Source organism: Miscanthus floridulus, chromosome 5 (genome assembly GCF_019320115.1).
Source record: "Miscanthus floridulus cultivar M001 chromosome 5, ASM1932011v1, whole genome shotgun sequence".
Classification (NCBI taxonomy): domain Eukaryota; kingdom Viridiplantae; phylum Streptophyta; class Magnoliopsida; order Poales; family Poaceae; genus Miscanthus; species Miscanthus floridulus.
The window spans coordinates 118831738-118903204 of record NC_089584.1 but is presented as its reverse complement, the minus strand read 5'-3'; the positions used below and the strand labels follow the sequence as shown (position 1 = coordinate 118903204).

The 71467-nt window shown below is 49.2% G+C and overlaps 3 protein-coding genes and 1 pseudogene across 5 annotated transcripts; 3 read left to right on the top strand and 1 right to left on the bottom strand.

Moving 5' to 3' along the window:
• Positions 1–2732: 2732 nt before the first annotated feature.
• LOC136455223 (heavy metal-associated isoprenylated plant protein 28-like) lies at positions 2733–3305 on the top strand. Its single transcript, XM_066455346.1, has 2 exons — positions 2733–2738; positions 2844–3305. The coding sequence occupies exons 1-2, from the start codon at positions 2733–2735 to the stop codon at positions 3303–3305; spliced, it is 468 nt and encodes a 155-aa protein (XP_066311443.1).
• A 22258-nt stretch (positions 3306–25563) lies between these two features.
• LOC136453269 (bifunctional riboflavin kinase/FMN phosphatase-like) lies at positions 25564–55981 on the top strand. 3 transcript variants are annotated; one of them, XM_066453849.1, is made up of 10 exons: positions 25564–25814; positions 26008–26194; positions 26271–26401; positions 26796–26865; positions 27026–27091; positions 46010–46071; positions 46248–46337; positions 46426–46565; positions 46765–46854; positions 55188–55981. In XM_066453849.1, exons 1-10 carry the CDS (start codon positions 25751–25753, stop codon positions 55296–55298), a joined length of 1011 nt encoding a protein of 336 aa, XP_066309946.1. In that variant the 5' UTR covers positions 25564–25750; the 3' UTR covers positions 55299–55981. The 3 variants fall into 3 exon arrangements, with proteins under 3 accessions (XP_066309946.1, XP_066309945.1, XP_066309944.1); XM_066453848.1 differs by having other exon boundaries at positions 46010–46164; positions 46426–46511; XM_066453847.1 differs by having other exon boundaries at positions 46010–46164.
• Positions 55770–69137, bottom strand: LOC136455222 (DNA polymerase eta-like; annotated as a pseudogene).
• LOC136453268 (interactor of constitutive active ROPs 1-like) lies at positions 68857–70774 on the top strand. The gene is made up of 3 exons (XM_066453846.1): positions 68857–69149; positions 69247–69400; positions 69500–70774. The coding sequence occupies exons 1-3, from the start codon at positions 69136–69138 to the stop codon at positions 70490–70492; spliced, it is 1161 nt and encodes a 386-aa protein (XP_066309943.1). The 5' UTR covers positions 68857–69135; the 3' UTR covers positions 70493–70774.
• Positions 70775–71467: the final 693 nt, after the last annotated feature.

The window sequence follows — 71467 nt, the reverse complement described above, 5'->3', positions numbered from 1 at the left end:
CAACCACTCCAGGTCCAAGCGAGTGGACCTGGGTCAAAGCTCTGACACCAGAAAGGTGACCGGCACGCCCCGATATAACCCGTGGCCATAACGGGCCATACCTAGGGATTTACATCAGGAACAGCGTCGGGCGTACCGGTGCTGTTCTGCCTAACCCTCGTACAAGCACTGACAGGCGCGTTAGTTTACCACGACGTTCGCTAGGACGAAGTGGAGTGCCATGACCGGGAGACGACGCCTACGCATGACGCCAATGACGGACATGGCCATGACATGGAGCTGTCCCTGTTGACGTCTACAGGGTCGGCGCGACCCACATGAAGGAAAAGAAGGATCCGACGATCCTAGAGAACTTCTTCTCCTTCTCATCCTCCTCTTTTCCCGCAACTATAACCCGTGCTTTCCCTTGTCCTATAAAAGGGAAAACATGACGTCCCATAAAGGGCATCGCAACACATCGCATCAATTGGGACTCGAATCCATCGAACCCCGAACCGACCAGAACACATAAGCATACAGCCGGGAAGCGACCGAGCTCTCGGCACCCGTTCGCTCCTCTCACCAGAGACTTGGGACATGTTCCTCTCTCGACTGTTTGTAACCCCTACTACAAACTTTCAGTGCTAGTAACACGAGCAGCAGCAACGAACTGGACATAGGGACATTCTGCTCGAACCAGTATAAACCTCGTGTCCTCTTAGCACACCATCCGAGCCAGACGCACAATATTATAAATTTACTAGTCGGTGGCAACTCGAAACGCCGACAAGCATGTTTCAAGGAACTCTATGTGTCGAGCTGTTTTGTCAAACGATTTATCAAAATGGCTCCAGCTCCACCAATGAAGCTGTTTATGGAGCTGAAACACACAAAAAAACGGCTTTATTAGTGAAGTGGAGTCGCGCCAAATAGCGCCTTAGCCTTCCGCAACGCTAAGTTTGCCTAGTAGTCCAAGCCTTTACGTTTGCAACAAGGATTAGCTTCATTAGGGGTTTCGCAAGACGACATAGCAGCTTGTAGAAGTAATAGTTGCTTGCTTTGATAAAAAGGTAGAACCACCACTCAAAAAGCGCTTGTGACAAAAAAGCAAACCATACTAGGAAAAAAAACAGGCTAAAGTTCCAACAAAAACTATAAAACCTACAATGCCTATTACGTGACTATGATGCAATAAAAGTAGCATGCGATGTAAGATTGGTCGCTTCAAAACTCATGTATCTATGCGGCTTGTCATTTTATTTTGAGGCTAACACCGTTGTAGTTGTCCTTACATAGCAGTAGCACGTGTTTCTTTTGCTCGTTCTTTCCACGACGGCTTAATTGGCTAGAAAACGGAAACGTGATAGGGGTTTTCCCGCTTATTTCCATAACCGTTTTCATTCCGTTTCTATCTATGACCCATTATGTTACAAAACAAACCCAACTACCTAAATAAAAAATCTACAGTACATACATAACAATAGACATTCCGGAGAGTCAAATCTCAATTATTCATCTACAGTATTTTGTTATTTTAGTATAGATGTCCTCTCCACCTTAAGTACTACTTAGTCAAGTTAAATTATTCCCTGTCACATGTATCTGAATAACTTCACGTTAAGTTAAACAGTAATCTAACAAATATGAATGATGTTGAAGCCACGTGGAACTAGAACTCTAAAGTAGAAGTCCAACAGATCCGAACGGGACATAAATTGGCCAAACAGGCAAACATCATTGCACAAATGTGGTCAGCTGTCAACTTGTCAAGAGTGATTCATTTGATCCGACGCGAGACGTCAGGCACCTAAAGGCTATAACGATAATACCATTTCATCGAAAGGACCAGCTGTAAACCTCTAGCGATATATTTAACTGGTCGATGAACGAGTCTTTATTAAAAAAAAAAAAAACTGGTGAACATAACTACTACAGTGTGAGCATAGTGGGTCTGGATTCTGGAGTTGAAAGGAGTGGTGAGCTTTTTTTTTGAGAAAAAAAAAGGAGTGGTGAGCTGAAGCACGGGAGCATAGTAGGTCTGGAGCTGTAACCCAGCCCATCTAAACATGTTCATTAGGCTGGGAGGCCCGCAAACAAATATAGCCAAGTTTGTTGGGCCACCGCCGGGCGCCGCCCCTGCCCTGTGTTCCGAACAGCGCGACACGGTGCATCGCTTCCGCAAGACCGTAAGAGCCGCCGTCTCCTTCTGGCCTACTCATTTACGCCGCCGGATCGGAAGCCGGCCCCTCGCACAGCAGCGAGCGTTTGGTCCTCGAACGTGCATGCCCGCGAGGCGCGGCCGGCGGGCCGCGGGCGGTTGCTTGCGTGCGTGCGTGCTGCCGGCCAGCCCATGCGTCCAGCGCCCGTCTGCCCCTGCATGAGTTTTCATGTCGGCATCGGCGTCGTTTTTTATGCACCAGAACCGGAGTTGAATGCGGAGGTGGAGCGCGAAGGAAGCAGTCGGTGCATGTTGAGTACAAAACAGAAAATTGTTCGTCAACTCCTTGGCCTGCCGACCATCAGCCATGGCACATGCTTCCCGGAGCGGGAACCGCATTCAAGATCGTCAAGAACGACTCAGGATGAGTATATACGGGGGATACATACACAACTTGTTGACACAGAAACAACCTGTATTTCTTCATCACCATCAGGCACCCAGCTGAACTAGCCTCGCCATTGCCAACACAGCCTGATAAGATACCTGAAGAACTGCAGAAGTGATCGATCCATACAACTCCAAAAGGACAAAAATGACGGTGAGTTTCCGCGTTATGCGTGCGTTTTTCTTGCAATATAATCTACTGGGATCCCTGCTGTGTCTTACGTACTGATTTCATCTGCTGATACTACATCACCTACAGCTCGTGGAGATGTGCGTGCACATGGACTGCCCCGGGTGCGAGAAGAAGATCCGGAAGGCGGTCCAGCGGCTGGAAGGCGTGCACGACGTGGAGATCGACATGGCGCAGCAGAAGGTGACGGTGAACGGGGACGTGGAGCAGAAGAAGGTGCTCAAGGCGCTGCGGCGGACGGGCCGGCGCGCCGTCCTGTGGCCGCTCCCGTACGCCGCCGGGGCCGGCGCCGGCGCCGCGCACGTCCTGGCGGAACAGCAGCTCCTGTACCAGCCCGGCGCCGCGGGCCTGGCGGCGCACGCCAGCCACGCGGCGCGGCCCACGTCCTCGTACAACTACTACAAGCATGGCTACGACGACTCGCGCATGTACGGCGCATACTACCACCACGGTGCCAACTCGGCCGTTGCCGGCACCAGGGCCACCGACTACTTCAGCGACGAGAACGCGCAGGGGTGCTCCGTCATGTGATTGACAGGATCCCCATGTCAGACAGACAGACATGTAAAAATGAGATGTATAATCTTTATCGATCACATATTACATCGAAAAGATTTGTTACAATTACTTCCTATTCTAACAGCCCCTCACGATCACAGCTGATTTATGTTGAAATTGTGCTTGAAATTCTCTAATTGTCTCACTGATATTGTCTTGGTAAATCCATTTATTTGCAACTTAATCTCATGAAGAAACAAAGTCAATTTCTAGTATTTTTCTTGACACTTGTTCTTTAACAAGGCCACCACCTTCACCGGAAGATTACACATGATCTCAAGTGCTCCGGCTCGCGAACTTTCATGGCTGCCTCACATCTACAAACAATGAGATCACTCTTATATGTGTCTCTCATGCCAACACATATCCCTAACACTACATCTCACACTTGATCCTCACATTCTGCTCTCCTTGAGGTCCAACAAACCTTAGCCTCTCTCAATGTGACCAAGATTGTCTGGTGCACTCAACTTCTCCTGGATGGACCGTTCGGTGCATTCATTGCATAGTGCCCTTCTCTGAGAGTGTTGGGTGCAAGATAACTTACACGAACATCGAAGAGTATCATGGACACCACAGAGTATGTATTTCATGTCCCTGAATAGTACATGTCAAGGGTATTTATAGAGGTCCCCTCCTTCGCTACTATACATGTTTAGGGGGTATTTATAGGGGGTGAGTCTTCGACTTCACTACACAGGCTATTCTTCCCTTCTTACCCTATTATTATTATGCTCAACACACATATTTACACTTTCTTAAGGGTAATTTCATTCATTTGACGAAGCCTGATGGCAATTTGATTCACAAGACGAAGTCTGATACTTTTGACAAAGCCAACTTTCGACGAAGCCTAATACTTTAGATGAAGCCAACTTTCGACGAAGCCTGATTCTTTTGACGAAATGAAGACTAAATCATTAGGCCATTCAGGACTGCGTTCTGCAAGGTCAAGTTCCCAACAGAGAGACACTGGCCGGACTCGGATCCAAATGTTCAATGAGTGCAATTTTTTCTCCACCATATTGTTTGTTGAGTGCATTCTTTTCTAATCTCACCTCTAACTTCCTCATATGAACTCTGATTGAGGCAAAACTTGTCCTGTCGGACTCCCGCATGTAAGAAAAATGGACCCTAGACCTATTTACTTTGGATTTTAGTGTTTGATGACCAACACAACCAAATTGGACTAATAAATTTGCAAGTAAATGTTTTGTAGTTCAATAGGGTGCAAGACATGACTTGGACGAATACGACATGATGATCCCACGATCAACACCATAAGTAAGACCCTAAAAGCACAAGAGAAGACCCAAGATATCAAGCAAAGTCCAAGCACGAAGATAGCAACCAAGCCGAACGTAAGATCGCGAAGAAACAAGCTTCACAGAGGTGACCGGACGTGGCCCTTATAGCGACCGGACGCGTCCGATCAAGATGCTCGGCAACCGCAGGCGTCAGCAGCAGCGACCAGACGTTGAGGACTAAAACTGACCGGACGTGACGATGGCACTATTCATCATCTCGGCAACACATTCCGCATTTACCAGACGCTGGCGGATAATCGACCGGACGCAGGAACTGCAGCGTCCGATTGAGTCCAGAGAGGTTCTAGAGCGGCGACAACGCGACCGAACGCATCCGATCAATAGTGACCGGACTCGGCAGCGCGTCCGATCAACGCGCGCGCTCCAATCGTCGGGATGACCGGACGCGTCCGGTCAGAACGACAGCAGCGTCCGGTCAGTAGCAGAAAGGTGGGTTTCGTCCCCAACGGCTACTTTCTCAGTGGGGCTTATAAATAGACCCCCAACCGGTCATTTGAGAATAGTGGAGCTGAGGAAACATATCAAGGGTGTTAATACACCATTTTAGTGATCTCCATTTGTATAGTGCTTAGTGATTCATTAGATGATTAGCGTATGTGCTTTGCGAAGTGCTTAGGTTGATTAGACCACCGCTTATGCACACCACCTCTTATCACTTGGTGCTTGCGTGCACCATTGTTGTATATCAGAGGGGCTTGTAGTCTTGCGAGATCACACCATCCGTGTTTGTGGTGCGGCCGCCACCGTGTACCGAAGGGAACAAAGCCTGCGGCGGTTCGGCCGGAAGCTTGATAGTGAAGAAGGCGGGGAGCGGTCCAGAAGAGACTTGCCGGAAGACACACCGGAGACTCACTTGCGCGTGGGGAAGACCCAGGGCTATCCACGGAGTTACCCGACCGGGAGCTTGGCCCTTGCGAGGGGCTCCAACGAGGACTAGGAGGAAGCTTGCGCACTTCTCGATACCTCGGTAAAAATACCAGAGTCGTCGATGAGAGTTTATATATCTCTATCTTACTCTTTAGCTTCCGCATTTACATTGTTTGCACAACTCCTTTTGCAATAGAGATAGCAACATACTAGTAAAACCGTAGTTGCATATTTAGATAGTTTATCTTTTACATAGGTTTTGCTAAGAATAGAAAAAGATGCCATAGTTTAGAGTTAGACTTTTAAGTTACCTAATTCACCCCTCTCTCAGGCGTCATGGTTCCTTTCAATCGGTATCGGAGCCGGTTGACTCAATTTAGACCTTTGGCTTCACCGCCGTTGAGCCGACGCTATTTAGAGTAGTTGGGGTAGATACCTCTAGGCCTCCGCACTTTGACGGCACTAACTTCTCCTACTACAAAGTTAGAATGGCTTATCACCTTCAGGTGGTAGATTTGGGTGTTTGGAGAGTCACTCGTGATGGGATGAAACCCATTAAGAATCCCGATAAACTCATAAAGAGTGAAGAAAAAGAAATTCATTTTAATGCTAGAGCTAAAAATTGCTTGTTTGAATCTTTTAGCATGGATGTGTTTAACCAAGTGTTCACTTTAAATACGGCACATGAAATTTGGTTAAAACTCCAAGAGCTCCATGACGGCACAACTAATGTCCATGTGCAAAAACATTGTCTAGCTAAACAAAATTATAATTCCTTTAAAATGAATGACGATGAGCTTGTTTGTGGTATGTATTCTTGTTTGAATCTAATTATCAACGAGCTCCATTCAATAGAATTAACAAAGCTAGATGATGCGGACATCATGAGGAAGATCATCTCCGTGCTACCATAAAAGAAATATGCAAGCATCATCACCATCCTTCACAATATGGAGGACTTGAGCACCATGACCCCGGCCATAGTCATTGGCAAGATAGTGGCATTTGAAATGTCGCGCAAGATGGGTTAAGAAGAAGCATCTTCATCAAGCAAAGGCAAAGCTCTAGCATGTAGTGAGAAAGAGAAGATGAAGGGCAAGCAAGTTAAGACAAGCTCAAGCTCAAGCTCAAGTTCCTCAAGTGAAGATAAAGAAGAAGATGAGGATGATGAAGAAGAAGAAGAAGAAGATTCAAGTGATGATGATCAATCTTCCTCCTCCACCTCCAACCTTGACGAAGAATCAATCAAACTTATCAACAAGGTGTAGAAAGATGATCCAAAGGCTCAATGTCAAGGGTGTGCCCATACAAATTCAAGATCTCATCTTCACCAATCAAAGAAATGAGCAAAGAAAGAATGAATGATATGGATGTGGTAAGTTGGGACACTTTGTGAAAGTTTGTCCAAATAAGCCCACACCCAAGACAAAGAAGAAGACGTGCAAGGACAAAGCCTTCACATCAATAAGGTTATGGGACGATTCTTCAAGTGAAGAAGAAGACCACCACAAGAGGCGCAGGCACAAGCACTCATCATTAAGCACATCAATAAGGTCATGGAACGATTCTTCAAGTGAAGAAGAAGACCACCACAAGAGACACGGGCACAAGCACTCATCATCAAGCACCTCATGTGTGTGCCTTATGGCACGAGGTAACAAAAAACATATCCCTAGTGATAGTGACAATGATAGTGATAGTGATGATGAGTTACCTTTTTATGATGAAATTATGCAATAAAATCTTAACTTTGCTAAAGTTTGCACTAGTCAACAAAAAAAGCTTGAAAAATTAAAAGAAAAACTAGATAGCTCACAATAAGCTTATGCCACTTTGCTTGAATAATATGAAACTTTTGTCAATCTTAATATGGAGCTATCTACTAAAATTGAGCAACTTGAGACTAGTGCAAACACAAATAATTGCACAATCAATGATGAGCAATTTGTAAAGAAAAATTAAAAATTAAAGGAAAGGTTAGCTAGCTCACAAGTTGATTATAAAAGTTTGCTCGCTAAAATGGAAATCATGTGCAAATATTATGATGAGCTAACTAATAAAGTTGCTAATCTTGAAGCCGTCGGTATAACCCCACTGAGGCACCTAAAAAGAAAGGTTTAATTTTTGACATGCCTAAAAAGGATGCCTTCACTTCTTGTAATGATTTATGTTTAGACCCACCCTTGTGCAACTAAGTTTATGTTGAGAAAGTTATTGTAGAAATATGCACACAAGAGGTCGCAATGGAGAATGAGCAACTCAAGTAAGAAGTGGCTTGCCTCACCAAGAACGTGACTCAAGTGGAAGGCAAGACAGAGCAAGCCCAACTTCATCAAGATAACACCATTAAGGGAGTGAAGAAGCTTAATGAAGGACAAACTGTGGTTTGCTACATGTGCCACAAGGAAGGTCACAAGTCCTATGAGTGCAAGGTGAAGAATGGGGGAGGAACTAAGAAGAAAGAGAAAAACAAAAAGGAAATAAGCAAGCTCTCCAACACCTACACCAACAAGGTGTACAAAAAGGCCTCCACACCTTATCTCTTGAAGAAGAAGAAAAATGACAAGGTGGTGGTCATCAAGATGAACAAGCAAGCCAATATTGGGCCCAAACGTATTTGGGTGCCAAAGGAGATCATTTCCAATATGAAGAGCACCAAGAAGGTTTGGATCCCGAAAAGAAAGTGAGAAGTCCGATGGACTTCGGGAAATTTGGAGACTTGGCAAAGTATGAGTGTATTTCATATGGTGCATCATTATGGACAAGGTAATTACCAAGTGGGTTAGTGAGCACTATGGACCCAAATTCCCCTCCCCATGTTAGGTAACTAGATTTGATTTCTTGCAATTTCAAATAGCATCTAGTTTCTTTTTATGCCTAGATTTGCATTTGCATGTTTAATCTTTTGTCTTGCATATACTAGGTATATCTTATGGTAGGCTTGCTCGGTTTCACTCTTAACCCTTGGAGCAAACCTATATGGTTTAAATTGTTTAGGAGCATGACACATAGCTTGTTTTACAATTGTTCATCTAATATACGTCAAAGTCTAAATTATAGATAATTTCTCCCGAATATCACTTTCGAAAATTATTCCCACATTCATATGATGTCATCTTTCAAGTGGCATTTTTTATTCTAAAATCAATGTGCATGTCTCCTATAAGTATTCCATACTTGTGTGCACAAACTTAGGGGGAGATTACTCTACAAGTTGTATGCTTTGAGACTAACACCTTTTCAAGCTTATCATGTATGTAGTAGTCTCATTACAAGGAAAATGGAGTCCCCGGAGTTAAGCATCATACTTCAAATATCCAACACCTATTGCAAGTGGTATAAATCAAATTAGTTTCCACATGTGGTATTTCTAAACCGATATCATCATGTTGATTTCACTTTGGTATTTATATGCTTTCTCCATGCATAATATAGATTAAACTCCCCTGATCATTAACTTGTCAATTATGCATAAACAACATTCTTCATCATATGTATGTATATATTTAGGGGGAGCTTAGTCTATGTAATGTGAGAGTCAAATTTTGTGACCTATTCCACTCCACATACAATGGATCACAAAGTTTGACCCTCCCTTGTGCTACTAATGTCTTCCTTTTTGGTGTTTTATTCCAAAGGGGGAGAATTTGTAGGACTAAAAGCAAGCCTGATCATAATAATTTATAAGTGGTAATGGTTCAAGAAAGGGAGGATAGTGGATTATAGAGTTAGGGGGAAGCTTAAATCCATAATGCCACATGAGGACATTTGCAAGAGCGAGATAAGTTTCCAAAGATGTTTACATGTGGTATCTTTTAGCATCATATAATCTTGCCCTTTGCATTGCATCCTAGCAAGTAAATAGTTTTTAAATTCTCAAATTTTTATTATTTGCTTGTTTTGGTCGTATTGTCATCAATCATCAAAAAGGGGGAGATTGTAAGGAAAATGGACCATAGGCCCATTTACTTTGGATTTTGGTGTTTGATGACCAACACAACCAAATTGGACTAATGAATTTACAAGTAAATGTTTTGTAGTTCAATAGGGTGCAAGACGTGACTTGAACAAGGCGATATGATGATCCTATGATCAACACAATAAGCAAGACCCTAGAAGCACAAGAAAAGTGAAAGTGCATCTAGCCCTTTTGTGGGTTTTGGATGATTGAATGACAACGTGATTAAAGAACTAACCCGTTTGCTAAGTGTGAACAGGTAATAGGTTATCTCACAGGTACTTAATGAAAACCAAAATAATGTGTTGTTGTATAAACAATCTAGTTCAAGCACAAGACAACAATGCAAATGGAATTCATGTGAAGGCTTATTTCTTGTGGGATTTCCATGTACTATGAGAAAGCAAGTTCATGATTATTAGTTAATGAGACATGAGGGATTGCATATGGAATGGTCTCATATTTGAAGCTTGCTAAATTAAAATGAAAAAGATAACAATACATATGAATGGATGATTCAACACAAGATGTGACTTGATGGCTTGAGATGGTGAAGATAGCAAGGAAAGGCTTCGAGGTACTAAGCAAGGGTGAAGGGCAAGCGACGGCTTGGCGGCCGAAGAACCTAGCTAGGGTGAAGAAGAAAGTACTTGCATTTAGTTGAGGTACTAATCAAGCTAAGATGGTCATATTGATGTGAAGGATCAAATCTATAATGAAGTATTTGATGGAAGTGACTTGATACATTTGGGATTATTCAAACTTGATGAATGGAATCAAGTCACATGCTCAAGATGGCCATGCTCAAGTGAAAAGATCAACATCAACATGTTAGCACCCTTACTTGATGAAGATTGGAAGGGACGGCATCGATTCAAAAAGAACAACTCAAGTGGTACAAATTCATATTTCCGTTTATCTTGAGTTTAATAGGTATGCCGTACTATTAAGAGGGATGCATCATGTTGATAGATAATGTTTCATAAGTGCTCAAGCCAACCCATGTGAGTTTTGAGTATTGGAGAGACAAAAGTGCTAACTGATTTCTTGCTGGTCTAGCAATACCGGACGTGTCCGGTATTCATACCGGACGTGTCCGGTATTTGTCCAGCAGCTGTAAAATTGTTGTTCTCGGGTTGGTTCGTCGGGAGTTCCGACGGTCGGGAGTCCCGGCATGGGTCGGGAGTTCCGACGTCTCGCACTTCAAGAGTCTGGGAGGTTTCACTGTCCTGGTCATACCGGACATGTCCGGTATGCATACCGGACATGTCCGGTATGGATGACCAGAAGCCAACGGCTAGTTTTCAAAAGCCATGAGGGTCGGGAGTTCCGACGTAAGTCGGGAGTTCCGACGGTCGGGAGTTCCGACATATGTCGGGAGTTCCGACACCTCACTAACTTTAACTCAGTTACATGTTTTTCAAATTACTGAGGGTCGGGGGTTCCGACTTGAGTCGGGAGTTCCGACGGTCGGAAGTCCCGGCATTTTTTTGGGAGTTCCGACGCCTCACAACTTCACTGTAACTTAGTTACCGTTGGCGCAGTGTGAGTCATACCGGACGTGTCCGGTATGCATACCGGACGTGTCCGGTATTGCAACGGCTATAAAACGGCTAGTTTTTCAAGGGGGCTATAAATACCCCCAAGCCTCCACCTTTGGGGGCTGCTGATTCTGCTGAGTAAGACACACGTTTTTGAGCCTTGCCAACCCTCTCTTAGTGAGTGTGTGATCCAAATTGCAAAATCAATTTGTGGGTTGAGAAAGAATTTGAAAAAGAGAGCAAGCCACCACTTGAGCACTTGTGCATATTGTCAATCTCGTGATTCGCATTTGTTACTCTTGGACTCTTCGGTCCTAGATGGCTAGGCGTCGCCGGAGAGCAACCGAGAGATTGTGGTTGCTTCGGAAAGTTTGTAACGGTCGATTCCGCCGCCTCGGAATCAAATTAGTGGAAGGAGGAAAAGGAGTTGGAAAAGACTCTGGCTAGAGTGACCTTCGTGGTACCCTCTAGGGCTGACCTTCGCTGGGTCGCCCGCAGCCCCCTCAACGGAGAGTAGGACTCGAACGAGTCCGAACTTCGGTAAAACAAATATCGTGTCTTAATTCGCATTTCATTTGATATTTGTGTTGCTCTAGCTGTGCTGCAGGTTCTATGTGTATATTGTCATCTCCATTAGGTGTCTGCAGTTTGGTTTGAAGATAGAAATCGAAAGGAGCAAGTTTGGGGCTGATCTGCAGAAATCGTGTATACCGGACACGTCCGGTATTCATACCGGACACATCCGGTATTTCCTGCCTGCACTAAAAATATTTATTCTCTGTTCTAACTTGGTGTTGCAGGGTTGTAGCTTCTAGATATATTCTTTATACCTTGTTTACTTCGTGGATAACTTGTGAGGGGTGGTAGTACTCTAAATTTGGAGTTTCCATTTTGGAAACTCCCCTTTCTAATTGTTTCCGCATTTAAAGGTGTTAATTTTCAGAAACGCCTATTCACCCCCCTCTAGGTGGCATCCTAGGTTCTTTCAATTGGTATCAAAGCGAGGTTCTCACCTAAAGCTTCACCGCCGTGAGAAAAGGATGTCGACGCCTATCGAGCTGGAGCCGGTGCTTCTCCAAAATGATGGTTCAAACTTTCTAACTTGGTCATTACATGTACTCAATGCTTTTAGAGATATTAGTCCTCTTGTTGAGCATATTGTGGATGCAAGCATACCTCTTTCTATAGTTGATTGGAGCAACTACAAAAATTTGTCAAAAGAGGAAGAGATATGCGTGCAACTCAATGCTCAAGCTATTAATATTATTTTGAGTACATTAAGTGCAGAGGTTCAAGATGAGGCAATATTCAATGGACAACCACCTCCGGAGAGTGCTCATCTCATTTGGACTAGACTTTTTGATTTATATGGAAAATCCAAATGTGATGATGCACTTGAGATCGAGTCAATGGAAAGTATGTCCATTGTGTCTTCATACAGCGAAGAAGCCTCACAAAACCTCAAGAGTGCCGAGCTGGAGCAAGAAGTGCAAGCAGCGCATGACCTGCTGTCTGCCTGCATGTACCGGACGTGTCCGGTATGCCTACCGGACGTGTCCGGTATGGCCGAGGCAGCAGACCAGCAAGCAGCTGTTTGCAGCGATGCTCAAGCCTGATGGCGACCAAGTGATGAGTCAACCTCAGTATCTCATGATACTCATCACTTGTGTCTCATGGCCAAGAAAAGCAAGAAGAAGAGTAACAAGAAAGATCAAGAAAAGGAGAAGGCTCAAGTAGATGATCAAGATAAGAGTGATATTGAAGTTGAAGACAACTACAACCTTGATCATCTCAACCATAAAGACAAGTTCATCATCATAAAGATAGTTGAAAAGAATGATGAGCTTGAAGAAGAGATTGAGAAGCAAGAGCAATCGCTTCAAAATCAAGAAAAGTTTCTCATTTCTAAACTGCAAGAGCTAAAGGCAATAAATGAGAGGTATGAAAAATTGTCAATTGAGCATGCTTTAGTTACTAACTCCTCTTCTAGTGTTTCACAACTAGAGAAGGAAAACTTCGAGCTCAAGGCAAGGCTAGATGAACTATCAAGCAAGTATAATGAGCTACAAGCAAATTATGTTCATCTAAAGTGCTCTCATGAAGAATTAGTAGAATCAAGCATCATGCTTGAGGTGGCTCATGAGGTTGTGATTACAATGGTAAAATCATCTCAACCTCCCACTCACACACTCACTTGTACACAATCTCAATTGAATATTTCTTGTACTAATGAGTGTGCTTCTCAAGCAATCCAATCTTCGATTGAGCAAAAATTTATAGAAAATATAGAGCTTAAGGAAGAAGTGGAAAGGCTAAGAAATGATGTGATTCGATTGAAGGGTAAGGAGAGAGCACAACCTTCTCAAGATAACCGTGTTAACATGGTGAAGAAGCTTGAGAAGGGTTCAAACCGTGCTTCCTCCAAAACCCAACAAAAGAATCACATCTCAAGCAAGGCCAACGCAACCAAGAGCAAGAAACATGGAAAAATGTTATGCTATGGTTGTGGATTAAATGGACATGAGTGGGTCATGTGTCCACACAAGAGTTGGGCCAACAAGTGTGAAGTGGCCGAACAAAAGGCCTCAAACAAGTTGGCCAACCAAAAGAAAAGTGATGGACAAAGCACTTGTCTCATGAGCAAGAAATTGGGGCATCCAACCAAGAAATGCCCAATGTACAAGGAGGTAAGAAAGGAAGCCCAAGTTGCAACAAGAAGATGCTATGGATGCAATGAGATGGGCCACAAGGTTGATGGATGTCCATACAAGCAAAACAAGCATAGAGCAAACAAAGGTCGCATATGCTATGCTTGTGGAAGAAAGGGGCATCTAAGCTATGAATGCCCAAATGGTAATGCTCCTAAGCCGAACACATTTATTTATAATGATATGCTTAGGAAGACCACAAATGGAGTTAGCACTAGCAAGGTGATGTGTTCACCACAAACTAGTACTAAGGCCATTTGGGTGCCTAAGCACTTGTTGACTAACCCAAAAGGACCCAACAAGAGTTGGGTACCAAAATGTGCTTAGGTTGATAATGTAGGTACTTGGTGGTGAGATGAAAGCTTCGGGGTGGTTGAGCAAGCAAATTGAAAATATTCACTCAATCTATCAATCAATTCTTATCATAATCTCATATATGGTTGACCCGAAGATAAATCAATGACCATATCATTTACTTCATCTCTACCATTGGTAACAAGTACCTAAAAACCTTATAGGATAGCCACTTTGTGTTTAGTGCTCAATGGCTCACAAATAAGCATATTTGTGAAATAATTGGAAGTGGCTAGTTAGTTTCATTTAATAATAATCATGTTTGCCATGTGATGCTTTTAATGGCTCTCTAGTAGAGCAATGCATTTGTTCAGATGCAGGCATACAAGAAGTACTAGAGCTAAAACAAAGAATCACAAGCAGCGCTTCAATTGTTTCTGTCCTACATTTACCGAACATGTCCGGTATGGCCAGGGCAGAAAGGAAAAGTGTTTATGTTCTTCACATGCCGGACGTGTCCGGTATGGCAGGAACTAGAGCACTAATTGGGATGCAATTGAGGTTTGATCCATATGATTTCATATATCCTTAATTTGCTCAGAAGCTTGTGATCTATCAAACCTAAGTGGGTTGTGAGTATGTCTCAACGAAATTTAAATATGGCAAATTACTTTGTGTTGGTCAAAATAGAAGATTGACTCCCAAATTCTTAAAAGAATAAAGTGCTTGTTGAAAGTCATTCAAATTACTTGTGGTACTTATTTAGGGGGAGCTCAGTTTCTATTTTGCACCATTGTGGACTAACAATTTTATCTAGCATTATTTGTAGTCCTTTAGATGAAAATTGATTTCATATATGGTATGATTATTTGACAAGTGAGGTCAACATGATATTGTCATGCCATGTATTATCTCAGTGGTGATATTGTGGGCTCAAGACAAAGGTATGTATTTACATACATGCATTGTAAGTGCATCTAAGGTCCTTCATATGCTAGTGTGTGCATTTGTATGATATAGGATAGATGTTTTTGAAAATCCCTAACTAGCATGTGTAGGTGGTGTGGTTTTTGAAAATCATGTGGTTTTTGGGTCTTTGTGACCTAGTCATGTCATATTGTGATTATTGCTTCCCTTGGTTGATTATTTGCCTAATTACACGTGACATGGTTCTCTCAAGTCCATAAAAATCCCTATGTCCGTCTAAAATCTCTCTCAAGTTTTTGAAAATCATAAATTTGCCAAATATTCGAAAAAGAGAAAATCAATTCTTGGCTAATTCATGTCCCCTAAGTGAGAATCCTAAGCCTATTTCAATTGATGCAAATATTATACCTAGGAAGGTTTGTTATTGTACCTTATTGGTTAGTATTGTAAAAATTCCGCTATTCATACTAAGGCTATGCCTAAGTATGTTGCATCTAATATGAGAGGACTCAAACTAGTTTGGGGTACCATCGAAAAGTGGATGATCGTTTGTAGGTACCATGGCATTGGAGACTTGATTTAATGGAATTATTATTGTTCATCTTATGTTGAGTCAAGTATTGAAGCCTAGTGCAATTTTATCCCAATGCCAAGTCAAAATTGAGTGAAGTCCATATGCTATCAACATACAAGTGTCATATTCAAGTTGTGGGAATTTATTGATATATTTGAAGGCCTGCAAATAAGTGGAGTTGAAGCTTGCAAAGATGATCACAAGCTATCAAGGTATATCTCTTGTTGATCAAAGTTTATTTGGGTGCATATGAGTTAATTGAATTGGATATATATGCATATGTTGCTTGCTATAAGATGTTTGAATGGATTAAATGCTTAAGTAATCAAGTTTGAAATTGGCTTGATTGGATATGATCATAAGATTTCTTCTAGTAAGTGGTTTGAATGAACATATGTCTTGTGAGAGTATTCAAACAAGTTGATTTCAAGTTTGGTTCAATTTGGAGAAAAATAGCTCAATTATTCAAATCTGTCCAATATTGAAAATCTGAGCTAGCAGTGATCATAGACCTGTTTAAGTAATCAAATCTATTTGTATTGGCTTGAAATTTGGTCTGCATGCTCTACACTTATGGTATTAGTTGCTGTGCAAATTTCATGAGATTTGGATAAGTGATACTTCGGATTTGGAGTAGATCTTGTCAGCTATAGTGCAGCAGTTTTCAGCATGTAGCAGTGTGGAAAGATGTGAAATCTGGTAGCAATATAGAAGTCAAAAGAATCTCAAATTTTTACAGCTACTAGAAGACTTAGTGTGTCACATCTTCACCAAATTTCATGGTTTTTGGATATGTAATTTGGGAGATATGATTTATTCTTTGAAAAGTACAGAATCTGCCAGGAAAGTGACAATTATTGGATTGATCAAAAGTCACTTAGATTCAAAGGTCCTCAAATTAGAATCATATCTATAAGTGATTGAGGTACCTATGTTTTAGTTTTGGTTTGAGATAGAAGCATGACAAATGTTGAGTACAACACAATATGTTTGAAGAGTGTATCTAGTACACATTTGGTACTCAAGTTAGAGATCAAGACCAAGATCAAGATGAAGATGGAGTTTAAATTCTAGTGATAATTGGAGATCTTTTGATAGAAAGAAAAGGACTTAAACAAGTAGAAAGAAAAGGACTTAAAGAATGATTCAAAGTTATTCATCAAATTAAGTCCAAAAATATGGATCAATCAAACAAAATCTTTCAAGCGGATCAAGTGATTTTCTTTCAAGTTATTTCAAGTGAGTATCAAGGATGGTTCTTTGGAGAGAGGTCACTTCGCTCTAGGCTTAGATGGCTAAAATCGAAGTGGTAATCTAAAGGGACATTTGAGGTACTTGGTACAAGAAAATCAGGAGATTGGTCTAGAAAGCAAGCAACACCCAAAAGAGAACAAGTCATGAATTTTCGAGTGATATCATAAAATTTCAAGTGGTATTACAAGTGGTGCATCTTTTAGTTCTCTCAAGCAAGCAATGATCAAAGAAGAAGCAAGCCAACCACAGCAAGAAGAGTGCACTTGATCATTAGTGATTCTCAATTCATATGGGTGAAGAATAGGAATTCAAAGAATTGGTATCTATTGGTCTTCACCAAGCTTATAATTGGACTTCATGGTGCTATTGGAGAAATGAATTGAAATCTATATGACTATCTTCCTCTCCAACATAGCAAAGGTATCATTGTATTGTGCATGATCATTTTTCATCCCTTACTAGTATGCGGTTAGTGCATATAGTACATACTTATAGGATCATGCATTACAAATAAAAATTTTTAGATTCATAGACTACCACTATTGCTTGAATGATTATATGACCTAGTGGTTAGTGTATGAGTTTGTTCATGAGCTAGTGAACCCATGTACTTGATCTTTTTAAATTGCAAACAAGTGACAAGTACAACCTCTTTAAGATGACAAAGGGGGAGAGGTTAATACAAAGGGAGAGATTAGTACAAAGTTTGAACCTTAAGCACCCTTTGTGCTTTGTGTGACAGCTTGTAGCCCCTTTGTCCTTAGTATGTCATTGTTGGACCTTTGTGGTGATAGATGACAAAGGGGGAGAGAGACTGATTAAAGCTTCAGGATAGTCTCATTTGCTTATCTTTGTACCTGAAGATATGTACTGCAGGCTGTCGTTTCTTGTTTTTGAGCTTCATTGATGTATCTTGGATTTGAGATAGATTGTATCATGTGAGAGATGAGACTCACTTATGCTTTATCTATGTATCTCTTGAGACATGATCTTTTTTATATATCAGTGGATTCTGGACTTGAGAAAATTTGTAATGAGTGCTATGTGTGAATTACATGTGTCATATTTATTTTCATAAGGATTATGCATGCTAGAATGAAAATATTTGATGTGATGCCTTTATATTTATTCTTGTATGATATATCATGTCATATGCATCACGGTTTCTCTTTGTCACACACACATGCACCCCACGGATGCAATGATTTAGGGGGAGTATCCTATTTGTTTTAGTATGTGCAATTGACATTTGAGGTCATTTTGTGGATTCTAATCATAAGCACATATTAAGGGGGAGCCTCTCATAAATCATTGAACCCAAAAGTTTAAATGTTTATATCATTTTGTAAGCTTTAATCAAGTTGTCATCAATCACCAAAAAGGGGGAGATTGAAAGTGCATCTAGCCCTTTTGTGGGTTTTGGATGATTGAATGACAACGTGATTAAAGAACTAACCCGTTTGCTAAGTGTGAACAGGTAATAGGTTATCTCACAGGTACTTAATGAAAGCCAAAATGATGTGTTGTTGTATAAACAATCTAGTTCAAGCACAAGACAACAATGCAAATGGAATTCATGTGAAGGCTTATTTCTTGTGGGATTTCCATGTACTATGAGAAAGCAAGTTCATGATTATTAGTTAATGAGACATGAGGGATTGCATATGGAATGGTCTCATATTTGAACCTTGCTAAATTAAAATGAAAAAGATAACAATACATATGAATGGATGATTCAACACAAGATGTGACTTGATGGCTTGAGATGGTGAAGATAGCAAGGAAAGGCTTCGAGGTACTAAGCAAGGGTGAAGGGCAAGCGACGGCTTGGCGGCCGAAGAACCTAGCTAGGGTGAAGAAGAAAGTACTTGCATTTAGTTGAGGTACTAATCAAGCTAAGATGGTCATATTGATGTGAAGGATCAAATCTATAATGAAGTATTTGATGGAAGTGACTTGATACATTTGGGATTATTCAAACTTGATGAATGGAATCAAGTCACATGCTCAAGATGGCCATGCTCAAGTGAAAAGATCAACATCAACATGTTAGCACCCTTACTTGATGAAGATTGGAAGGGACGGCATCGATTCAAAAAGAACAACTCAAGTGGTACAAATTCATATTTCCGTTTATCTTGAGTTTAATAGGTATGCCGTACTATTAAGAGGGACGCATCATGTTGATAGATAATGTTTCATAAGTGCTCAAGCCAACCCATGTGAGTTTTGAGTATTGGAGAGACAAAAGTGCTAACTGATTTCTTGCTGGTCTAGCAATACCGGACGTGTCCGGTATTCATACCGGACGTGTCCGGTATTTGTCCAGCAGCTGTAAAATTGTTGTTCTCGGGTTGGTTCGTCGGGAGTTCCGACGGTCGGGAGTCCCGGCATGGGTCGGGAGTTCCGACGTCTCGCACTTCAAGAGACTGGGAGGTTTCACTGTCCTGGTCATACCGGACATGTCCGGTATGCATACCGGACATGTCCGGTATGGATGACCAGAAGCCAACGGCTAGTTTTCAAAAGCCGTGAGGGTCGGGAGTTCCGACGTAAGTCGGGAGTTCCGATGGTCGGGAGTTCCGACATATGTCGGGAGTTCCGACACCTCACTAACTTTAACTCAGTTACATGTTTTTCAAATTACTGAGGGTCGGGGGTTCCGACTTGAGTCGGGAGTTCCGACGGTCGGAAGTCCTGGCATTTTTTCGGGAGTTCCGACGCCTCACAACTTCACTGTAACTTAGTTATCGTTGGCGCAGTGTGAGTCATACCGGACGTGTCCGGTATTGCAACGGCTATAAAATGGCTAGTTTTTCAAGGGGGCTATAAATACCCCCAAGCCTCCACCTTTGGGGGCTGCTGATTCTGCTGAGTAAGACACACGTTTTTGAGCCTTGCCAACCCTCTCTTAGTGAGTGTGTGATCCAAATTGCAAAATCAATTTGTGGGTTGAGAAAGAATTTGAAAAAGAGAGCAAGCCACCACTTGAGCACTTGTGCATATTGTCAATCTCGTGATTCGCATTTGTTACTCTTGGACTCTTCGGTCCTAGACGGCTAGGCATCGCCGGAGAGCAACCGAGAGATTGTGGTTGCTTCGGAAAGTTTGTAACGGTCGATTCCGCCGCCTCGGAATCAAATTAGTGGAAGGAGGAAAAGGAGTTGGAAAAGACTCCGGCTAGAGTGACCTTCGTGGTACCCTCTAGGGCTGACCTTCGCTGGGTCGCCCGTAGCCCCCTCAACGGAGAGTAGGACTCGAACGAGTCCGAACTTCGGTAAAACAAATATCGTGTCTTAATTCGCATTTCATTTGATATTTGTGTTGCTCTAGCTGTGCTGCAGGTTCTATGTGTATATTGTCATCTCCATTAGGTGTCTGCAGTTTGGTTTGAAGATAGAAATCGAAAGGAGCAAGTTCGGGGCTGATCTACAGAAATCGTGTATACCGGACACGTCCGGTATTCATACCGGACACGTCCGGTATTTCCTGCCTGCACTGAAAATATTTATTCTCTGTTCTAACTTGATGTTGCAGGGTTGTAGCTTCTAGATATATTCTTTATACCTTGTTTACTTCGTGGATAACTTGTGAGGGGTGGTAGTACTCTAAATTTGGAGTTTTCATTTTGGAAACTCCCCTTTCTAATTGTTTTCGTATTTAAAGGTGTTAATTTTCAGAAACGCCTATTCACCCCCCCTCTAGGCGGCATCCTAGGTCCTTTCAAAAAGACCCAAGATATCAAGCAAAGTCCAAGCACGAAGATAGGAACTAAGCCGGACGTAAGATCACGAAGAAACGAGCTTCATAGAGGTGACCGGACACGACCCTTATAGCGACCGGACGCATCCGATCAAGATGCTCGGCAACCATAGGCGTCAGAAGCAGTGACTAGACGCTGAGGATTAAAATTGACCAGATGCGATGATGGCACTCCTCATCATCTCGACAACACATTCAGCATTGACTAGACACTGGTGGATAATCGATCGGACGCAGGAACTACAGTGTCCGATCGAGTCCAGAGGGGTTCCAAAGCGGCGACAGTGCGACCGGACACGTCCGATCAACAGTGACCGAACTCGGTAGTGCGTCCGATCAATGCGCACGCTCCAAATAGTCAGGATGATCGGACGTGTCCGGTCAGGACGACAGCAGCATCTGGTCTGTAGCAGAAAGGTGGGTTTCGTCCCCAATGGCTACTTTACCAGTGGAGCTTATAAATAGACCCCCCAACCGGCTATTTGAGAATAGTGGAGCTAAGGAAACATACCAAGAGTGTTAATACACTATTTTAGTGATCTCCACTTGCATAGTGCTTAGTGATTCATTAGGTGATTAGCGTAGGTGCTTTTACGAAGTGCTTAGGTTGATTAGACCACCGCTTATGCGCTTGCTCTAGGTTTAGGACTAGTGTTTAGTGAGGTTTGCACACCCCTTATCGCTTGGTGCTTGCGCGCACCATTGTTGTACATCAGATGGGCTTGTAGTCTTGCAAGATCACACCAACCGCGTTTGTGGTGTGGCCGCCACCATGTACCGAAGGGAACAAGGCCCGCGGTGGTTCGGTCGAAAGCTTGATAGTGAAGACGATGGGGAGCGGTCTGGGAGAGGCTTGCCTAAAGGCACACAAGAGACCCACTTGCGTATGGGGAAGGCCCGGGGCTATCCACGGAGTTACCCGACTAGGAGCTTGGCCCTTGCGAGGGATTCCTTGTGAGGGGCTCCAACGAGGACTAGGGAAAAGCTTGCGTGCTTCTCGATACCTTGATAAAAATACCAGAGTCATCGACAGGAGTTTGCATATCTCTACCTTACTCTTTAGCTTCTACATTTACATTATTTGCACAACTCCTTTTGTGGTAGAGATACCAATACACTAGCAAAACCGTAGTTGCACATTTAGATAGTTTATCTTTTGCATAGGTTTTGCTAAGAATAGAAAAAGATGCCATAGTTTAGAGTTAGACTTTTAAGTTGCCTAATTCACCCCCTCTTAGGTGTCACGGTCCCTTTCATCGCACAACCAAGCTCTTGGGATCACATGTTCTTTAGGATTGCCCCAGCCATTGCACGCTTGAACATTTGATCGAGCCTTTGCATACTCAAAACCTCTTCTTGATGAGCATAACTATTGAGAGGTCCTCAACTTCGAGTCTTCACTTGTAACACTTGATTCATCCATGATCCACTTGATCTTGGTTCTTTGATTGCTCTACTTGCATTGATTCTTGATTGCTTTTCATCTTCAATCTTGAGTTCTTGATCTTCTTGTCATCAACCCTTGTGAATGTCTTCATCTTCTTTACATTGTAGCCTAACATTAACTCTTGATCCTTCAATCCATATGCTAGCCACACATGACAAGTTGTCCTTTTCATCAATACTTGAGTACACTTCTTCATGTCCATGCATTTTGGCCTAATGTTAACCTATTTGTCCAAAACATACATGTTAGTCAACAAAGAAAAAATGTCATTAAGCACTGACACCCCCATGCATCACCCCTTTTGATTTTGTCCATGCTTCCTAATTGATGCTATGTTGATCCTCTGCGCAATGCTGCAACTTTGACCATGTCAGGTGATTTTGCAAATAACAACTCCATCACACACGAAGGATAATCTAATGACATGGAAAGGGTGGTGCATGGGGATTTGAGATCAATCATATTGTTTCGTCCATCCTCTTTGTCTTTGGCCTGGCAACATCCACTTCTACCATGGCCCTATGCCTTGACTTAGTATTGATCTTACCATGACTTCAACAATGTTGTCTTCATTACCTTCCTCGTACACTCTTGCCTTCTATGTGCATGGCAATGATCACCCGCCGTCCACTCTGAGCCTTGGTCCAAACCTTCTTTTCCATCCTTCACTGCTATTGGTCTCTTGGTCAATCGACATGAACCTCCTTTTGATCTTTCCATCACCTTCGATTGTCAAATCTTTTCCATCACCTATAGATACACAAACGAAGAGATGTTTTTGAACAACTCAACTATAAACATAATTGCTGGCCTTAACAATCACTTATCACCAAATAACAAGGGTACTCTCAATCTTATGAACTCACCTCCCCTCTTGCCATATGATATTTAAAATATTAAGCACCCCCCCAAAAAAAAAGACATAGCATGACCTCCATGAGGCAAAAAGTGAAAATAGGCAAGCTATCGAGATAGTAGTTGGTTAGGATCAACTTTAACTTACCTACCTCATCTTTTCTCCAAGTTAAGTTATTATTACCCTTGCATGGGTCCTTTCGACCATTATGGACCCTTAACAATGCAGAAAATCCTACAGTAGCTATACATTAATTTCATGAATTATTTTCACATAAAAACACATGAAAAAACTCACATTCCGAAGTGGACCTAAGATATGGGGCAACTAGATCTAGATTGATTTTGAACAACTGAATAGGTTTCAACAGTGTGTCAGTAGAAAAAAACGATAATGATACTGTGCGGGCGTCTGTCCCATCCAGGCGTCGTGCGCCTGGGCCTGCGGCCCAATTAGAGCGACAGTCATGCCACTACAGAAAAGAAGAGCCGCATCGATTTCTCCAACCCCTCGCCATTTCCATCAGCCACCGCATGCCCTCGGCTGCTCGCTGCCATGCCCACGCGCTCCTCGAGATGGACAACACGCTCGAGCCCTGCCCGCCCGTGCTCCCCTCCTCCCTCCCTCCCTCCCTCAGGGACCTCCATTGTGACCCGGCTCCCGCTCCCCCCCGGAGATGAGAACGACGGTTGCGGCTTCGACGAGGTAGATCGATCCTTCTTTGGATCTGATCTCTCCTCTTCCTCCTCCTCCTCCTCCTCCTCCTCCTTTGGATCTGAGCCCTCATCCTCGTCGTTGTCATCCTTCTCCTCTGGATCTGAGGGACACGACGGTGGCTAGGGTTCCGGCGAGCTTTGGGGTCCTATTCCCTCCTCCCACTGGCGAGCTCAAAGTTGATGGGCCAGGGCTGGAGCAGCCTGCATCTCGAGCCCATCCCCTTGTTGTTTGTACGTCCTTTGTTGTTTCTCCGTGTTGAAATGGGGTTTTTTGATGTTGCAACAGATGATTTTCGAATATTTCAATGTGATTTTTAGGTTGTTGTAACAGATTATTTTCTAATGTTTCTATTTTCACATTTCATGGTTGATTTTTGCGATGTTGCAGCACTACTATTTGAGATGTTGCGGTACATAATTTTTTATGTTGCAGTACATAATTTTCGATGTTGCAGTACATATTTTTCGATGTTACAATACATGTTTTTTCGATGTTGCACTACATATTTTTACATGTTGCAGTACATGAATTTCGATGTTGCAGCACATAATTTTTGATGTTGCAGTATATGTTTTTAATGTTGCACTATATATTTTTACGATGTTGCAGTATATGATTTTCGATGTTGTAACACATGATTTTGATGTTGCAGTACATGTTTTTCGATGTTGCACTACATAATTTTATGATGTTGCAGTATTTATATTCCGATGTTGCACTATATAGTTTTCCCATATGTCTGCGATGTTGCACTTAAAGTGTTTTCGTGCTCTTGGGATAGGGGTCGCGGTGGGGGAACGGGGTGCGTTGGAGAATGGGACAAGGGCGCGGTGGGGAATGGGGCGTGGTGGAGGAACGGGGACAGGGACGCGGTGGGGAACAACGTCAGGGGCGCAGTGGCGAACGAGACGCGGTGGAGAACGGGATGCGGTGGAGGACAAGGGCGCTACCTGGGACCTGCTTTCGGATGTCGCCAGGGGGCCGGACGTCCAAACGCTAGGTATGCAAAAAAAAAAGTTAGGTGAGGTTTGAATCCAGCATATCACCATATGCACGCTTGCGAACATTTTGCATTAGCCGGCCCATATGGTAGCAAAAAGAACCCGGCCCATATAAACGAATATAATGGCCGCAAGGAGCACTTCACCTGAAAGGAACAGTTTTCCTTTATTTGGCTTATCACGCAACTCTGTTAGCGAAGTGATTCAGATTCGTGACGGTAATGTAATATTCCTTGCTCTAATAGTTTATTCTGCCCGTGCAATAACCGCTTGGTGAGCGCACAAAACCTCACCGCTCACCTCATCTCGAAGAAAGAAAACCGATGTTGTATTGCAGCTAACAGTTCTAGCATCCCAATCTACTTTCTGCTAGATGAGTTTTATATTCTTAAAAATCACTTTTTGTCTCTAATTTCTAAAATCTGGATTCTGTAGAAAAACTGGTGTAAGTATTTGAATCTCCTAGTTTTTAAAAATCTGATTCATTTATTACTCGTAGGGTCACAAGAAACCGACAAAAGCCGGGTATTAACCGCTTCTTGGTTTTTAAAAATCTGGCAAAAACTGACACAGGAAACCGGATAAAACTAGTGTGTTTGGATCCCACCCGATTTTCAAAATAAGAATCTTAAAAACTCGAGGGATGTCATTTTGAGTTTCATCAGACAAATTATTATTTCTTACCGAGAAACTCCGTCACGATGTTTTGAAGTGCATGCCACATTAGATCCAACGCCGAAATGAGCTGAGGCCACTGACTAGTGACTAGTGACTACGCAAGAACCACCGCACTGGCGGGAGCGGCTGGCCAGTGCGCGGACACGCCGCGCGGTGAGCCCGGTGACCTGAGCCGAGCGCGCACGCCTCGCCGCTCGCCGGAGTCCAGTCACACACACCAACAGGGCAACAGGCACGGAACAACAGCACCCGGTTCGCCTCCACCCCTCAAGCGGGCAAGCCGGCAGCAACCCATTCAGAGCCAGAACCGCATCCCCCTAGGCCCCTTGGCAAAATTGGGTCTCCCTCCGATTCCCATCCCTTCGGCGACCAGTGGCCTCTTCCTCCTCGCGCACTTAAATCCCCCGCGCCGCCTTCCCCACTTCCTCCACATCCCGCGCCTATCGACTCCACTCCACGCCTCGCTTTCGCCTCCCTCCCCCGCCTAGCCTAAGCCTACATCCACCATGGCCGCGGCGCACCAGGTCTCCGCCGTGATCTTTGATCTCGACGGCACCCTCCTTGACACAGGTACGCACGTGTATCCATCCACCCAGCCTCATCGCCATCCGGCTCCGTCACACTAGCGCCGCTTCGTACGTAGTACGGACCAATCAGATAGCCTAGATGCACATTTGCACGTGTGCCCGTGTCGCTGTGCTGTAACTGATTTGCACTGTTCTATGCGTGTTCTTTTCTCTTTTCTTTTCTTTTTTTGGCGCAGAGAGGGCGACAAGGGACGTCCTCAACGAATTCTTGGCGGCATACGGGAAGGTTCCCGATGCGCAGAAGGAGGAGAAGAGGCTGGGCCAGATGTATCTGGAGTCCACCACTGGGATCATCAGAGACTACGGGCTGCCGCTCACGGTCGAAGAATACTCCAAGGCGATGCATCCGCTGTACCTGAGAAGGTTTCTTTTCAGTTTTGATTGACATTTACATAACGCTTGTCAGTCTACAGCTACAAGCGCTTACTTTCTCCTATAGGTGGCAAAGGGCAAAACCGCTTCCAGGAGTGAAGAGGCTTGTCAAGCATCTTCATAAGAACGGAGTGCCACTCGCACTTGCTTCTAACTCCGTTAGGAGAAATATTGATCACAAACTTCCGAAACTAGAAGGTAGGAGGATGGCTGTTTGCCTCAGTCTGTATCTTGTCAGTGGCATAAGTAGATGTGTCTTTTGTTTTGTCGCTTCTGGAGCAAATAAGTGCATCTTTCTACTGAACGGGATGAAAAGTCTTCCAATGTGATTCTAAGGATTTATCTTGGTTAAATATGTTATGTATCTTTCTTTACTCATCGACTGAGTGTCCATGCTCCATTTCTGACAACATGGATCATGCAAGTAGCTTCACATTGCAAGTCCTGATTTATAGCATGGTTCAGACAAATAAAAACAAGGTTATTGAACTAGTAAGGAACGAGGACAGTTATCTATCTTTACCCGGTGCGTTTTCTTATTATGTATTGCATTAGCTGCTTAATCCATGTAAACCCCCTTATTGTTTTCCAGATTGGGGAGAGTGTTTTTCTGTTATTCTTGGTGGAGATCAAGTCCCTAATGGGAAGCCTTCCCCTGACATGTGGGTACCTTACCATTGTTGACCAATCATCTGTTGCTAATTGCTACTTTTAAGTGCACAAGTTTTATGATGTTTCCATTCAACTATATACTAGTGCTCATCTTTAGCATTGTGTATGCAGCACTGTTTATTACTGATCAGGTATCCTGCATTCTTCTAGATTTTTGGAGGCTGCAAAGAGGCTTGGTGTAAATCCATCGTCGTGCTTGGTCATAGAAGATTCTGTGTAAGTGTAGGAAAGACTTCTTCTGGGCGAGCTCTTATATTGTGCCCTCGCGAAAAAAAATGTTACCATGTGCATGATTCATAACTTATCAGGACACTTTTAGATGTTATTGAAATCCGATCGGTACAACAACAACAACAACAAAGCATTTAAGTCCCAAACAAGTTGGGGTAGGCTAGAGTTGAAACCCAGCAGAAGCAATCAAAGTTCAGACACGTGAATAGCTGTTTTCCAAGCACTCCTATTTAAAGCTAAGTCTTTGGGTATATATTCCATCCTTTCAAGTCTCCTTTTATTGCCTCTACCCAAGTCAACTTCGGTCTTCCTCTGCCTCTCTTCACGTTACTATCCTGACTTAGGATTCCACTACGCACCGGTGCCTCTGGAGGTCTCCGTTGGACATGTCCAAACCATCTCAACCGGTGTTGAACAAACTTTTCTTCATTTGGTGCTACCCCTAATCTATCACATATATTATTCTTCCGAACTCGATCCCTTCATGTATGATCGCAAATCCAACGCAACATACGTATTTCCGTGACACTTATCTGTTGGACATGTCATCTTTTCGTAGGCCAACATTTTGCACCATACAACATAACAGGTCTAATCGCCGTCCTATAAAACTTACCTTTTAGCTTCTGTGGTACCCTTTTGTCACATAGGGCACCAGATGCTTGGCGCCACTTCATCCACCCTGCTTTGATTCTATGGCTAACATCTTCATCAATATTCCCGTCTCTCTGTAGCATTTATCCTAAATATTGAAAGGTATCCTTGCTAGACACTACTTGACCTTCCAAACTAATATCTTCCTCCCCCCGAGTAGTAGTGCCGAAGTCACATCTCATATACTCAGTTTTAGTTCTACTGAGTCTAAAACCTTTGGACTCCAAAGTCTCCCGTCATAACTCCAGTTTCTGATTCACTCCTGTCCGACTTTTATCAACTAGCACTACATCGTCCGCGAAAAGCATACACCAAGGGATATCCCCTTGTATGTCCCTTGTGACCTCATCCATCACTAAGGCAAACAGATAAGGGCTCAAAGCTAACCCTTAATGTAGTCCTATCCTAATCAGGAAGTCATCCGTGTCTCCATCACTTGTTCGAACACTAGTCACAACATTGTTGTATATGTCCTTAATGAGCCCGACATACTTTGTTGGGACTTTATGTTTGTCCAAAGCCCACCACATAACATTTCTCGGTATTTTGTCATAAGTCTTCTTCAATTCAATAAAAACCACGTGTAGGTCCTTCTTCTCCCTATACCGTTTCGTAACTTGTCTTATTAAGAAAATTGCTTCCATGGTTGACCTACCGGGCATGAAATCAAATTGATTCATAGAGACTCGCGTTATTGCTTTCAAGCGATGCTCGATAACTCTCTCCCATAGCTTCATAGTATGGCTCGTCAACTTAATTCTCCGGTGAATATCCCCCTTTATTCTTATAGATCGGTACCAATATACTTCTCCTCCACTCGTCAGACATCTTGTTCGATCAAAAAATATGTTTGAACAGTTTGGTTAGCCATACTATAGCTATGTCCCCAAGGCATCTCCACACCTCGATTGGGATACCATCCGGTCCCATCGCCTTACCTCCTTTAATCCTTTTCAACGCTTCTCTGACCTCAGATTCTTGGATTCTCCGCACAAAGCGCCTATTGGTGTCATCAAAAGAGTCATCCAACTGAAAGGTTGTGTCCGTATTCTCACAATTGAATAATTTGTCAAAATACTCTTGCCATCGATGTCGGATCTCATCCTCCTTCACCAAGAGATGCTCTCTTTCATCCTTAATGCACTTAACTTGGTTAAAGTCCCTTGTCTTTCTTTCACGAACCCTAATCATCCTATAAATGTTCTTCTCTCCTTCCTTTATACCCAAATGTTGGTAAAGATCCTCGTATGCTCTACCCTTTGCCACACTTACAGCTCACTTTGTAGTCTTCTTTGCCACCTTGTACTTCTCTATGTTGTCCACACTCCTATCATGGTACAAGCGTCTATAGCATTCTTTCTTCTCCTTAATAGCCCTTTGGACTTCCACGTTCCACCACCAAGTATCTTTAGCCTCGTCTCCGCTTCCTTTGGTTACTCCACACACCTCTGAGGCCACCTTTCGGATGTTGGTTGTCATCTTCTCCCACATGTTGTTTATGTCCTCTTCATCCTTCCAAGAGCCCTCTTTGATAACCCTTTTCCTGAATACCTCTGATGTCTCTCCTTTCAGTTTCCACCACTTTGTTCTTTCAATCTTAGCTTGTTTATCCCTATGGGCACGCACCTAAAAACGAAAGTCTGCCACCAAAAGCTTATGCTGAGAAACAACACACTCCCCTAGTATCACCTTGCAACCCAAGCATGCTCGTTTGTCCTTTCTTCTTACGAGGATAAAGTCAACCTGGCTAGAGTGTTGTCCGCTACTGAAGGTCACTAAATGAGATTCTCTCTTTCTAAAGAAAGTGTTGGCTATAATCAGATCAAAAGCTACCGCGAAGTCCGGAACTTCCTCCCCCTCCTGATTCCTACTACCATACCCAAAACCTCCATGAATTGCCTCGAAACTTGCGCTTGTAATATCTACATGCCCATTAAGATCTCCTCCTATCAAAAGCTTCTCACTACTAGGTACAGCTCTAATCAGGCTATCTAAGTCTTCCCAGAACTATCTCTTAGCACTCTCGTTGAAGCCTACTTGGGGGGCATACGCACTTGTCGGGTACCTTGGAATGGGGTACCCCAAGCAAAACATCAAATGGGTTGCCCAAATCCCATCTAAAAAATAATAAAAGCAAAAAGGTAAGTCGTGGGCCCCTCCCCATCGCGACCAAGCCCACTGGGTCATCCCCCTCCTCGCCTCGAGCCTCAAGCAGGGGGTCTCGGCATCCTGACACCAACTCTGCTTCGCGCGAGGCCCCCTAGGGAAGGCCTCGGCAGGGAACGCCGTCTCCGCCTCGCCCGAGGCTCTCCACGGAAGGCCTCGGCAGGAGGCACACTCTCCGTATCGCGCGAGGCCTCTCGCGCGAGGCCTCGGAAAGGAGCCTGGTCTCCGTCTCGCGCGAGGCCTCATTCTCCGTATTGCTCGAGGCCGGCTCGTCCGCGGTCCCTCGCCCTCCACCTCGGCCGACCCTCCCGACAGCGCGTCACGTCTCATTAATACCGTCAACCACTCCCGCAATCTCAGTCGGACAGCGGCTCAACGTCATAGAATGGCCGACGCGACCCGAAGTCGCATCAGCGCCATACCGACCTGGACAGGGCACAGCGAGGGTTACCGGCCACTGTGTCCCAACACTATGCCCACGATCAGCGCCTGGGACAGGGTATGACGGGGGTTACCGGCCACTGTGTCCTACCACTGTGCCCACGACCCGCCGCCCGCTCGAGGCATCGGCACTGTACACCAGGGTCTCGGCAGTCTCGGGGTTCGTGCCTGCCGAGACCCCCCCACCGCAGTACAAGCCCCAGCACCGACCAGGCCTCAGCCTCGCGCACAATCTGTCCACCGTGGCTTGCACGTTCGCCGCCACGTCTGCTCCGAGACACTCCCTGGGCTCCCACGACGCACAGGATCTGATGTGACGACCACGCCGCCTCTTTACTCCCAGGATGGACTACTCCGACGGCCACGCCGCCACAGGAACAGGCCACAGGGTTCGGACATGCCGCCCCTGTTGGCACGATGCCGCATAGTAATACATGTACTGTCCCTGCCCTCCCTTCAACTATAAAAGGAGAGGACTTGGGCCACTTAGAGGAGAAGGACACCGAAAACCCACACACACGCACACATTCCAGCCGCTTGAGAGCAACGTCTCAGACGGTCCACACGACACCCTGTCGAGACCTGGGACTAGTTCCCTCTCTTACTTAGCTTGTAACCCCCTACTACGAGCACTTCGGTGCAAGGAATACAAGTTCGATCTCTCAAACTGGACGTAGGGCGCCGATTGCCTGAACCAGTATAAACCTTGTGTCTCTTTGCATCACCATCCGGAATCAGGAGCACGCAGAACAAATTCACTAGTCGGCTGGTTGAGGACCCCCCGGTCCGAAACACCGACAGTTGGCGCGCCAGGTAGGGGGCGTCTACGTGTCGGTATCGTCATCCCAGTAGGTTCCGGATGGCAGACCCCGCACGACCATTGCGTCTCGGCACCGCAGTTTGGTTCGGGAGCCTAGAGTTCATGTCTCTAGGGCATGAGTACGACATGGTACTCCTCACTCCTCGAGCCCCACCGTCCGACGATGAAGTTATGCACCGGCAGCCCAGGCGCAGGCGGCGCCCGGGCGGCCGCTCCCACCGCGCTCGCCAGGCACGCCGCAAGCAAGGCCACCCCGACACTACGTGAACCCGGGGCAGCACGCCACTCCCCGCCGATACCCTACGACCAGCTGTTGGTACGGGGTCCCTGGCTGGGGACCTGTCTGGCCTGAGCTTGGACAAAGGGAAAATGCCGGTGGCTTGTGATGGTGCCCAGTCGTCAAGCTCCACCCCACCACTCCCTGGAGAACTGACCCCGGCGGAGCAGAATCTGGCGACGGCACCATCCCCATACCCCTTTGGGTTGAGAAATGCCGTCGTTTCTTACGTCTACACCTACGCTGCCGCTCGTGAGGATCCCTCAGGGCGCTGCCAGCGCTTCGGTCTCGACCTAAGCACCCACGCCGACTCCTCGGATGAGGACGAGACATGGCCCGGAGCGGATTTCTCTGGGCTCCATGACCCTGGGATTTTGCGCCAGTTCTTGGCCGCAAGCGACTACTGCTTCGGTTACTCTGACTCCGACGATGAAGGCACTTACGACCCCACTCGCGAGTGTTTCCACGTCGGGCTCGGGATGCCGAGGGCAGGCAAAGAAGATGAGGGGGCAGGTAGCCGCTCCCCACTCCGTCCAGGGGCGGGCACCGTCACGCCCACACGCAATGTCCTGCCTGCCGCACGAAATGAGGACGACGCTCTTGCACGACCTCAGCACCCAGACCTAGAGCAGCTCCGTGAGCTCCAGGCCAAGGTCGAGCAAGACCAACTCCTTCTGCAGCAGCTTCGAGACTCTCTTGAACAGGAACAGCGAGGCCGCGGCGAAGGCGGGGGAGCCCGACGAAGAGCTCGCGATGTGTATCACCGCATCCATGACGATGAAGGAAGCGAGCAACCCCCAGTCTTCAATCGCGCCAGCCAGAATGTCACGGCTGTGGCAATGCTGGTCCGTGCAATGCCCGAGCCTTCTACCACGGAGGGGCGGCGGGTCCACGGCGAGCTCCGCGATCTCCTAGAGACCGCTGCGGTTCAGCAAGCCGAGAGTTCCGCCTCCCGACGGCACGGGGGCGCCTTGAACCTGCTCACGGCACCACCTCGGCAGGACAGGGAAGCCCCGGCTCGTCCCGAGCCCGACCGAGCGCCAATAGCCCATAGGGTCCTCGTGCTTCTGGACCGCCTCGGCAATCGACGTGAGGTGTAGGGAGACCATGAGGTGGTCAGCAGGCGACGACGCCACGACAACGAGGGGCCCGCTCGGGGCTACCACCCACACCGAGGCGGTCGCTACGACAGCGGTGAGGACCGCAGTCCTTCCCCTGAGCCGCCAGGCCCTCGGGTCTTCAGCAGGGCCATCCGCGCTGCTCCTTTCCCCGCCCGGTTCCGACAGCCGGCCAACCTCGCGAAGTACAGCGGCGAGACCAACCCAGAGCTCTGGCTCACCGATTACCGCCTGGCCTGCCAGCTAGGTGGCGCGGACGATGACCTGCTCATCATCCGCAATCTCCCTTTGCTCTTGTCGGACTCGGCACGAGCCTGGCTCGAGCATCTCCCTCCCTCGCAAATCCATGACTGGCGCGACTTGGTTAGGATCTTCGTCGGGAACTTCTAGGGCACATACGTGCACCCTGGGAATTCCTAGGATCTTAAGAGCTGTCGCCAGAAGCCGGATGAGTCTCTCCGAGACTTCATCCGGCGCTTCTCCAAACAATGCACCGAGCTACCCAGCGTCGGCGACTCGGAGATCGTCCAGGCTTTCCTCTCCGGCACCACTTGTTGGGACTTGGTCCGAGAGTTAGGTCGCAACGTCCCGCGCTCTGCTGCCGCGCTCCTCGACATCGCCACCAGCTTCGCCTCAGGAGAAGAGGCTATCGGGGCCATCTTCCCCGACAACGACACCAAGGGTAAGCGGAGGGAAGAGGCCCCCGAGGCCTCAGCCTCCCACCTCCCTAAGAAAAAGAAATAGGGGCGCCTGGGGAAGCAGGAGGTCCTGGAGGCTGATCTGGTCGCGACCACAGAGCGCAAGAATCCCCGAGGCCCCAAAGGCCCTAGGCCCTTCGACGACATGCTCAAGAAACCCTGCCCTTACCACCAGGGCCCGGTCAGGCACGCCCTCGAGGATTGCACCATGCTGCGGCGCTACTACGCTCGGCTCGGGCTCCTCGACGACGACGCCAAGCAGAAGGGCGCCGGCGGTCGGGACGAAGACCAGGACGACGGGTTCCCCAAGGTACGCAATGCTTTCATGATCTTCGGTGGGCCCTCGGCATGCCTTACGGCGCGGCAGCGCAAGAGGGAACGCCGTGAAGTCTTCTCGGTCAAGGTAGCCACCCCCCAGTACCTCGACTGGTCTTGAGAGGCGATCACCTTCGATCGAGGTGACCACCCCGACCGTATTCCGAACCTCGGGCAGTACCCACTGGTCGTCGACCCGATCATCGGCAACACCCGACTCTCCAAGGTGCTGATGGACGAAGGCAGCGGCCTCAACATCCTCTACGCCAACACCCTGGAGCTCTTGGAGATCGACCGATCGAGGCTACGAGGTGACGTCGCACCCTTCCACGGCATCGTGCCAAGGAAGCGCACGCAACCCCTCGGGCGCATTGACCTTCCTGTCTGCTTCGGCACCCCTTCCAACTACCGCAAGGAAGTCCTCACCTTCGAGGTAGTTGGGTTCGGGGGAGCCTACCACGCCATTCTAGGGCGACCGTGCTACGCCAAGTTCATGGCAGTGCCCAACTATACCTACCTCAAGCTCAAGATGCCAGGCCCTAATGGTGTCATCACAATCAAGTCCACGTACGAACATGCATACGACTGCGACGTCGAGTGCATCGAGTACGCCGAAGCTCTTGCAGAGGCCGAGACCCTCATCGCCCACCTCGACCAACTCAGTGGCGAGGTGCCTGACACCAAGCGTCGCGCGGGGACGTTCGAGCCCGCTGAAACCATCAAACTCATCCCGGTCGACCCCGCCTTCCCCGACGACCGGGCGCTGAGGATCAGCGCCACCCTCGACATTAAATAGGAAGCCATGCTCGTCGACTTTCTCCGTGCGAACGCCGACATATTCGCATGGAGTCCCTCGGACATGCCGGGCATACCAAGGGAAGTCGCCGAGCACGCCCTGGACATCCGGGCTGGATCTAGACCGGCGAGGCAACGCTTGCGCCGCTTCGACGAAGAAAAGCGCAGGGCCATCGGAGAGGAGGTACAGAAACTCTTGGCGGCCGGGTTCATCAAGATAGTATCCCACCTAGAGTGGTTGGCTAACCCCGTTTTAGTCAAGAAGAAAAATGGGAAATGGAGAATGCGTGTAGACTACACCGGTCTGAACAAGGCCTGTCCAAAGGTCCCCTTCCCATTACCTCGAATCGATCAAATCGTTGATTCCACCGCAGGGTGCGAGACCCTATCTTTCCTCGATGCGTACTCTGGTTATCATCAGATCAAGATGAAAGAGTCCGACCAGCTCGCGACTTCTTTCATCACACCGTTTGGCATGTACTGCTACGTGACGATGCCCTTCGGCCTCAGAAACGTAGGTGCCATGTACCAGCGGTGCATGACCCAGGTCTTTGGCGACAACATCGGGCAGACCGTCGGGGCCTACGTAGACGACATCATGGTCAAAACCAGAAAGGCTGAGAATCTCGTGAATGACTTGAGGGTAACCTTCAAATGCCTTAGAGAGAAGGGCATCAAGCTCAACCCCGAGAAGTGTGTTCGGGGTCCCCCGAGGCATGCTCTTGGGATTCATAGTCTCGGAGCACGGCATTGAGGCCAACCCAGAGAAGGTCTCGGCTATAACCAGCATGGGACCAATCAGAGACCTCAAAGGAGTACAGAGGGTCATGGGATGCCTCGCCGCCCTGAGCCGCTTCATCTCGCGCCTCGGCGAGAAAGGTTTGCCTCTATACCGACTCTTGAGAAAGTCCGAGCGTTTCTCTTAGACCCCTGAGGCCGAGGAAGCCCTCGACAGACTCAAAAGGCTGCTCACCAATCCTCCCGTTCTGATACCCTCGGCCATGGACGAGGCCCTCTTGCTCTACGTCGCCGCGACAACCCAAGTGGTCAGCGCCGCCGTAGTAGTAGAGAGGCAGGAAGAAGGGCATACTCTGCCCACCCAGCGACCTGTCTATTTCATCAGTGAGGTGCTCTCCGAGACCAAAGCGCGCTACCCCCACATCTAGAAGCTAGTCTACGCCGTGGTCCTGGCCCGGCGTAAACTGCGCCACTACTTCGAGTCGCACCCAGTAACCGTGGTATCATCCTTCCCCCTGGGCGAGATAGTTCATAATCGGGAGGCCTCGGGCAGGATAGCCAAGTGGGCTGTCGAGCTTATGGGGGAAACCTTGACCTTTGCGCCTCGAAAAGCGATCAAGTCTCAGGTCTTGGCCGATTTCGTGGCTGAATGGACAGATACCCAACTGCCACCTGCTCAAATTCAGATGGAGTGCTGGACCCTGTACTTCAACGGATCCCTGATGAAGACCGGGGCAGGCGCGGGTCTGCTCTTTGTTTCGCCCCTCGGAGTACACATGCGCTACATGGTGCGGCTCCACTTCGCCGCCTTCAACAACGTAGCCGAATACGAGGCCCTCGTCAATGGCTTGCAAGTCGCCATCGAGCTTGGGGCACGGCGCCTCGACATCCGAGGCGACTCGCGGCTCGTCATAGATCAGGTGATGAAGGAGTCAAACTGCCTCGACCCTAAAATGGAGGCTTACTGCAAGATGGTACGACGCCTAGAAGACAAGTTCGACGGCCTCGAATTAAATCACGTCGCGTGAAAATACAACGAGGCCGCCGACGAGCTGGCAAAGATGGCCTCGGCACGGGCCCCGGTCCCCCCGAACGTCTTCGCCAGAGACCTCCACAAACCTTCCATCGGCTACACCTCGACAGCAGAGGAGGGCCCACCTAGGAACCCATGGCAAAGCCCGACACCCCCCCTGCTGCTGAGACATCCTCGACCAAGCCCGAGGTCATGGAAGTCAACGCTGAGCCTCTGCAGAACGATCAGGACGCGGATTGGCGAGTCTCGTTCCTCGATTGGCTTGATCGGGGGGAGCTTCCCGACGATCGAACGAAAGCACGACGGCTTGCGCGCCGAGCCAAAACCTACGCCCTCTACAATGGCGAATTATACAGGCGAAGTCCCTCAGGTGTCCTTCAATGATGCATCAGTACCGAGGCGGGCCAAGCCCTGATTTGGGACCTACATGCAGGCGCCTACGGGCACCATGCGGCGCCTCGGACGCTCGTAGGGAACGCTTTCCGCCAAGGGTTCTACTGGCCGACGGCGGTCGCCGACGCTACCAAACTAGTACGCTCCTGCGAAGGATGCTAGTACTACGCTCGGCAGACACATCTCCCGGCCCTGGCCTTGCAAACCATCCCCATCACATGGCCGTTCGCCGTGTGGGGGCTCGACATGGTCGGGCCTCTGCAAAAGGCCCCCGGGGGCTACACCCATCTACTAGTATCAATCGACAAGTTCTCCAAATGGATCGAGGCCCGTCCGATCACTCGAATCAAATCCGAGCAGGCAGTGCTGTTCTTCACTGACATTATCCACCGGTTTGGGGTCCCCAACACCATCATCACCGACAACGGGACGCAGTTCACCGGCAAAAAGTTCCTGACGTTTTGCGACGACCACCACATCCACATGGCCTGGTCGGCCGTAGGACACCCGAGAACCAACGGCCAAGTAGAGCGTGCCAACGGCATGATCCTACAAGGCCTCAAGCCAAGAATTCACAACCGGTTGAAAAAGTTTGGCAGGAAATGGCTCGCCGAGCTCCCATCGGTCATCTGGAGCCTGAGGAACACTCCGAGCCGAGCCACGGGGTTCACGCCTTTCTTCCTAGTCTATGGGGCCGAGGCCAACCTCCCCACTGACCTGGAATATGGTTCCCCGAGGCTGCAAGCCTATAACGAACAAAGCAATCGCACAACCCGAGAGGACGCCCTCGATCAGCTGGAGGAAGCCCGAGACGTCGCGCTACTACACTCGGCCAAGTATCAGCAGAGCCTACGGCGCTATCAGGCCCGACGCGTCCGAGGCCGAGACCTGAAGATAGGCGACCTGGTGCTGAGGCTAGCGCAGAGCAACAAGGGTCGCCACAAGCTGACCCCGCCATGGGAAGGACCGTACATCATCGCCCAAGTCCTGAAGCCCGGGACCTACAAGCTGGCCAACGAGAAGGGCGAAATCTTCACCAACGCTTGGAACATAGAACAGCTACGTCGCTTTTATCCCTAAATTTCCAAGCATTGTATATGTCGTTTCTCGAAATACAATTAAAAAGCGCTCTTTAGTTGGTCTTTACTTTTCGAGAAACCCCCCGAGTCCACCGTAGGTCTCGGCAGCACAATAAACACAATAAGGGAGACTCGGCTCTGCCTCAGCAGAACCAAGCCTCCCTCGGGGGCTAGATGGGGGACTCCCCCTAGGTCCCACGCACCATTTTTTAGTCGCTTTTCGAAAAAATTCCTACGCCAAGTCTCTAGCGGGCTCTGACGAATCATTTGTATAGACTCCTTGGACCAAGGTCTGTTTCCTAAGCAAGAGGCCGGTTGAGTCGTGAGACGGCCTACGCCCCCGGGCCACGGCACTCCCTCACAACCTCTCGCTCAAGGGACGGCTTAGGCCCCAAAGGGGTGTTTTGCAAACAAAATCGGATCAGGAGCAACCGAGGGCAAAGGCTCAGAAACATGAGAAAAACAACTAAGAAACACAAACACGTCAGAAATAAAGGCCTCGACGGCCACAAACGTTATGATACAAAAATAACCCCTATTCTATCTTTACATAGCCCCCGGGGCCCAGATTAAGGCTCAGGGCCCCCAGCACCGGCAGGGGGTAGGGGAGGAACCACCTCGTCTTCAAAGAGCGTCGCCAGCACCGTGCCGGGGCCTTCCGCCGCCTCCAGCAGCTTTGCGACCACCGCGTGGGCCTCCTCGTCATCATCAGGCAGAACGTAGCCATTACTGATGGCCGGGAGGTCGACGCCAAGGTAGTGAGAGGAGATGACGGCCATCGCCCACTTGACACCCGTGTGCAGCGCCCCTCCGAGCCGCTCGCGCATTTGGTTGCTCAGCACAATCAAGCGGCTCCCCAGGGAGCTGCCCGATTAAACCCCCTCGACTTCTAGGGCCTCGCAGGCGGAAAGGGCAGCACGCTTTAGCGCCTCGTGCTCCCCGATCTCGGTCTCGAGCACCGTCTGCACCGTGCTGGAAGCCTCGACGACCCGAACGATCTCCGCCTCTGACTCTGCACCACAGAAAAAGAAATAAGGTCGAGCCAGAGAAAAAACAACCTAAGTTAGGGACGGGGGCCCACGGAGCTCACCCTTGGCCTTCAGCTCCCAGCGTCGGGTCTCGGCCTGACAGGCCTCGGCTTTCTCCTTCAACCGCTGGGCCTCGACTCGAGAGGCCTCGGCCACCCTGGAGGCTTCACTCCCCAGCTCTGTGTCATACAAGGAAGTTAGGAAGCGAACATAAGGGGAAGAAAACAAAACAAGGGGACTGAAACTCACCCTCGACCGTCCCCCTCAAAACCACAGCCTCGATTCACGAGGCCTCAACCGCAGCAAGGGCCTCGTTTAGAGCGCCCTTGGTCAGCTGGTGCGCACTCTCCTCTGCCCCCAGCTACCCGGCGAGGGCCTTGCCCGAGGTCGTTGCTTCTTCAGCCCGGGACCTGAAGGCATCCCGGTCACTGACGGCGCGGGTAAGCTCCTCCTCCAGCTCCTTGATCCGCGCCGCCAAGGGGGCGAGCTGCGTCTGGGCCGTGGCCGCCTTGACCTTCGCGTCGGCACAGCGAAGGCGGAGGTCCTCCACCTCCGCGCTTCAGGCCGACAGAAGCTCGTTAGCATCGGCAAGAAGGCCCCTCTGCCTCTGAAGCTGGTCCCAGATTCCCCTCTCCCGCTGGAGGAAGACCGACTTCTCGAGGGACCGGGTCTCGAGCTCCTGAGGAGGCAGAGCAGAGGTCGTCGATTGCGATAAAACCAAAGAAAGAACAATGTCGCGCGAGAAAGGAAAACACGAACCTGAGCGACTACGGGCAGTTCGTCGGCCACCACGGACAGCGCCGTCCGTAGCGACCGTTCCACCAGCTCGCGGTACTGCTCGAAGGTACTCCAGCGCCCGCCCTCGGCCGTGTCCTCGAGGGTGAACAAAGGCTCCCCCTCAGGGTCGTCCCGGCTCCGCCATAGTACCCACGGGTGATCCCACCCGCGGGGCTCGGGTCGCACCCGCACGAGGGCCGAGCTTCCCTCGTCTAAGAGCGGCGCCGGCTGCTCCACGGCATCGGTCTCCTCGGCGCCAACCACCTCCCGTGCCCGGGAAGTATCGTCGGAGGAGATCGGATAGACCTCCGTCTCCCGGGCACTCTCCCGCAACAACGGCGGGCCCTGAGCCAAGGGCACGGCCGAGGCCTCCGCCGCCGACATCTCCGCCTCCTGCACAGACGACCTCGCTGCCATCACGACGGTCGTGGTGACCTCACGGGCCCCGGCCTCTGCAATCACGGCCTCGGCGGTCTCGGGGGCTCCGGCCTCCGTCATTGTGGCCTCGGCAGACGCAGAAGCGTCGGCCGCGGACACTGCGGTCTCGGCGGTCATGGGCGCCGAGGCCCCCATCGCCTCAGCCCCAGAGGCCCCGGGAGCCTCGGCAACAAAGGGCACGATGGCCCCATCCGACCGTGTAGGGGCCGCCTTGGCAACCCTTCCTTGGGCAGCCGGTTCCTATGGATCGGCCCTCGCCGACGCCGCGCCGCGCTGGATGGCGGCTTGTGCCTCCGCCACCCAGTGGGCAGAGGAGCCGGGCCTCGCCTTAAGCGCTTTAAGGGGCGCCAAGGGGAGGTCGTCCGCAGGCCGCTTCTGACTAAAGAAAATCAACCTACAGGGTCAGCACGAGACCAAAAAAGCGAATGGAAGACACCATAACCCCACCAAAAATACACTTACTTTGAACGGGGCAGCCCCAGCTTCGCCACAGCAAACCTCCTCCGCAACGGCAGAGGCGGCGGCAATGGCGTCGCATCCGTATCCATGGGCACCGGTCGGTCCTCGACGGACCCCGGCGCCCCTTCGATCCTCTGCGGGGCGCATCGCGATGGGGGTCAGGTTGCCGCCCCTCAACTTCACATCTACCGTCTCCCCCACCCAACGGTGAATTTCCTCATCGGAGAGGGCGGAGGAAGACATCCGGGTGCCTTCGACGGGCTCACCCGGCCTCATCTCGAACAGCCGCCGCCGCCGAGCCATCAGCGGCAGCACCCTTCGGCGGTGGAAGGTGGCCACGACCACAGCGACGGTGAGGCCATGGTTCCGCAGCCTCGCCAGCCCCTCCAGGAGCGGCTCCAGCTTGGGCCGGTCGACCTTCGGGACGCCCCACTTCCATTTCTCCGGGCAACTCCCCACAATCCGCCCAGTATAAGGGGGAAGTCCCCCGTCGTCGTTGCGGAGGTAAAACCAACTCGTGTACCACCGGCGGTTGGAGGACGCGAGTTGGGCCAGGATGTAGAGGTGCAGGCGGTCCTGGCGCACTTGGAGAGTGTAGCCTCCGGCCCTCGATGCCTTCCTCTTGCCCGACGTGCCCATTGGCTTGGTAGTGTGCCCCGCCCGGAACAGGTGGAGCCACAAATCCCAATGGGGAGCGATCCCCAAATACCCCTCACAGACGGCAACAAAGATAGCCGCCTGAGCGATGGAGTTGGGATTAAAATTGTGGAGCTCCACGCCGTAGTAACGCAGGAGCGCCCGCATGAACCGGTCCGCCGGAACGCCGAGGCCACGCTCGTGGAAGGAGACGAAGCTCACGACGTAGCCGTCGCGGGGCCTCGGCTCCAGCTCGCCGTACGGAGCAATCCACTCCGGCCTACTAGGGTCTGTCACCAGGCAGAGGAGTCCACTGTCGACAAGTGACTGGAGCATCTCCTCAGTGACATCCGATAGATCCCAAGGGTCCGCCTCGACAACGACGACGTTGCCAGCCATGGATGCGATGGAGGAATCGGGTGCGGCGGTGAGTCTTTCTCCCTCCCTCCACACTCTCGCTTTTTTCTCGCTTTCTCCCTAGGCTCGCTCTCCTCTCCTCTTCTTCCCGGCACCCGCTGCTCTGGCGACGGCTCGACGGAGGTGGCAGGCAAGGTAAGACAAGGAGGGGCGAAACTCCTCGGGTATTTATGCAGGGAGGAGGTGAAACGAACGGGCGATGAAATCGGGGAGGTTTTCCCCGTCCGGCGCGGTTAACCACAAGCCAATTTTGGCGCCCCACGCGCCCACGTCTCCCGCATTAAATGCAAGGACAGTTACGTCCTGTCCATCGTGTCGTGCTCGGCCACTGCGGCAGCAGGCGTCGTTTCGCCTCCCCATGAAACCGCCTCAAAAGGCGTGCCACCCGCGGCCGAGCCGATAGGGAAGATATTTTCCGCGGCCTGTTCCTTTCATAGGAAGGAACCGGGCTCTGAGCCTATTACGATCCAGGGGTTCGAAGGCTGGGCCCCAAAGGGTTTCGACAGCCGCCCTAGGATAACAGAGTCAGGGGCGACCGCGGGCGAGCCTGTACGGGGCCGAGACCCAATCGAGCGAGACGCTTGGGACGCCCAAAGTCGTGTCCGAGACCGGCAGGAGAGTATCCGAATGGGATCCCACCGTAGGGAGGCACCAGGCCACCGAGGCCCAACGAACGGCCTCGGCACCCACTAGAGAAATCCGCTGGTACTATTGGAGTGTGTCTCTAGACCGCTAGCCGTCCCCTAACGAACGGGGTTCGGACCTCCACTCGGACTACCCGCTAACAGCTCACCGGGAGTGCCACCGCTCGTGCCCATCGAGGGTAGCGAGACACATTCCACCCCTCCTTCTGAGCGAAAAGGAAGCGCGAGGGTCGCATAAAAAGTCAGGGGAACCCCTAACGGCCTTCTCGCCCTATGCAGAGGCTAGGGGGCTCCTCCTGCAAATATGCCGAGACCCCACAACCTAGGCTCGCGCCCAAAGGGGCCTCGGCAAACAAACCCTCACGCGCGAGGGGCGTATGAAAAGTCAGGAGAACTCCCGATGGCCCTCTCACACAGAGGCTAGGGGCTCTTCCTGCAACCTTGTCGAGACCAGAATGGGCTCGGCAAACTAACCCTCCGTCCGAACGAAAAGGACATGTGAAGAACAGATGAAAGGGCCAGAACACCCAAGACAAAGACAAACAGTCCAAAACCGCGCTAGAAGTTTCATTACAAACACAATAAAAAGGGCACCAAGCCCGTTACGGTCTAGGGGTTCGAAGGCTGGGCCTCCAAAAGGTTTCGACAGCCGCCCCAGGGCAACAGAGTCAGGGACGACAGCGGGGCGAGCCTACGAATGGCCTAGGCCCGAGCGAATGGTCGCTCGGGGCGCCCTAAGTCGTGTCCAAGACCGGTGGGGAAGTATCCGAATGGGATCCCACCGTAGGGAGGCACCGAGCCACCGAGGCCCGCGAACGGCCTCGGCACCCGCTAGAGAAACCCCTTGGTACTCTTGGAGTGCGTCTCTGGACTGCTAGCCGTCCCCTAGCGAACGGGGTTCGGGCCTCCACTCGGACTACCCGCTAACAGCTCACCGGAAGTGTCCATGCTCGTGCCCATCGAGGGTAGCCTGGCGCATTCCACCCCTCCTTCCGAGCGAAAGGAAGCGTGAGGGTCATACCCAAAGTCAGGGGACCCCTGACGAACCTCTCGCTCCGTGCGGAGGCTAGAGGGCTTCTTCCCGCAACCTCGCCGAGACCCCCGCAACCCGAACTTGCGCTTGGGGGCTCGACAAATGCAATAAGAACTACTCGTTCAGACACGGAAATGAAGAAAGCCCCTGGAGGAGTAACTCCACTCCCCCAGGGGCTCGGGGGCTACACCCGGCGGGTGCGCTCGCGCGCACCCACCGGAACCTTAACAAACAAACCCCAGTTCCTACGGGGCAGGTAGAAACCAAGCCTCGGCAGACCCTCAGGGGGAATACACGCATTCCCCCCGAGGCTCGGGGGCTACTGTCGGGTACCTTGGAATGGGGTACCCCAAGCAAAACATCAAATGGGTTGCCCAAATCCCATCTAAAAAATAATAAAAGCAAAAAGGTAAGTCGTGGGCCCCTCCCCGTCGCGACCAAGCCCACTGGGTCATCCCCCTCCTCGCCTCGAGCCTCAAGCAGGGGGTCTCGGCATCCTGACACCAACTCGGTAGGGAACGCCGTCTCCGCCTCGCCCGAGGCTCTCCACGGAAGGCCTCGGCAGGAGGCACACTCTCCGTATCGCGCGAGGCCTCTCGCGCGAGGCCTCGGAAAGGAGCCTGGTCTCCGTCTCGCGCGAGGCCTCATTCTCCGTATTGCTCGAGGCCGGCTCGTCCGCGGTCCCTCGCCCTCCACCTCGGCCGACCCTCCCGACAGCACGTCACGTCTCATTAATACCGTCAACCACTCCCGCAATCTCAGCCGGACAGCGGCTCAACGTCACAGAATGGCCGACGCGACCCGAAGTCGCATCAGCGCCATACCGACCTGGACAGGGCACAGCGGGGGTTACCGGCCACTGTGTCCCAACACTATGCCCACGATCAGCGCCTGGGACAGGGTATGACGGGGGTTACCGGCCACTGTGTCCTACCACTGTGCCCACGACCCGCCGCCCGCTCGAGGCCTCGGCACTGTACACCAGGGTCTCGGCAGTCTCGGGGTTCGTGCCTGCCGAGACCCCCCCACCGCAGTACAAGCCCCAGCACCGACCAGGCCTCAGCCTCGCGCACAATCTGTCCACCGTGGCTTGCACGTTCGCCGCCACGTCTGCTCCGAGACACTCCCTGGGCTCCCACGACGCACAGGATCTGATGTGACAACCACGCCGCCTCTTTACTCCTAGGACGGACTACTTCGACGGCCACGCCGCCACAGGAACAGGCCACAGGGTTCGGACATGCCGCCCCTGTTGGCACGATGCCGCATAGTAATACATGTACTGTCCCTACCCTCCCTTCAACTATAAAAGGAGATGACTTGGGCCACTTAGAGGAGGAGGACACCGAAAACCCACACACACGCACACATTCCAGCCGCTTGAGAGCAACGTCTCAGACGGTCCACACGACACCCTGCCGAGACCTGGGACTAGTTCCCTCTCTCCCTTAGCTTGTAACCCCCTACTACGAGCACTTCGGTGCAAGGAATACAAGTTCGATCTCTCAAACTGGACGTAGGGCGCCGATTGCCTGAACCAGTATAAACCTTGTGTCTCTTTGCATCACCATCCGGAATCAGGAGCACGCAGAACAAATTCACTAGTCGGCTGGTTGAGGACCCCCCGGTCCGAAACACCGACAGCACTAATTACATTCAATACCATATCACCAATGACAAGCTTGACTAAGATAATCATATCTCCTTGCCTTCTCACTCCCACCACACTATTGTTGAGGCTCTTATCAATCAAAACTCCTCAATTTCTATTCGCGATTGTCCCTGTGTACCAAAGCTTGAAATATGCATTGTCCACCTCCTTCGCCTTCTGACCCTTCCATTTAGTCTCTTGAACGCATAATATATTTACACGTCTCCTAGTCACGGTATCAACTAATTCTCTTAACTTACCTGTAAGCGACCCTACATTCCAACTACCTAAACTGATCCTAGTTGGTTCGACTAGCTTCCTTACCCTTCGCACCCGTCGACTCAGATGTGAAGACCCTTGCTCATTTTTCACTACACCCGGGCGCCGATGTAGCGCGCCACTAAGGATGCGACAACCCGATCCTTGCTCACTTGACACCGTGCCCAGATCGCGACACGGCGCGTCACGGGGGTGACGACCAGCCCTTGCTCATTTAACACCATACCCGTGTTCCGATATGGCGCGTCGCTAAGAGGGTTACGCCCCAACGGTTTTCTTTCGGGTTTCATCTCCATTAGAATGGCTAGATTTAACGTTGGCTCGCCACGCCTATCACAACCCTCCTCCTTTACCAGGGCTTGAGACCTGCTATGTTGAGACAAAGCCAAATGATATTACTTCCGGTAGATGCTGGTATGCTATGATGGCTATATTTAAAGTAGATCCCTTATATCTTCTGTTGAGTTCAGCCTCACCAATCACAAAAATTAGGGGCTTAAGGCATCAAAGGTTTTTCATACGCAAATAATTGATAGGATCACTTCCTTTGGTTTTCATCAGCATTCTATTTTTCTATGTGAAATGATATGGCACAGTGTATGATTAGGGACACAAGTTCACTTTTTTTTGTCACTGGACTTTGGGTCAACCCAAAACAAACGAACTATTCCAGATTTCGAAGCAAGAAAATGGGAAAAATGAATTAAGGCAGTGAACCAGAACTACCCATTGGGTACCCACTTGCTTTTCTAAATTTATTTCATTCTCATGACTTCTCAAAACCTGACCCTTTTATACACCTCTTACACGTATATGTAGGATGCCCATGCACTTCTCTCACAAAACAATCAATAATATTTATATTTACTCTTTCATATATCCCTCTCAACTATGTTTAATCTTCATGTCACTAAAGTGGTAAGTTGCACGCTTCCAATGTTGATGCATTGAAAAGAATGCACTTGGTATGTGCTATTGAGTTATAGTTTCTGCTTCCTTGGTCGTTTTTTATAGCGTTGGAGTCAAGGGTGCCAAGGCTTCTGGGGCAAAGGCGGTTGCAGTACCATCACTTCAAAGTCAGAGGAAGCACTATTATATTGCTGATGTCATCCTCTATTCACTTTTAGACTTTGATCCTGAGCTATGGGGTCTTCCTCCATTTGAAGATCGTAACTCTCTTCATTGACCACTGATTTTGTTTTCTTTGATAAACTGGAATTATTTCAAATCTGATGGGTGACATTTATCATAGGCATTCAAGGTGTACTGCCGATTGATCCCTTACCTTCAAATGCCGGGATAGGTGATAAAATTGTAAACAATCTTCATTGGGTAATTTCAGGTTAGACACTTTCTGACTACTCTTATATACTAGTGTTTTTTAATACTGTAAATCACACACGTTTTTTACTTTGACTATCTACAAACAGATGACTGTACCTACGAGTGTATTCCTGACCAAATATCAGGAATTTATTTGGGTTGGGCCAAGTCCAAAGTGCATGGACTCTCCAAGGTGATCATGGGTACTGGGTGGGACTTCTCACAGCAGACCGTCGAAAGAGTGATGGTACTTCTTGTTCTTATATGTGTGGTTGTTTTCATGTGGGAGGCCAGCTGTCCGAAGATTTCCCTACAGTTCTAAGTATCTTTTCTGGCACGAGATTTTGAACATTGGTGGTCTAGTAATATTTACTAACAGATTAATGCATAGTAAGGTTTCCAAGTTTTCTCGGACAATCATTTGAGTTGTGGTTTTTCTTTTACAGCAAGTAGATTTTCTTGATTCCTCTGGCAGGATTGAAACAGAGCCTGTGAAGCTGCTTGTAATTGGTTACATCCGGAAACTCCAAAGTGCGGTAATAACCTTTTATTAAATTTAGCTATAACTCAAGAATCTGACTCCACTGAATTTTTTCATGTACTCATGCTGGTTCACATAGATATGCCATGTAGAGGATTGCCAAATAGTATGCCTTATAGCTTATATAGAGTACAATGAATGAATATTAACTTATTTTCAATTCATGGAAATAGAGGATGGCGACAACTGACACTTATTTCTGATACAAGGAAATAGATGACTCCGGAAAATAAGAAACATAACCAAAGGGCTCCTCCCGAGCACAACCATATTGGCTCATTCCTGGGGATTTTGTCTGCCCTTTAGGCTTCTCATAGCTTTTTTTTGAATGTATTAGGCTTCTCATAGCTCAATGTGGCGTCCTTATTATATTTGCATCATTTCTATTTCATATTCTGCTATGGATCTCCTGTCAAGGGCGTCGAGGGACAGGGTAGGAGGACCCTGGCTACATAGTTCGTAGTCACGATCCGTGGTTAGGGGCGATGTTTTACCCCTCAGCGCCCGATTGTTTCAGCAAAGATAGATTAGGGCGTACCCAGTGCAGAGAGCTCCCGCTCTGTGCGGGGTCTGGGGAAGGGTGTCAGTGGCAAGCCTTACCCCCGCCTGTGCAATGCGAGGAGACCGCGACTCGAACCCGGGACCTTCCGGTCACATGCGGTAAGACTCTACCGCTTGCACCAGGCCCGCCCTTCGGCTTCATTATGATGAAGAGCCATTTGGCTTACATATAGGCAGTAGGCTGCCAATCACTCCCCAAAACTCTCTCTCAATCACTCACAATTATTCCTCTGATTTCTCTCAATCACTCACTAATGAGTTACTAAATTTAGCACCAGCTAATGGTGCGCCTCTAACAGCAGCAAATTTAGCCACTTTCCTGGCCAGCTGCACCTGCCTTCTTAGGCGTGCGGCTAAACTGTTCGCCCCACATGACATCACCACCCCAACCGCCCCCTCGAGCTGGAAGTTTGGATGACGCTCGATGAAGGGGTCGATGTCCTCCCAAGTGGCTGATGCCACCGGTTCGCCCTTCCACTGGATGAGGACTTGTCGCACGCCACGGGCTAAGCGGGTGCGCACTGCCCGCTTAGGTTCTGGAACAGCCGCGCCGTGGTGGATGTCCGGCTGGGGCGGCGGGGCATCTGGTGGCGTGCCCACAAACTTCTTGAGGAGCCCCACATGGAACACATCATGCAGGCGAGCATGTGGTGGAAGCTGCAGGCGAGCAGCGACCTCGTTGATGAGCTCGATGACGCGGTACAGCCCATAGAAGCAAGGCTTCAGCTTGCCCTTTGTGACTTGGGGCAGAGAGACAGCGCACAATGACGGAGATGAAGCCACGCCCAATCACACATGGCATACGTGACAGCACGATGGAGCTTATCGTAGGTGCGCTTCTGGATGGCCTGAGCCTGTTCCAGCCTGTAGTGTACGTCGGCCAAGAATGTGTCCCGGTCTGCCATCTGCTTGGCCACCGCTACGACCCGGGACTTCCCAGGCTCATAAGAGCAGATGGTCGGGGGATCCCGGCCGTACACCACCCTGAATGGAGTGTCCTGCAGGGAGGACTGGTAGGCGGTGTTGTAGACATACTCAGCCCACGGAAGCCAGTGAAGCCATTGGCGGGGGCGGTCGCCGGTGAAGCAGCGGAGGTACATGACGATGACGCGGTTGGCTGCCTCCGCTTGGCCGTTGGACTGTGGATGAAATGCCGTGGTCATGTGGAGCTTGGCACCCGTCAGCCGCATGAGCTCACGCCAGAACGTCGAGGTGAAGACCGGATCTCGGTTGGACACCAATGACTGGGGCACACCATGAAGACGGACCACTTCCGCAAAGAAAACCTACGCCACTGTTTCCGCCGTGTAGGGGCGAGCTAGCGGAATGAAGTGGCAGTACTTACTGAACCTGTCGACCACTGTTAAGATCACAGACTTGCCCCCGACTCACGATAATGCCTCCACGAAGTCAAGGGCGATATCGGTCCAGACCGATGATGGCACCGGCAGTGGCAGGAGCAAACCCGCTGGATGGAGATGCTCGGACTTGTAGCGCTGGCAAGTTGTGCACGCGCGGATGTAGTCCTGCACAGCCTAGCGCAAGTTGGGGAAGTGGAAGTCGCGGCACAGGCGGTGCACGGTGCGCTGGGGCCAGTCGCGGACAACCTGCACCTTGGCTGGATGACTGGATCCATGGTGATGCCGGCCTCGGTGATAATGTGGCCGAGGTAGGAGATGGAGTCGACCCCAAAAGCACACTTAGAGCGCTTGACGAAAAGGCGGTGCTGTTGCAGCACGGCGAGGACGGCACGGAGGTGATCTGCCCAGGTGAAAGGTCCTTGTTTGGTTTTGGTAATTGAGTGACAACCTAGGTGGACTAATTGTGTTTATGTGAGATACACAGGTAATTAGTCCACAGGTACATATGTGTGAGCAACATATGCCATGAAGGTGAAAATGGCTTGGAGATGTTGCAAAGCTCACACATGTGATGATGAAGGAGCTTAAATGCACATGAGACATGACATTGAGTCATGTGATCAAGGTGGAGAAGATCAAGACAAGACTTGGCTTGATGGACCGGTTGCAAGCGTGAAGGGCAAGTCGAAGGCTTTGGAGTGATGGACCGCGTGACGGTGAAGCTTGAGCAAGACTTGACGCCGATGGACGATGGCAACGGTGAAGAGCAAGTAAAGTCAAGATTGATGAACCAATTTGATCATGTGATGATATGAAGTGGATCATATCATTGTTGATCGTGTTGGTGCATGTGTTGCATCAACATTGGAGGAGATGGAATGGAATGCGCAAGGCAAAGGTATAACCTAGGGCATTTCATTTCACCGGTCATAGGTGTGTAGAGAAGTTTATGACCGGGTTTAGGATAGATGGCCGTACTATCAAGAGGGGCAAACTTGTTTGCATATCGATCATCTAGTGCCACTCGAGTGATTTAACTTTGCATTGTCGCTAGGATCGAGTGGCGTGGCAAGTTGAGTGGCTAACATCCTTTGGGAAATGATTGTGAAAATGCTAACACACTTACACATGGTGGTGTACACTTTGTGGTGTTGGCACATTTACAAAGGAGGTGGTGTTTATAGGGTTGAGATGGGTTTGGGTCCCTCTCTCCCTCCCGCCGAGCTTGTGAGGCAGGATTCGGCGCTTTCGGGAAAATGGAATGCCTATTTTCTATTGCGCCAGATGCAAATTCTTGTGATTAGCACACTTGAGCAAGGGTGAAGACAATGGAGAAGATGCTGGCGTCGGTCAACTGACCGGACGCTGGATCTGAATGCACCGGACGCTGGCAGGCTGTGTCCGGTCGTGCTGACGTGGAGTGTAGCAGTAGCTGGAGAGTGACCAGATGCTGGCTGCGTCCGATCGCGTTCGACCGGACGCGTCCGGTCATGCTCGGGAGCTTACTGGAAACGACCGGACGCTGGGGGTTCAGCGTTCGGTCAGTTGAAGCTGCTGCGTCCGGTCAAGTCAAGTGACCATTGGAATCGGGACACGTGGTCGTCTGCGGGCGACCGGACGCTGAGGTCCAGCGTTCGGTCAACACGACCGGAGCGTCCGGTCGGCCCGACCGTTGCCCAGTGAAGGGGTAACGGCTAGTTTAGCCCTTGGGGCTATAAATAGAAGTGGCCTTCGACCATGGCTGGTGCTGAGCACCTCAAGGGACTTAGTGTCCATGCTTGTGAGTGCTTGGGAGCCCTCCATCACATATATACTTGATAGTGATCATTCGATTGTGTGAGTGAGCGATTCTAGTGCGATTGCATCATGAGGTTGCATCGAGTACCACTAGGTGATCGAGTTGCAAGTCGGTGGTGCTTGTTACTCTTGGAGGTTGCCACCTCCTAGACGGCTTGGTGGTGGTCTCCATCGAAGCCCGCAAGAAGCTTGTGTGGTGCTCCGGAGAAGTGCTTGTGAGGGGCATTGTGCTCGCCCTGCGGGAGCCGCGAAGAGCAACTCTAGTAAAGCGTGTCATTGAGCTACCCTCACTTTTGGGGTAGGTTCTTGTGGCGCCCGACGTGCGGGCTTAGCGGGTGATGCTAATTAGCCGCCGAACCACCAAGTGAGCGGTCGACACAACGGGGACTAGCGTGTTGGCAAACACGTGAACCTCGGGAGAAAAATCATCGTGTCAACCTTGTTCTTCCCGTTGGTTTGCATCCCCATTACACAAGCTTGCAATTACTTTTATACATATTAAGCTTGTGTAGTTGCTCTTGTAATTAGATAGCTTGTGTAGCTTGCTAATTACCTTCTTGCTTGTGTAGCATAGAAGTAGCTCCCTTGCGTGGCTAATTTAGTTTGTGTAACCTTGTTAGTCACATTGCTTAGTTTGTGTAGCTAAGTTTTTGCGCTCTCTAATTAGACTTTGGTTGCCTTGTTATTGAGCATTGCTAGTGAGCTTAGTTAGCTTTGTGCTCTTGCTTACTAGCATGTGTATGAGCTCCCTTGTCGCTTAAAGTACTAGTGGCATAGGTTTGTGTAACCTTGCTCCTAGAATTGTTTAGGAGAGCTCTAGCTAGCCCGGCACCTTTGTTGCATAATTGTTATCTTTGCAAGGTGCTAGTGAACATATATAGTGGGGTGTAGTCTTGGCTAGACCGTTAGTTTAAATTCTGCATTTGTATCGGTTAGCCGACGCGATTAAGTTTTAGAAAAGACTATTCACCCTCCCTCTAGTCGCCATCTCGACCCTTCACCAGGTTGTGCTGTAGATTAGGATGTCATCAAAGAATACGAGCACGAACCGACGGCGGAAGGGATGAAGCACGTCATTCATCAGTGCTTCGAAGGTGGCTAGGGCGTTGCACAAGCCGAACGTACGTCATCACCATCACTAGGAACTCAGAGCCCATCGTGCGTGTGGAACGCTGTCTTTTCGATGTCGGTCGGATTCATCCAGACTTGGTGGTAGCCCGAGTGTAGATCGAGCTTGGTGAAGAACTTGGCGCCATGGAGCTCGTCCAACAGCTCGTCGACCACCGGGATGGGGAAGGCATCCTTGATGGTGATAGCGTTCAAGGCACGTTAGTCGACGCAGAAGCGCCACAAGCCATCGGCCTTCTTGACGAGGAGGACCAGGGAGGAGAACGCAGAGGAGCTCCTTCGAATGAGGCCCTGGTCCAGCATGGCGGCGCATTGCCGCTCTAGTTCATCCTTGTGTGTCTCCGGGTACCGGTAGGGTCGGACGGCCACGGGCTGCGATCCTGAGAGGAGAACGATACTGTGGTCGCGACCGCGTGGTAGAGGTAGACCGTGGGGCTCAGTGAAGACATCGGAGAAGGTGTCGAGGAGCGCGTCTAGCAGGTGGGCGCTGGCGTCGGTCGCGTGCAGTCTGGGTGCCTCCGACCCAGCCATGCCCTGCCAGCAGACCTGGTGCTCACGTCGCTAGAACGTCACCGTGCGAGCCACTGGGTGCCGAGGACGACGTCATACCCGGCCAGGGGAATGACGAAGAGGTCGGCGAGGAAGTCATCACCGTCAACAGTGAACACGGCTCGGCGAATGACGCCGAGGCAAGAGACACGCTCACCGTTTGCCACCATGGCTGTCATACGGGGCGGTGTTGCGGAGGGAGCCCAGTCCGCTGCGCCGCCACCTCGGAGATGAAGTTGTGCGTGGACCCCGAGTCGAGCAGCGCGACGAGGGAGATGTTGCCGAGCTTGAGGTGGATCTATATCGTTTCGTTGAGGCGGACTTCGGCGATGGCGTGGAGGGAGAAGTGGGGGACGACCTCCTCCGTTGCCCCTTCCTCCGGCATCTTAGGAGAGGTCTCCTCGTCCTCCACGGCACTGTCCAATAGAAAGAGTCGCTGGCATACTATGTTATAACCGTGGCCGAACTTTTCGTTACAGTTGTAACAAAGTCCGAGGCGGCGGTGTTCCTCCTATTCGGCTTGGGTGAGGCGTTTGACCGGCTGACCTTCCACTGTGTCGTGGGGTCGAAACCGCGGCAAGCATGTTGTTCGAGTCGGTGTCAGAGTACGGGGTCTCCGATGGCTCGGGTGGACTCAGGAACACAAGAATCATGCATAGAAGACGCAACGGTTTATCCTGGTTCGAGCCAATTCGGTCCCTACGTCCAGCAGCTGATGATCCTCATACTCAAGAGCACCCAAAATCTAGGGGGAGGTACAACAGAGTGTAAAGGAAGAAGATTTGGTAGGGGGGTTAGCTCGGTGCTAATCCTAAGGTTGCCTCGCTGCCGGTGGAGTCCCCCTCGTCGGAGAGGAAGGAGACTACGGGATGCGGTGGAGGGGCTCTCGATGCCCCTCTCTAGGTTGCCTTGCTCTCAGAGCTGAGCGGAGGCAGATGGAATGGAATGGAGTGTATGGTGATCGAATCGAGATCCTTCCCCCTCTAGGTCTGACCTTATTCCTTATATAATAAGATAGATCGGGTACAAGGCGGTTTAGGAGGTTCTAGTCTATGGTCTACGTGTGCCGGAGTCCAGGAGGGGTTTGCAGCGGTGCACCATGGACCGTCGTGGTGTCTTGGAGCCGAAGAAGCCTGGGCGTCGTCCGGCTGCTCTGTTCAGGCACTCTATGTATCAGGCGGTGTCGACTTGGACCGATCTCCCCCGGGTGAGACCTTCTGGAGTCTTCTTGGTGGCGAAGGAGGTCGGCTCCAGGGGTTGAGGTGCGGGCCCAGAAGCCCCCCAGCCCCTGAGGCTGCGAGAAGCTTTGTCTTATTGTGTCATGCCCCGGACGTGACCCTATCGGAGGAGCACTTGGCAGGGCACGCCTAGGGAGTGACGCCAGTCGGTAGCCTGGGGCTTGTCTTCTTGTTCCCGGGCCCTGGCTGGCATCGTTAGTCGGGCAGGAGCCAAGGACCGGGCTTGGTCGTGCCATAGATCGGGAGCCCAAGGCTCGGGGAAGCCCTCGAGCTCCAAGCGGAAGCTGTGGTCGAGTCAGACTCAGTCGGGTCTCTTTGTCAGAGGGTGCGCGCGGGCGTGCCCGATGGGCATAGCCATCGAGCCTCCGGGCGATCCTGAAGGGGTCGGTCGGGGGTATTCTTCGTTCGGGAACCATTGGACCCGAGGCTTAACATACCTATATATAGGATTTCGTCACACGGTGATCGTGGCCTGGGTGGATGTGGCTGGGGTGGTCGTTGGCGGTGCCGGTAGGGTGAGGCGCGGGGCGGGCGCTGGAAGGAGTGCGCGCGTCGTCGCCCGAGGCTGAGGCGCTGCGTACTGATCCCGCAACTCGAGCTTGCGTGCCAAACTCATGGTCGCGGCAAGGGATTGGGGGTTGTGAACCTCGACGTCGAAGCTAAGCGGCGGTTGGAGTCTGGAGGTGAAGAGCTGAACCCACTGGTCCTCGTCCAGGAGCCCCGTGCGTGGGAGGAACGCTTGGAAACGGTCCTAGTACTCCTCCACGGAGCCCGTGCGTTTGCACGCCGCCAATTCGCTGAGTGGGTTGGATCGGAGGGGCGGACCGTAGCGGAGGTGGAGCAGATCCTTGAAGCGGCGCCAGGACGGAGTACCCTCGTCCTGTTGGATTTGGATGTACCACATCTGTGCCCCGTCCTCTAGGTTGTACGAGGCCATCCAGACCTTCTCCTCCTCGAGCTTCTAGAACCGCGGCGGCCGGTCCAGGTGGTGCTCCCTGGAGGTGGGCCTGGAGCCCGAGGCAGACGATGGCGGCCGGTTCGCGTCCAGGCGTTGAATCGCCTGGGAGTTGGCATCGACAGAGGCTGCAGTGACTTCAGGGTGGTGGCCAAGGTGTCCAGGGTGGCCTGGAGTGCGGCCTCCTTGGCGCTGGTGTTGTAGAGTGGGTGGTGCAGAGGTGGAACGCGGCGGCAGCGAAGGCGAGGATGAGCAGCGAGGTGAGGAAGGCCTGGATCGTGATACTAGGTTGTCAAGGGCGTCGAGGGACAGGGTAGGAGGACCCTGGCTATGTAGTTCGTAGCCGCGATCCATGGTTAGGGGCGAGGTTTTACCCCTCAGCGCTCGATTGTTTCAGCAAAGGTAGATTAGGGAATTTGGGTAATTGTTCTTGCTTCATTATGATGAAGAGCCATTCGGCTTACATATAGGCAGTAGGCTGCCAATCACTCCCCAAAACTCTCTCTCAATCACTCACTAATGAGTTACTAAATTTAGCACCAGCTAATGGTGCGCCTCTAACAGCAGCAAATTTAGCCACTTTCCTGGCCAGCTGCACCTGCCTTCTTAGCCCTGCGGCTAAACTGTTTGCCCCACATGACATCTCCTTTGCCAATATGTCATGCAATGCTTGACTTTGTGTGCAAGCTCACAAATCATGATATGATTATATATTGACTCTATGTAACCGTTATGACAGGATGCTATATTGCAAGCTTTAAGTATAACTGACGAAGACAGGAGCATTGCAAGAGAAGCATTGGACCTCCCAACTTTCTCTGAATATGCTAATGACCTTCATCTTGCCTGAGTCGGGCCTTCTCATTGCCTCACTGCCTCACGTTTGTATTTGTTATTGTTAACAAGCAAACATGATGCCAGCTGCATTTTCTTCCATGAAGACTTCATATAAAATGTACTTGTTGCTCGGAGAAGATTAGAGAAAAAGACCGGAAGGCATGAAGCTGTGTGTGTATCACTTAGAGGTCGATCAATGTTACCATATGTTGTTGTAAATTCTTCCCGCTAAAAGATGCGAGCATATGAAATGGGAAGAAAGAGTACAAATGATTCTTCACGAGCAAACAGTACCACAGATGCACAAATTGATCGACATGTGTCGTCTCAATCACTGATTTATCTATGCTTTGCTGAAAGACCGACTGCCATGGAACTAGACAGGTTCCATTCCCAAGGTTTATTTCACTGTCATTCATTTGTTATCAAGATTCAAAGTACTGTACTCAATAATTTTCCAACATGAGTATAAGTAGATGCAATCCTAGTACCTGAAGTACCCATTTGCACATACATTAATGTTCATGTTTCCATCTTTCACCCAAATAAACTAATATTCACAGAGGTCCCATCCAACTGCTCATCACATATAGGGGCTACCTGAACATCTTCACATCTTACAATTACAATACACAGAGCTAGGCCCGTTGTGTTGTGTGGAGAAGAGTAAAGAATAAACAATCAAGAACTAGCATATCAACGTACGAAGAAATTGTAGAACCACGTCTCTTCGTGCTCGGGTGCTTCGATGGACGGACCCACCCCTGTATTTCTCTTTGGATCTCAGGTGGCAGTTCCTCCACCACCGCTGGATCAATGTCTTGAATGTTGAACATCCATGTGTTGCTGCCAGAGGGTTCAGCACAACTGCTGGTGTTGTTCCTATCCTCAGCCTCCGCAGGCACATTGTGTTCTTCAGCTTTGGGTGTGTTTAGTTCGCGAAATGAAAATTTTTAGATATCACATCGGATGTTTTGGGATGTCGGAAGGGGTTTTAGGATACTAATAAAAAAAATTAATTACATAGCCCGTCTGGAAACTGCGAGACGAATTTATTAAGCCTAATCAATCTATCATTAGTGCATGTTAGTACTGTAGCAGTTGTGGCTAATCATGGACTAATTAGTCTTAAAACATTCGTCTCGCGATTTCCAACCAAACTGTGTAATTAGTTTTTTTTTTGTCTATATTTAATACTCTATGTATGTGCCATAAGATTCGATGTGATAGTTTGGGGTGAAAATTTTTGGGAGGCCTTTGTTTGCTTCCGAAGAACTCCCTGGACCTAATGTCATCACGAATATTCAGCAAACGAAGAAATGTCAAATGTGGCAGTGGTTAAATCAATATATCTGCATCATTGCATCTTACAGTCCACCAAACCTTGATGGCTGCAAATTAGTCCATCAGATTTTCTTTTCTCATGGAGGGTAGATTGACCCCGTGAAAGAAACTTCAATATCGAGGAAGTTCCCTATCGTCATGAAACATCTTGGATTAGTTAATGACATGGAAACTAAAAAATAATTTGCAAGTCATATACTACCAACACAAAAGAAATGAGACAAAATAAAAAAGGAAGAAGTGAACAAGTAGAGTACATGTCAAACTTGGAAGCCTTTTTTTAACGAACAGCACAATTCAGTGCTAATTTCATTGAAAAAAGCAAGAGCAAATACAAGATGGTAAGAGGCTATATATTGGAGAAAAAGAAAATACAGCTGACTCAGAAAGAAAAGCCCTTGATTTAATCATTTCTGATACAAAAGGCAATGCCAAGCACTAACTTTGGGATATTCCAACTTGAATATTAACAGTTGATGCTACATTGTTGCCCGGAAGCAAGCAAACAGAAACAAAAGGAAAACGACATCTTCATTCACCAACAGCTTAAGAATAAAACCAACAAGAAATCGGTTTGATGGTGTCCACCGAGGAGAAAAGAACTGACCTTAACTTCAGGCAACTTCTTTGATATTCTTTTTTCTTCATTTGCTTGGCACTGTTTAGCTGAAGTCACAGACGCAGAATGTGTATTATTGTCTTCTTTCTGAGATGTAGATGGCTGGCATTGTTCTTCATGAATTGGCTTCACAAATACATCGTTGTCTACAGAAAAATATTGGAAGATCCTTAAAGTAGGAACAAACAAAAACTGCAAAAAGTAGGCACACTTGGAACTAAGGAAGATCACCAAGAGATGGATCCTCAGGTACAGACGAAGAATCAGGTATAGCCGGAGGTGCAGCAGAACTAGGACCTTTAATGTATCTCAAGATTGAGCTTGTTCCCTGATAAATGAAATTAAAATAACAAATAAAAATTAGCAAAATGCATTTGTAATTTTATGTGGGGCCTGATATATGGTGTAGCATTTGCAAACATGAGAAGAAGACACCACAGTTCAGAAATGACAGATAATAAGGTTGCAGACATGTTAGCACAGATTTAATAGGATTTTTTGTTTTCATTTTGCTTTAAGTGATTGTAATTTCATTAGTATGTTGGAGTGTTATAAAAGCTGGTGGAACTTCTAAATAATGTATAATCTCAATATATGTTTGGTTTGAAGGAATGAGGCTTTATTTATCAAGAGATCAAAATAATATACTGAAGTTGCCATGTTTCTCTAAGGTGTCTCAACATTTAAACTAGATAATGCATCCAATCATCAATTGCTAAGAAAGCTTTTATAAGCATACACTAGGTATATCAAATATTTTGCTTGCAGTAACAGAAAGTGATGTTATGCTCCATCCAGTGTTCTGAGATTATAAAAACTCGTGAAGGCCAGTTTCAAATAGCTTCATTGCATCCTCCTGAATTTTCCCAGTCCCATAGCGCAAAGGACAGGATTTGGAAGGGAATTTCTTCGTTGAATCACGTTCATTTTCCTGCAGCAAAAGTAGAAAAATCAGGAAGTTATGGTGTGCAGTGTGAAATTGGACTAGATACATGCCTGACCATTTTATCAGAAATTACAGTACCCTAAAAGGAAAGATATTAGTATATTATTACACAAAATACCTTAGATGCTCTGGCATGAAGAGTTAGCGTTTGAGCAATTCTCTTGTTCTGGTTCAGGTCAGATTGGATCCGTTCACTTAATTCTTCACATAGTTGATCCAGCCAGCCTTTGACCTACAACATAAAGATTGACTGAATTAACTGAACCTTAACAAAAAATTTCCGAGATTCTTACATAGGAATGAGATATTTTGTTTTTTGAGACATGCATGTGGGATCCTTTTTTTTCTCAAATACATGCATGTGGCATCTGACTCAGGTAGCACAAAATTTAAGTTGGTACTGCATCGAGCATCCCTTAAGGCCATCAAAGTGCAGCATCATAGAGCACCAACATAATTCTGTGTTGTACATGCTGCTCATTTCAACAAACTAATATTTGATAAGAGCAGCAGTAGTCAAGTACAACGACTGTTCAGAATTAGTCTGGTGTAAGCTCTACAAATGTGGCTGACATAGTGACATGGACCACAAAAGTTTGTACATGGAACTGCCAAGTTTTCTTTAGTAACCGCTGATCCTCTCACTGACATGCAGGGCTCCAGACTCCAGATCAACAATGTCACCATACAGGTCACAAGACATCATATTGAAACTTGAGAGTTACATATTTTCAAGTTATTTCACCCAAGTCAAATAAGTATGCAACTAAACATATGGTCCTTCATACATCAGGTGCCAATTGAAATGCTGTTATGGGGGTCAGCTAGGGGGGCAGGGGCCCATAGGATTAATTAGAGTTATTGGGTCAATTAGAGATAGGGTTAGATTCGTGTCAATTAGAGATAGGATTGGATATGATTTGTTAGGATTTGATTGGGCCTTCCTTAGGTGGTTACAAATCCTCTATCTATAAGGGAGGTGTTGTATCAAGGAGAAAAGGAATGAAGAACAATCAGTCGAATTCACCCCAAACACTTAGTCTCCCTTCAAGCCAACTTTGTCAGGCTATCGTCCTAGCAATAGTTATCCCCCAAATGAAGTACGGTTCATAACAAATGCTACGCTCTATCATTATAACTTCGGATACTCTGTTTCTTGAGCAGGTAATAACTAAAGATTTTGTTAAAGAACAACGAAAATGACAGAGTAAGCAATTCTTACAGAAGCACTGTTCTTCAATGCTCTTGGGCCAGGAAATGTCTTTCCACACCCGTGACTCTTGGGTAAAAGACGATCCTCAACTTCTTCCCCACTAATGCCCCTAGCAGTCTTCCATAATCATGTTCTGCATGAAGTCAAGCGCTTACAAGATGAGTTAGTGAGTATTTGCCTATTTGGCATGATATTAAAAAAATATATGCAAAGAAGCATGTTTGATACAACGAAACAACTATCAACTTAAAAGTTACATCATCTGCTAAAGGCCAAAGGGAATAACAACTATTAACTCTTTAAAACGTGATATCATATCTTCACTATAAGCTTATATGTACATTAATCAAAGTAAACCAAATAATAACACATTAATAAAGCATGAACATAATTACCCTGTATTTGCTCCATACTGCTCTTGTAACTTATCCTCTGTAAAACTTAGGAGATCACCAATGGTCTCAACCCCAAGATCATCCTGCAAGGAACTTCCAAGCTTACCACCAAGCTGTTTCCTGAACAATATGGTTATTCTCAACATTCAGTTTCACACCATGCATAGTTTCAATTAAAGGCTTAAAGCACAATGTTCTGTGATCTAATAGTGATACAGAGCCTCAAAAACTTTTCCCAGGAAAAAGCAAGAACCTAGCACCGTGCCCTGAGCACCGGTGCACCACCAGCCTTTGCCCCTGGCTTCTTCTCCGTAGAAAAGCCTACGGCGCGAGGCGCGAGGCGCGAGCTTTGCCGTGCCATGCCACTAACAGTAACTAGTGGGGTGGTAGTGTGGTACGGCTCACGAGAGGCGGAGCAGTAAAAATTATCGGCGGATGCCAACGGAAAGCTGGGGGTGCGGGGACAGAGTGCTCCGCCTTCGCGGCCGGCGGCAGGATTTTTTTTAGGCGCGGCGTGGCATGGCACGGGGGGGCATGAGCAAATCCGTTTCTCTTGCGCTCTCCCCTCTGTGCGACTGTGCAGTGCTTAGCAGCAATTCGCTTTAGCAGGATAAAGGATTAACAAACGCGACTTTGCAGAACTGTTTGGTGCCGACTATATACTTTAATTCTAAAAAATTTGCTGAGCTGCCACTGCCAGTGCGTATTCTTTAATCATTTTGTTGGAGATTCATGTGCAAAGGCCCTGTGAATCTGTGATCTTTACCTCAATGATTAGTGCCTTCTGTAGGAGGTAGGACTTCCGTTTGTAAGTACTAGTATCACTAGCATCAGATTAGCGAGATGCAGGTAACCCCGGATTAGCTTGGTTTGCAGTCAGTCTTTGGCAGTTTGACTCCTGTAGTCTTTCGGAACCAAATAGGCTGCCATATGCTGTGCACCGAACGGAAATGACTGTCCTTGTCACTTGCGTTTGCATTACAATTTACAAATGATAGGAAGCTTACCAGACGAGCCAAAGACTGTGACTGCTATAGCCAACGTTCAGTGTTGCGCTTGTATATGTGGTACTGCAGTCCTAAGATCACGCTGAGGAACTTTCGAAAGCAAGTCTCGTTTTTTCCAGAAATCAATGTGCTCTCAAACTGGTCAGAGATTTACGTGTCCAGCTCATTGGACTCGATGTTGCTTGACTGCAGATTAAGTGACAGAAACTTGGGAACCACTGAAAGCTGTTTTGACTTTCGATACTAGAACCACATGATGAAAAATGATTCCAGGATAAATAGTACCATTTGATTGACGTTCCACTAATCTATGATAGGCATACATTGGTGGTTTTGTCTGGCACAATACCTCTCAGGGAAGCTGAAGCAGATTTCTGCAAATGCTACTGGAAACTGCAAATGCACGCAGCCTTCGTGAATCTGAATCGTGATGGTGCACCAACCACAGCATGTCAGCGTGTGTTTCCCGGGTTTCCTCGAGACGGGGTAACGAAAAGGAACCAGAGCGAACAGAGCACGAGGAGCAAGCACGTACTCCCTCTATCCCACAACAGACGACGTCGTGGGATACGTGCAGATCATTTTTTTTAATTTTAATTAGATTTATAGAAAATGCGTACTTCCTCTATCTCTAAATATATTTAACGACATATCTAATGATACTAATTATGTATTATAAATATTAACATATATATATATAATTGATCAAAGTTAGAAAAAGTTAACTTATCGGAAAACGAAAATGACTTTTATTTAGGAAGAGAGGGGGTACTCGAGTAGTACGCATCCTTTCATGGACCTCCCGTGTTTCGTCTCGCACCCGTGGTCGCCCTTGTGCCCTTGTTTGCTGGGTAGACGTGCATTCCAAATTTCTATTCCCACTGAAAAAGTTTCGGCACCTTTATCTGCACTGCACTGCACTGCACCCTTCTCCTTTGTCCTCGCCCGCCGCTATCCGACCATACATCTCGCACACCAATACATCATGACACAGCTAGCTCATCAATAGTCAAGGCGCAAGAGGCTCCTCCAAACTCCGAAGAGAAATTGCATGCATGCTGGCTGGCTCCTCCTGCAATCAGCCCAGGTATGCTCTTCTACTAATCTTTCACGTCCTAATCTTTCATGCGTGGTGATGCGCACACATGTTTGATCCTAGTTGGAGTGGGTGTATGGGTCGCAATCATTTGCGGTGCTTGCTCTTGGTTCCATATGCGTTTAGGTGAGCAGGTGATGTCTACGAGCGGCGAAATATATATAGGTCGACACTGACACCGCCCCACAATTTGAATGTGATGTTCATCCTCGGAACGTCTCATTCTCAGCGAGCAAGGATCACGATCGGTTACCTCCTAGTACCTCACAGGGGTGGACCTCAGCGTGAGAATGCTTTTACCTTTTAGGTTGCGTTTCTTGACGTTGAGGCTGTACATAGAAGATATCCACTCCATCACATCAAATTACTATACCTTGCAAAGGAAAAATGCCAAAATGGACGAGTAACTCCACAGTTAACAATTCGCTAAAGGTTTCAGATGCTCGAGCAGACCCTGACATCTACTGGATACAGCTAGTTTCTGATGAATTGGTGATCTCCTACTCTAGTGCACGCTCGACGCCTTGGCTTCACCTCTGCAAATCCAAGGGTCCCTTTCAGCCAGCTTAAACGCCAGGATTAGAGTAGGCTATAAACACTGCACGGTGTAAGTGCTGATGGGGCCCGATCGCGCGTCGACCTCCTGGATCGCGAGTGGCAGGAGGCTTCACCCGGCAGCCCTCATCTGCATCTGCATACACCCATTCGCCTGTGCTCTTCCAGAGTCCCAGTTCCCACTTCCCTCGTCTGTCTTGTCCCCATTGCATCTTGCCGGAGGACTCCCGGAATCACCGCGCGACTGCATTCCCCGCTTACCCTAGAGCGCATCTATTGTCTACATGTAAGCCTCGCAAGAGGCCAAAAATAACGAGGTCTGTATATGAACAGGCGGCTATGCAAATTCACCGTTGAGAGGGAGTTCTCTTCTCCTTTTAATGAAATACGTGTTTAGGCCCGGTTAGAAAAAAAAAACCAGGAGTTCTCTTCCAGAACTTCTTGCGACGTAGGATTTACCCTATTTAAGCAGATCCACTGGCAGATAACATTAGCTAACAGCTCCTACTCCACAAAAAAAAATGCAATCCTCTTTTTTTAAGGAGTCAATCAGTTTTAAGTTTGATTTGATATTTTCACAAAAAAAATTATTAGATGTATAAAAAAGTACTAGTAACATTTATGAAACCAGATAAACATAATTAGATTGATAAAAGAAATATTTTTTTTGTATTCCCTTAAAACTGAGGAAATAAATATCATAAGGTTACGGAGTAATATTTAGCAGTTACTCCCTTCGTTCTAAATTATAAATCGCTTTGACTTTTTAGATGCATCCATTTTGCTATGTATCTAGATATAATAACATGTCTAGATACATAGCAAAATGAATAAACTAAAAAAATAAAAACGACTTATAATTTGAAACGAGGCGAGTAATTATTAGCTGAGTGCATCCAAATTGAGTCTTACTCTAACAAGTAGTAATTGAGTGCGGGCATGTTCGCTTAACTTATTGTGGGGACTCGGCGGGGCTTGACGTGGCTAATTTAAACCTCTGACTCAATATTTAAATCTACTACCTTGGGCATATCCCTAGGTAGACTGCCGACCATATTTCGTCGACAATGGCGCGCCAGGTAGGGGCCCTCTTTAGGGGTGTGCGCGCTGATCCATGGTGAACCAGATGAGGTTTTTCTTCCTCAACAAACGACATCACGGTTTCTCGTCACGGTGCATCAAGCCGAGCACGATCCTACCTCCCGCAACGAGCTCTGTCCTGCTCACTGGATCTTTGCCAGGATCTACGTCAAGAAGCAAGGGCCACAAGATGAATCAATCTGTAAATGAACAAGCTTGTTTCCAGGCTGCCGCCGCCACTGAAGATGCCTGGGTCGAGATGTCGTTGATTCGTCGTCACCCTTCGGCGACACTCTCCAACAGCCCAGGCCCATCGTCTCGAGATGCGTTTCGCCTCCAAGCTAGCCGATTACAAACTCTCCGGAATCCTGAACGTGCATGGACTACTTGTCATCAAGTATTGCACGGGAACCACGTTGACGTGAGCAAGCAATCAGAGAGGAACATGCACACCAATCAGATAGGAACGTGCACGTACGAGATGGTTTTCTCGGCTGCTTATCTGCGTTCGGCGGAACCAACTCCGACTCCGCTTGCCGAGTTCGACTACGATGGAGCCTATCAACCGAGCCGAGGCCTTGGCGGCGTTTGCTCACTTGGGCTTGCCTTTCCTACCTCTCGCACACATACGCACATGCACCAATCGGGCGGGCAATGAATCCGTGCATACATGCAAGCCAACGGCAAGCAAGGAAGATGAACACGTGATTACGTGTCTTTGAAGCAATCAATAGCACATACATACGCATCTACAGGATCTAACCGTCCAAGGTGTACACGATTTTCTCGGCCATGCAAATAAGCAACAATCTTGAAGGACTCCGCGTGCTTCTCCTACTCCAAATACGAGGGCCTTTGGACGATCTACAAAGCATATACATGTGCTAATTAATTAGCCTTCATGCATGTGCATATATACAGCAGCCGATCGGCGACGTCCGAAGAGCTGCGCAACCATCATGGGCATACACCAAAAGAAGCGTCCGAGCTGTTTAAATTAGCCACGTCAAGCCCCGCCGAGTCGCTGAACACGCCGTGCTCCGACCACGTCGACCGCGACCACGTCGACCACGTCCCGAGCAGCTCCGCCGAGCTCCGACCACCTCGACCACAAGACTATGTCGCAATGATGATCGCCGCGAAGAACGGCGCTACGACAATCGCGACCACAGTCATGAAGACAGGACGACAAGCTCGAGGACCGGACAACTTCATCGCCAACGACACGTCAAGCCATCTCTCGAACATCGCAACACGCCGACTACTCTCACCGGTCGTCAATAAAGCTAAGTATTATTTTTAATTGAAAATTTCTTCGATCATCGTACACCTCCGCCGACCACCCTAAGGGTGCGCCCCGCGTCGAATTTTCTCCATACATACAATCCAAAACATGTATAAGTTTTTACAACGGTTCGCCGATACGTTTTCCTTCCTGCTTGAGAATCCCAGAGCCGGCACTGTCTCCGGCTCCACCCCACGCGTGCATGAGAGTCCGCCCTCTGCGCTACGGGTAGTCGGCAGTCGCTCCCTGGTAACACTGGCACTCTACGCGCGGCAGCGTTCCGTACCTCGCGCTACGAGATGTTGGTCAGCCCAGGGCTGGCGCATTCTTCAGGACAGGTTAATACATCGTGCTACGCCTCTACATAACAAAAGGGCTAAAAACAGCTAATGTTATAATTTATCGCCAACCGAACACCAAGTGTTTACTTCACCTCCTATAGAGAGGTCAATATATTTCGTACATCATCATGTACTACCGCTCTCCGTGTTTATTTTTCAGGAACACAGTTCGGTCAACGAGCTCATGCTTCAGGGTTCGCCAAGACCACTACGGTGCTCGAGGACTCTGGCCAGACCACGCTCGTGCTCGGGGACTCTGGCCAGACCACGCCCATGCTCGGGGACTCGCCAGACCACTCCGTGCTCTAGGACTTCTCGCCAGACCACTCCGTGCTCGGGATTCTACAACAATAGCAAAAGCAACAGTCTGTCATGTAGATCACCACGTCGGATTCCCAAGACGGCGCCCTGTCTCCACGAGACGACCAGATCCGATCTAAAGCCCAAGTATCAAAATCAGAGCACAAGTCAGACTACAACGCCGCCTCCATCTCCAACACGGCATTGACACTGGAATTTCCAAGTCAAGGTTTCGTCGATCAAGACTTTCCTCTGATTACGAGCAAACTAGAAGCGTGTACAGGCCTTGCAAGTTATTTAATCAAGGGGCAACTAGCGTATACGTGTGCACACATACACGACATGCTATACGCTTGAACCGCGCCCAAACACCAGGATGACAAGCAAGCAAAAAAGGAGTCCGTGTAATCTACAGAGCCATGACAAGCAAGACCGATTGCCAAAAGTCATGCGAAGCTAATTAAAGTAATTAAGGTACAAAGGGCATCTACATGAAAGCCAACTCCGGATTGCTAAGGCACTTGCATGCGCGCATGCACGTACGCATCGTCTCCACGAGCATGCAAGGGTCAACTCCGCGCATACATGTACGCCAAACAAAGGAGGTTTCGGACTGCATCTCGCCTCGAACATCGCTGTGACCGCCGCCATAACGACAGGTCGGAAAGCTCGAGGACCGAACGACTTCATCACCGCCGACCAGATCTCTATCCAAAGATAAGGATCTCGAGCTACGCTCGGGGACTTCGCCGCTCGCTTCTCGACATGTGCTCGGGGACTGCCTCGACCAATCTCCGACCACGGCTCGGGGACTTCGTCGCTCGCTCCTCGACCCGTGCTCGGGGACTGCATCGACCACTCTCCGACCACGGCTCGAGGACTTCGTCGCTTGCTTCTCGACTTGTGCTCGGGGACTTCGTCGCTCGCTCCTCGACCCGTGCTCGGGGATTGCATCGACCACTCTCCGACCACGGCTCGGGGACTTCGTCGCTTGCTTCTCGACTTGTGCTCGGGGACTGCCTACCTCGATCACTCTCCGACCACGGCTCGAGGACTTCGTCGCTCGCTCCTCGACCTGTGCTCGGGGACTGCCTCGACCACTCTCCGACCACGGCTCGGGGACTTTGCGTCTCGACTACATGTGACTGGCAACTCGCATACAGTTGGGATATTTTTTCTCACTTAGACCTTGCTACAAGGCTCGTACCTCGCCTTCAGCAAGCTCGGGGACTACATCGGTACGATGCACCTGTCGGTGCATCTCGTATCGTCTGTACGACGATTGGATTCTCAATTTAACTGGGAATTCTTTTTAGACCCTGGCACCACGTGCCTAAGTCACCTACTACCAGGCTCGGGAACTAAGTGGGCACACTTCACCTTGCGGTGAATGTGCCTGTTTTTGTTTTTCGACCACTACGCCTCTGATGATCAAAGATGCTACGCTTCAAGACGCACTTACATTTCTTTTCAGAAATACAAGTGGGCACACTTCCTGGGACGAAAATCTTTTTCTTTCTTCTTAAGAGCACCATACATTCTTCGGACAACCTACTTCTCCGGCGATAATGGTGGTCGGAGATGTCAAGAACTCAAGCCTCACTGTTTGGAGAAGGTCAAAATGGCGTGTCGCAGCATAATACATGATGCTCGGGGACTAGCTGTGGGGGTATTAACCCCCTTACGGCTAAGCTTGGGCTGGCCCGGATCGATGGGTTCAGTCCACCCGAAAGACGACGTGCGGCCCAGTTAACCTGATCGGAGTCCCGCACAAGGAATCAATACGGATTTGGTGACCAAGCAGGATCCTGGTTGGTTAGAATAGGAATCCTTGTCCGACCACATATGGCAATTGTAACTGACTAGGATGAGTTTCTAGATCTGTAACCCTGCCCCCCGGACTATATAAGGCGGGTAGGGGACCCCTCTAAAAAACATCTCTCATTGATATACAGCAATACAAATCAGACGCAGGACGTAGGTATTACGCCTTCTTGGCGGCCGAACCTGGATAAAACCTCGTGTCTGTCTTGCGTCACCGTCTTGTTTTAGGGCTTGCGCATCTGTCTGCCGATAATCTACTACCTTGGGCATACCCCTAGGTAGACTGCCGACCATATTTCGTCGACACTTATCAGCTGGCTTATCAGCTAGAATCTACAGTATTTTTCTCTCACAACAAAACAGCTTCAGCCGACTTTAGTACCAGCCGAACAAGCCCTATGGAAGTTTCATGTGAGTTTCACCTGGATACACATGTTTTGTTTTAGGCCAGTCTCAGTGGAAGTTTCATGTGAGTTTCATTTGCATTAAATAGGTTGCCATGTAGGCATTTTTTATGACATGACAGCGTATTTAAGAAGAGAGGTAAGAAATGAGTTTCATCTACGATTACTAACTCTTTATGAGTCATGAAATTAAATACTAATGAAACTATAGAATGAAACTCTTCATTTAGAGTATGTGTTTCAACCAAGTTCAATTTCATTTCATATAACATAACAGTTTTGGAAATAACACAATAAAACTCTCCACCAAAACTGCCCTTAGTGGCAAAAAAAAAAAAAGATCATATAACCTTATATAGAGTTACATTAAAGGTCCGTCTCTGACAATAAAGCTATATGATTAAAAAATTCGATCACTGAGAAATGAGAACAACCAAACATCTACTAAAGGAAAATCGTGACTATCAAAGACTAGTCATGACATTAGATGCAATACAAACGTGCCCTCGATTAGTCGTTTTGTGCTACCAGCACAAGGGGCGCTGTACTCTTGCATCCAGTAGCCAGTATATGTTCGGGAGTACAGGTCCTGTTGCGCTCACCATCTGCGTGCATGTACCACGCGCGCACTGCCCGTCCTCTTGGCCGCGTCTCGGTCTCCCGGAGCAGACGAACAGCGGCGCACAGCATCTCTGTCACGTACTCGCTGACGAGGCCAGAGGACTTTTCCGAGCAGCTGTGCCGCTCACCGATCAGCCAGCCTCCCCGGTCCCGGGCACACAGGCTACTCACTTGACAAACCCATGTGGCCGTCTCACCAACTCGGTGCTGCCCCTGCTGCCCGGTGCCGGTGCGACGGCACAGCCCAGAGGCCAGAGCCTGAGAGCCCAACCCGAATTCGGAACCAGCCGTGCCGTTCCGCTCGAACCCCGAGCGCGCGGGCGCACGCCACCTGCCACTCGCCGCGGCTCGGGCACCCGCATTTACGCTGGCGCGGGCGGAGTACACCAACCAACCAACGCCCGCCCCGAGCAAGAGTAAACGTTTGGCACCGCTCGCCTCTGGTTGGTTCCGCGTCCGCTGGCTTGCCTTTGCTCGTTGCTCCAATGATTTTCGAATTTGAATCGCGCACCGGCACCGGTCGGTCGCGTCGGCTCCTGGGGCTGGGAGCCGTGCGTCTCGCGGTCGCAGCCTCGCCCGGATTTATTTTATTATTAATAGGCAGACAAATTCCCCGTCCGTTCCCACGAAAAAGGCAGCGCTCAAACAAAGCCTCTTCCGCCTGTGTGCGCCGCTTGCCAGCTTCCGCCTTTTCATGACCACGCCGCTCCTGCTGTGATCCTAGGACGACGCGCCACGCCGGGAGGGGAAGGGAGGCTGAAGCACGAGCGCCAGCGCCGCCGCCGCCGCCGCCGCCGCAGCCACGAGCTCCCGGAGGACCATGCCGAGATCCAGGTGCGTGCCGAGCTGGCCGAGATCAACGGCGCCTCCTCAGTGGCGGTGCTGCGGGTTTCGTTTCTGACACATGGCTGGTGGCTGGATTCCGTTTCAGGGGCAACGAGCCGCCGCCGCCGCGGGCGTCGCAGCGCGCGCCGCTGCACCTCAAGACGACACCCGACGCGAATGGTGCGCACCACCGCCCCGTCGCCGACCGGAGCAGCCCCAAGGTCGGGGACCGGCACTCACCGCGCAGCCCTCTGCCCGAGGTGAAGTTTCGTTTTCTTCTCCCCCCTCCCATCCTTTTTTATTTCGGTGCTGTGGCTCACTGTTTCGCCGGCGGCGGCGGGTGGCAATGGGTCTTGCAGAAGAAGCGTGCGGCGGGAACGCGCGTGGCGGAGCTGGAGGCGAAGCTGGGGAAAGTGCAGGACGAGCTCAAGAAGCTGCGGGAGCAGCTCGCGTCCGCTGAGGCCGCCAAGAAGGACGCGCAGGTCGCGCTCGAGGAGGCCAAGAAGCGCGTCGGTACCAAGGGAAGCCCGGCCTCCACCACCACCACCTCTCCTCTCTCTCCCCCTTCGGCGGGGGTCGAAAGCGCCAAGAAGACCGAGGAGCTCAAGGTGCCTCAGCCGGCGGCGGCCGAGGAGGAGAGCAGCATAAACGCGCCGGCGACCGATGTGTTCGAGGTCGTCCGGGCCTTGTCGGGGGACAAGGAGAACCAAAGCGCGGTTGAGGACTGCGAGGTTGTGAGCTGCGGCGAGAAGGCGGCGCTGGCCGAGAAGGAGGAGGTGGAAGAAGAGGAGACGAAGAAAATGATCGGGGAGGACAACAGCGCGGCGGCGGTGGAAACCGACGGCGCCGAGAAGGAGGAGAGCCCGGAGGTCGTGGAGCTGAAGGCTAAGCTGTCGGAGAAGGACACGGAGATCGCTGCCCTCGCGGCGGAGAACGCTGAGCTGAAGAAGCAGGCCGGAGAGGCCGCGGAGGTGGCGAAGAAGGCCGGAGAGGACGCCGCGTCGAAGGCGGCCCAGGCCGAGCACGATCTGAAGGAGGGCGCGGCGCGGGAGGCCCGGATGGGCGAGCAGCTGAGGGCGTCGGAGGCCGCGCGGGAGGCACTGGACGGCGAGCTGCGGCGCCTGCGCGTGCAGACCGAGCAATGGCGCAAGGCGGCAGAGGCGGCGGCCGCGGTGCTCGGCGGGGACAACCACCTCACCGGACTGGCCGGCAACGGCAACGGCAACGGCAACGGCTGGGGCTCCCCCGCCACGATGCCCGACGACGGCGACGACGAGGGCTTCGGCGGCAAGCGGAAGGGCGCCGGCATCCGGGTGCTCGGCGACCTGTGGAAGAAGAAGGGGAGCAAGTGATGAAGCCCTGCCCCCGGAATGGGGGATCGTGTCTCGAATTTCGCAATGGTGAGCTCGCTCAGCCCGCCAGCTTGTTGAAGCCTTGAACTCCATGCCTTCTTTGCACTAGCTTAGCTCCATCATTTTACCGCGTTTTGGTTCGGATTCTACTTATGTTTTGTATGACGATGATGAGATGATGCTCGTGAGATTGAACTACTATGTCTGTAACGCCTGATCCCGCTGCTGCTGCCTGCTACCTCAGCGTAAGGAGCAACCAAGATGGTTTGGTGTTTTACTGCATTTGCGGTGCTGCTGCTGCTGGAGTGAATGCTTTCGGTGATCTTCTTTGTTGTTTTTGTGGTGGAATTGAGGAATGCTTGATTGCAGCAATCTGGAAATGCCTCTTGCCCCTCGAACGAATTCCAAGATATCATTGCAACGCGTGGTTTTATCACAGTAGATTTATGGTACGCCTATTTTCTTACGGAGGTCGACTTGAGCTGTACCGTCTGAAACCATAGGAATACGTATTTAAAAGAATCACCATTAAAAGAATCACCATAAATAGTTAAAACAATATAAAAAAATCGAAACATCCTATAATTTAGAATGAAGTGAATACGTACTCCCTGCGGCTAAAATGATATAACTTTATCACAGTAGATTTATCATGATACTTCGTTCGTACCATAAAGAATGTCATTTTCATTTTTGAAAAAGTCAAATATTTTTAATTTTAATCGAAGATACCTCGTATCTTCTTATCTTATCTTACAGACAAAAAGACTCTAAAGTAATCATCTATCCGGTGATATCAAATCTTACCCTTGCTCATGTATTCACGTCGGATACAAATCATCAGCTCTACTCAGAGCTCACGCGTACCGAATCCACATGTCCACATCTAATACGAAATCATCGGAGCTCACTCGTCTGCGTCAAGTAATAATAAGGTTCGATAAAAAAATATGAGGTTCGATAAAAAAAAATATA

Excerpts from the sequence above, each read along its gene's own strand:
- LOC136453269 (XM_066453847.1), top strand. The coding sequence starts at position 25,751 with ATGGCCGCGGCGCACCAGGTCTCCGCCGTGATCTTTGATCTCGACGGC. Across the intron at positions 27,092-46,009 it reads TTGGTCATAGAAGATTCTGT|CGTTGGAGTCAAGGGTGCCA; the intron begins GTAAGTGTAGGA and ends CGTTTTTTATAG. Across the intron at positions 46,855-55,187 it reads TCCGGAAACTCCAAAGTGCG|GATGCTATATTGCAAGCTTT; the intron begins GTAATAACCTTT and ends CCGTTATGACAG.
- LOC136453268 (XM_066453846.1), top strand. Across the intron at positions 69,401-69,499 it reads CGCGCAGCCCTCTGCCCGAG|AAGAAGCGTGCGGCGGGAAC; the intron begins GTGAAGTTTCGT and ends TGGGTCTTGCAG.